Raw genomic sequence first — 72,089 nt, 5'->3', positions numbered from 1 at the left:
ATTCCATCCACAGCTCACTGGCGCTGCCTTGTGGTGTGAAGTCAAACATCCAACAAACAACTGCTCTCTTTGTAGCAATACATAAAATGACAAGATGTTTTTCTTACTGGATAAAGCTGCTTTGTATTAGACAGCAGGCTACACGTGAGAAATTTATCTTACTTTTGCCGGACTCAAATTGGAATAACATGGGAATGTTTTGTTGACTTTAGCATCTACATGCAAGAATTTCAGACATCTTTAAATGCGTGCTTGCAAACCCAACAGCAACTCCTTCATTAAGGCTGATTTTGTGTCCCATCTTCAGCCACAAGAGGGAAGAAGAGTGGAACAGATGCGGGCCCACGGCTTCTCATCTCACTGATCAAATATTTCTTTTTCATTTGAAATTCTGCTTTGTTGTTAATGATGTTGACAACAACTTCAGTCAGCTTCTGATAATTCTGACGGTTGAGTGTTTGACAAATGCAAATGAGCAAATGTTAATTAGCTTTTTGATCCAAACGGTTTTCAGAAGCACATATATATATATATATATATATATATATATATATATATATATATATATATATATATATATATATATATATATATATATTTTTTTTTTTTTTAAATCTCTCCCTATAATGTGCCGGTTATCTTGCGTGAGAATGCTGGCGCTTCACTTGGAACAGGGTCACTCTCACAGTGACACCTTGTGGAGGACAGAAGTAACAGATTTAAACTCGTGTGGAACCGAACTACAATAGAAACTGCCCTTCTGAGCCGTCTCTGTTTTGTTTAGTTCGCTTTCACATATTTCATTTAAGATGGCACTGAACATCTCCTTCAATTATCTCTTCAGTTCAGCTGTCAATGAATATTTGCATCTTTGGCCATTTGTTAGGTCTCAGGTTAGATTATTTAAAAAATATTTCTACTTGAGGTACTGATATATTCATGATGATGTCATTTCAAAGTAATATGCGCTTTTTTGGGATGTAATTTCTCCAACAGACTATACAGTTCCATCTCCAGGTGTCCAGTCTCACAGTGTTTACAGTAAAGGACACATGCTGGGACAGTTCTCTTCACACTTCCACCCCCTCAGCTTGGACAGCTGTGTTGACACTCAGCACTAGAATGAGTCAGGGGCTGATCTGACATGAGGGGGCCTAAAACTAAGTGTTGACACCGGGCTCTTTTCCTCCTTTAAGAGGTGAGCGAAGATGGAAAGGAATGCAAATATCGCACCAGCTTCAATCAGTCTGTTAAAATGATGGCACTCTGTCATAAAGCTGTATGTCACTTTTACACTGATGTTGATCACAGCTTCACTCAGAGGTTTCTGCCACAGTGACGCGCACCATATTTGTCATACATGCAATATTGATCAGTGCATCAAGTGAAGTGATGCATATTTATGCCCTAATAAATCAAAGACAAAACCTGAATCCGTCACAGAACAAATTATTTAACCGCAGCTTTTGAACTGTGACTATATGTGACAGTTGTGGCCAATCTTGTCTCCATGTTGGGGATAATTTGTATGTTAAATGCATGAAGAAATATCTTGCTTTGGAAATATTAATATGGATTCTGCTGCTGTCTAATGCTACAGGTATGTTTTAAAAAAAAAAAAAAACCCACAAAGATTCCTACAAACAGCCAGAAGCAACAAATTGAACTTCAACTCCTGTTAATGTTTTGTCAAAACCTGGATTACATTGATTATTGCGGAGTCTCATTAACCCGAGCCTTTGTGTCTGCCTTCATCATTAGAAAAGTGCAGTTTTACAAAAGTTTCAGTTTGTAATGAGTGTGAAATTGGAGCGCAAAGTGAATTAGAAGGGTTTTGTGTGATTTTGGCACTCAAACTGTGCCTTTTGCTCTGCGTGCTGTTTTTGGATAGCTGCTGATGTCTAAATGTGGAAAAAGCCTTCTCCGAATTGTTTCACACAACTTGGAGTGTGTTGCTTGCGGTGCCTCTCTGTTAATGTGACAGCATGTAGTTCAGACTTTTGCTTGGTGAAAGTGATATGGAAATGCTATTAGCTCTGACCTGCTAAGGTTGTTGTTGTTTCGGCTTTTTACGGAAAAATGACATGTTCACATGCCATTCGATTACCGGAATGGTGAACATGTCTGAAAACAGCTTATGTTAAGAGACCACCTACCTTTTTATTATCCGTGGAGGCTACAGCAAGATACAAAAAAGCTAGTCAGTGTTTAGCTTCTTGTTGAACTGCATATGTTAAGGTTGTGTTTGGTTTCAGCTTGCCCAGATTTTCAGTCAAACTGATGGGAAAGTAAAATATGATCAAAGTGCCCACTTGGGATGCATCGAGACACTTTCTAAAAAAAAAGTATGAAATGTAGACCAAGTCAAATCCTTTAAGACACAGTTTGGATTGATCTGGATTCAAAGTGTGTTCGAACAGGGGTTAAGAAACTAAGCTGCGCCAGCGTCTGTGCTCTGGGCTTTTATGAGTCTCCTTGCTCTGTAAAGTGCAACTGGGCCTTGTCTGTACGAGTCTCCCATGTGTCAAATGAAACATCAGCAGCATTAGCTAATTTTATAGATCATAAACAGACCTCCTGCGTGTCCCATGAAGAAGGTTGCTGCTCTTTCTTTAAGCGGTTCAAGATAGCCAATATATCAAGAAAATGAATTTGAGGCATAAACGCAAATTAAAATGTAATTACCATCATTATGTGTGTTTACCCTAGATTTCAGAAACACCAAACCTCCTGGGAGTGAAGGTTTAGTCTTACAGTGCTGCATGGTTGTCGACATTCCACTCCCATTCTTCACTGACCAGATGTCTGTCCCACGCAGCAGACAAGCTATAGAGTGTTTCTGCCATAATGTCTGACTATTCCCGTAGCTCCCCCTCGCACGGTGTTTCAAACCACCAGAGAATTTATCAGTCTTTATCAGCACTGAGTCACAATATCAATGCAGGGGAGGTAATTCTTTGGAAAACCTCCTTCTCAGGAATCATTTTGACCTCTCTGTGCATATCTCCCTCAGTGTATCTCTTGGTGTTTCACATTTAGTTCTGCATCTGCCCATTTAAATTCCATAGTATTTCATCTGATCGTGGTAATAATAGCGTTCAATTTGGCATTTAGCTTAATGTTCATCCATGGCCCAAACACAATGGGAGAAAAACTAACTTAGTGCTTATTTTTTGTGGCACAACCCTACAATTTGAAGGCTGGATTACGGCGCATCTCCGTAAATAGCAGTCGGGAAAATACCAAAATCATGCTGTCATTCCAGGGCACTTATTATTTTCTTTATGCTGCTTAAAGTACCCCAAGTAAAATTATACCACTGCCGGGCTTACTTATCTGTGGATCACTGTGAGCTGCAGGGTCGCCGCTTGAGCTCGGGTTTCACTTTTACTCAGAGGTTTCGGTCGCTGAACCCTGACTGTCTGCACTGTAGATGAATTTCTCAGCTTTGTCCTATAAGGGCTTGAGGGTGGGTGGGAGGGGAACGAGGAGGAGGAGGGGGTCACATTCCAGACCCACTGAGGCTAAAAGGAAATGATGTCACCCTTCGCCCAGACGAGCATGACTCATTAGTTTCAGGCAGAGCTTTAATGTTGCCCTACATTTGGAACCCTGGCAGTTCCGACTGCCTTGGCAGTGCCACCGAAACCCCAAGAGGAAAAACACCTGGGCAATTACATGTCTCGCTCAGCACCTATTTCCAAGTTTTTTTTCATCTGCATTAAAATCAATCCAAGGTGTTTATGTCTATTTGAGTTCAGACTATGAACTGAATCCTTAATTTTAGCTCTCTTGTTAGCAGGCTGTAAATTTTTACTTCTTGTGAAGCATTCCTGTCTGCAACAGTGGAGTGTGGCACAAAGTTAGATCAACATGCAGGAGTTTAAGACAAAGCCAGTTGATTTCACATCGCCATCACAGTTTAAAACAGGAAGAGCACTCTGAGAGCTCAGTACTCTGCCAAGGCTGCTCAGTCGTTTGATTTCCGACGGATAAGTCCTGATAAGTCCACAGCGGTGGATTTGTAGTGGGATCACAATCATGTGATCATCGGCAGACAGCTGAAGTAGCGTTCATTTGTTGTCATAGTTACAGTGACGCCATATTTCTATCTTGCATTGATACAGAAATCTAACAAATCTGTGGATCCAGACCATAAGCCGCATCACTGCCAAAATCTATTCAGGTGCTCTTTGTGCCATTCTTACCTTCCCTGAAAATTTCATCCAAATCCGTTGGTCCGTTTTTGAGTAATGTTGCACACAGATAAACAGACAGAAGGACAAACGGACACCAATCGTCACATAACTCTGCTGCGTTCCTTGGCGATGCAATTTACAAATCACAAAGACTTCAAAAATGCATAGAAGTAATGCAGCGCATCGGATCCAGGGTTTAAACTGCCATGGCAATGATTTTACAATTTCATGCTGTTGTCTTTGCGTAACAGTCATGCTTTTCATAATATCTCATTAGGAAATGCACCATCACATTTTTTTATATCTATTACAATAGGACTAGTGAAATGAAGCCGAAAAATAATATTGTAAAAAATGTTTAGGTTCCAGTGCTGAGTAGTAGCTGCATTACAGAGAAAAACAAAACTGTAATACTAAGAGTATTGATTACATACCTTTTGCAAGCACACAAGCAAGCTGCTGTGACATCGGCAAAAGTGGTAAACATTCTGAATTCAATGAAAAAACAAGGGGACTGAATCTAACATCTATCTCAAGCTGTCTAACCTTAGAGCAAATAGCCCAGTCATGAGTGTACTTCAAAAAGCTCTCGACCTCACCAGAAAACGTCACAGGAGAAGGATTGTTCTGGCATTATTTTGCGATATAGTTTCCTTTAACTTTATTGCAGTTGGTACACCAATGTACAAGCTTCACTGCCCTTCCAAAGCCGTATTTAGCAGCTTAGGCCATCTGTGCTATCTTGACGGGTTCATCGTCCTGGAGCACAGCCACGGCAGCTCGGAGCTTACCTCTCTCTTTTTTCTTTGATTGCTTTGTCAGTTGTCTCAATTCTGATGCATGATTCCCTATTAATGGTATGAAGCTTTTGCAAGAAATAAATCATGAGTAATCCCTTATCGGCCCATAACACAGGAGGCATCATCTTGCCGACAGAGTCCACTCACTTGTACTTTTTGGGAGGTGGACAACTGGTGTGTTTACTTTGTGATATGGTGATAAACGGTGATAGATAGCTTTGCAGTTAACAGTTATGTGGCTGAGAACAATTTGATGTACCCTCATAGCATAAATTACTAATGTTGGGGCTGCTTTCATGTTTTCATGTATGAGGTTGCCAAATCATGGGTGAATGCTTGCCAGTAAAGTTTGCACATACTTTCTTGAGGTTCTCTTCCCAAACTTTAAGAGTTCCTGTCACCCAACATATTTAATTGTTTTCTAATAACTGCAGGGACCCAACATTAACATTTGTCCATGACTGCCACTTGCTGTGAAGTTTGAGGATTTCACCCGCCCCTGCAATCAGCCAACCAATCAAAACTGGGTCGACTCCTCTCAGATATTTGGACAGTCCTAAAGTTCATTATTTTCAATCCATTGAAGGTACATACTGTTTGTACTGTGAGTTGTGCAGTAATGAGAATATTTTGGAGTGTTAAGCTGAATATGCGCATACAAAACACACGAGTGAATAAACAGCCAAGTGTGCAAACATCGCAATTTAATTAACACTTGACACCTTATCTGGTGTTTTTTATTTTTAGTCTGTACTGTGGCTAATGAGATCAGATAGAAGGCAAAATGTTAAACCTCTACAACAAACTTGCAGTATTGAGAAAATTCCTCCAAGTGTGGAGGTAAAATATGTGATGTCTGTAGCGGAATCAGCAAAATGCAAGTATGACGAAAAGAAATTGCCACACCCAGCACTGAGTACACAACTATACATATTTGGGTGGCCATATGTATACATTTAACTGACTTCCTGTACAAGTGAAAATTATAGGAAATTGTGTGTGAATGTGCACGTAGGCAAACATACGCCAACCACTGATTGACCCCAGTTATTTTGGCCTGCTGACTAAATGAGTGCCTTGAAAGAGTCTGTGTATGTGCATATGTGAGTGGGTGTAGTGTAGTGTTGCAGCATATTCAAGCAGATTATCATGCCTCTGTACTTCTACGTGTATATGTGAGCTAATGATTTGCTCAGAAAAGTTGCATTCTTTACATTTGGCTCTTCTTTGTCTTGTCTTGTGCCCAAATTGCAAATCTCTGTAGACTTACACAAACTGTTTTATATTTCTGCAATATCTGTCGTTGTTTTTTCTAACTTTGCATTATTAGAATTACATTGTTGGGTTTTCCCCAGGAGTCCTATAAATTACATGCATGCTCTTGTTCCTTACACACATTAATTGATCCTCAGTAGTTGCAGTTCGGATCCAGTTGGAATAATTACAAAGTGCCCCAACAAAAATACAGAACAGCACACATTCCCAAATGATCTGAAGTGCATGCAAAACTCTTCCAGTGGTACCATTTTTTTTTTTTTTTTTTTTTTACAAGACATGCGAATGAGGTCAAAGCAGCCTGCAAACAAAATCATGTTACAGGAGTTTTGGGATTTTTATATGATGGATGTTCCAGCTTGTCTTTCAGTTTAAGCCTGGGATGATGACCCGCAGCTCTGTTGGACGAACCGGAAGAGAAGCGTTTCCCATCAACTCTTACAGTATCCCATCTGTTTCATGGGTATTGGTGAGCATGCCAGGATATAGACAAGCTGTAAAATACAAGGCTATTTCGAGGGACTCTCTGTGTGTTTGATGCTGTACGTGATACACAAGTAGTGGAGACATATAATAGACATAAATGTCCAAAAATGTAGGATTTTATTATAATGCAGGTTTGAAAAGTATCCCTTTCTTGCTTGCACAGGTCTCAGCCTTTTACTGCCCTTTCTGGGTGCTGTCATTGCAATCAGTGTGTCTTAAACCTTGTAACTGACTTAACATGTGCACGATGATTTAGCTTTACAATGACTCCATTTTTCATGCCTCATAGATTTTGTACCTGTTTGCAGTCTATAAGAGGCTCAGCTCAAGGAGGTGTAGCCAAGTGCTGCTAAGTTCCAGGTACATTTGGGCAATTATTGCAAAGGCTCAGCATCAGAGCCTTTTCAGAGCTATAATATAAGTGAGCAGAGGTTTTGAGCCCTATATAAAAAGATCTGCACAGGCAACGTTGCATGTATGTAAAAGTGGAAAGACATTTTTACATTTTAGGGTGCATATTTCCTGCAGTAAATCAAAGATATTGTGGAATTTTGCCACATGAATGAGCTCAGTGGCTACTCCCATGGTGGCAGACAGCAGAAAATATCAAACAGCATGCTATTTGCATCATTTTTTAATCAGTGGTCTCCTATGCTTTTAGAGCTTCATAGCAGAAAATGATAGAGAGGCGGGGAAATGGGATACAGGAAGAGATTGGACCGAAGGAAAGAGAACTTTTGACCTTGCGTGTCTGTCTCAAGTGTTGCATTCCTGGGAGGTTGTGTTGCTCGAGAGAGCTGTGTGATTTCTAGCTTTCTCAGCTCCCCGCGGTTTCTAACCTCAGTGTTTATGTGTGTTGGGAGGAGATGGCTGGGGGTGGGGCTCCCATGTGTGCTCCATAATGACCATCACTTGACTTTGGCATTGTGCTCGGCACTTGTTTCTCAATCAAACCCTGACCTTCAAAGACTAAATTTAGTCATCTCATCCTGAGGACCCACTGCGAAGCTCAGGTTTACTCTGTAATTGTATCAAACCAACCCTAATATTATACAGAGCAGCACCTGACAGAGCAGTGATGCATTATATTTCCTAACACAGCATGAAATAGCTAAAATAGACGATGAAGTCATTTTTTTAATCGGTTGGTCCACCACTTTAAGAACTATCAATTCCATTCTGTTGTACCAACACAAAAAACAAATGTCAAATTTAACTTTTGTATTCAGTATTGTAGTTTGCGCTAGTGTTATTTTGTTAAAAGGTGCCTCTGATATAGTAATATGTGGTATAATATTGCATCATTGGAGGTATCTCAGCAAGGTTGGTCAGTTGGTTGGACCACCACTGTGATTCAGGCTGAAATATCTCAAAAATTACAGGATGGACTGCCATCATATTTGCTGCTCAGAAGAGAAATTCTCCTGACTTTGGTATTCCCCAGGATTTTCATTTAGCATCGGTGGCAGGTTACCATTGACTACCGGGATTCTAAGGAAAATTTTGTACAGATTTTCATAGTTTCCAGAGAACCCACAGCGCCACAGGGGACTGTCTCTGTCTCTGATTCTGTTCACTCTGTACACCTCAGATTTCCAGTGTAAGTTTGAATCATGCCACAGGCACAAGTTCTCTGATAACTCTGCAGTGGCGGAGTGTGTTAGAGAGGGGCTGGAGTGCAGGGAACTGGTGAAGAACTGTCGAGTAGCGGATGAGGGGTTACCCGCTCCTAAATGTTGAAAGACCAAGAGGATAGTGGTTGAGTTTTTTTGGAGGACAAAAGTGCCACCAAACCTGTAACTCCACGGGTGAAGAGGTCTAGATTGCTTTGCACTACAAATACTGAGAGTCTAGTTGAACAAAGACTGGACTGGAGAGCCTACGCCGACACTCTGCACAGGCGGGGGATGAGCACACTCTCTTTTACGAGAAAGGTCAGATCTTTCACTGGAAGAAATCAGGGCAGGCAAAGGGTTTCACAAATATTTAGCAGCCCCTTAATCAGCCCTTAATGTTTCCATTGTGGTGTATAATCCACCAGACTCACGAGGTGATGTAATAGCTGCAAGTTCTTCTTCAGCATCAATTCCTGGCACCACAAATACTAGTTATTGGACATAGCTGGACCAGACTCCAGTTGTATGAGCATGGACAAATTCAAACATTGTAGGGTACTGAGATGGCTGCGGTGTTGTTGTTTGTTGTGTCTGAATATACGGCAATTTTTTTTTCCTGTTAATGCCGATGTTTGAGAGGAGAAGGCTGCAACATAAACAAGAAGGCAGTAACAGTCTGTTTTTGTCATCTTCTCTGAGCATATCCAGTTAGCATTAGGTCCTGGCCCACAATCTATCAGAGCTGCTCAGAAGTATGTACCACAGAATAGGCACTTTCTGTCCTTCCAGAATAGCAGCTCTAAAAGAGGTCCTAAGGAGACCGTATCTGCGGTTGGAACACATACAAAGGTTCTGGCCCACTTCATGGATCAGAGGCAGCAGAGCTAATTTTCCAACAGATTCATTAAGCTCTGCTGTGATCAAGAATGTTTCAGAAAATCATTCTTACCTTTCACCATAACGCTGTGCAACAACATTAAAATATGTATGTTGTACTGACTGAGTGTAACAATATCTATCCATCCATCCGTCCTTCCTTTTGGTGAAAGTCACTTCGACGTCTTTTTGATCTCTCTCATTTATTTTCTTCAACATTTGGATGCAAATCAGAGCTTCTGTGTGTTGCTGTTACCTTTCCTGCTCAGCCTGTTAGTCTGTGGGAGGAAAACCGATTATCTTGATGCATCTTTTTATAGATTCTGCAGTGAAATTGGGGGGAAAAGACTATTTATTCAACTGCCTTACAGGATGCATGGCGTGTGCCCTTTTAAGAGAATCCCCCTCACGTAATCTGATATTAAAGAATTGCACGGCTAGTTACACTTGACCTAGATCATAAATGATCCCTCTACGTAAACTTGTGAAAGTCAGAACAAAAAGAAGAGCATGGCAGGGTGCCCAGACGGAGACAGAATGCCACAGTGCAGAGCTGCAGACCACAACGTCCAGGGTGGAAGGTTTCCTTTGTACACGCAAAAGAGGTATCCAAGGGGAAAAAAAATCCCTAACTTGTGGTTGGTCTTTTAAGTTTGAGCCAAAGAGCCAATTAGAAGGATTAGGGTGGATCACCACTGGTTTTGTCTTGATGTGCTGTGGTCACCAGATTGCCAGTCTGCTGTTATATTGCTTCTGCCTCCTCAGAGGGCAATAGGTTCACATGGAAGACTCAAAACAAACACACCCGTGCTGAGGGATTCTTCGTCTTTAGTATCTGATAGGACATGGAGAAGAAGTGCTAACTACAAATCTAACAAGACCCACACAACTGAGAACATACAATTATATCTTACCAATGGACAGACAGGCACTGGGGGAAAGCTTTCTGCGGAATGAGGTCAAGAGCAAGTATGGGAATGCTCTCATGTCACGAACACTGCGACTACCCGGCTTCTTTTCTCTTTCTGAATGAATACACGTAGCCTGCACTGCTGTGTCTACTTATACAAAGCTGAGTTCATAAGTGGCATAAGTATAGACTTAAACACCAGTAAATGAATGTGGTAGATGCATTTTGTGTTCTCGGATGAGCCTGCCTCATACCCTGAGGCGCATTCGGATGAGTGAGATATTTCAGTCACAGTCTTTCATCAGAGTTCACAGGTTCAGATGGTTTGTTGCTATGTTTGTGTGGAGTTCAAAGTATTCTGTGGGTATCTTTGATGTTTTTAAGGTGGCACATTGATGTTTTCTTGGATTTTCCTCACTGGCATACCTGAAATGACTCTGTCAGTAGACTGTACTGATGGGTATTGATTGCAGGTCAACAGAACGCTGACAACACTGGAGTCACCTCAAAGACTATTCAGAAATTTTCATCTTGAAAGGACAAACCTCCACCACTTTCAGTTTATTTCTTACGCTTTATCTGTCTTTAGATCTCGTATTTTAGGGAGACCCTTTGCGGACACAAAATGCATACAGGGTGCAGCACTTCCTCAGTGAAAACGTTTGTTGTAGATGGTTAAAATTCAGTTTATTTTAACCTACTGTAACAAATAAGATAAAAATCCTTTTAATTAAATGGTTGACTCAGTGGAGTGCTCTCTGTGATGCTGAAGTCTAACATGAGAGACGAAACATTCCTCACTTGACAAGTGTTTTTAATCTTAGTGTGTTTAGATATTAAAATTACCTTTTCTTATTTATTATAGTAAATTATTATAGTTGTGTGCCAATATTTCTCAGCGGTGCTTGAATCTAGACTAAAACCTGGTAGATTTCCAGTAATGATTCATAACCTATTTCAAACCCCTCCTACTGCAGGGACTAAATTAAAACTATCAAACAGTGACATGTTTAGGCCTCAGTTTCATCACATCCCACGGTCCCCAGACGCCAGATAATCTTGAATCCTTATGGACGTGGAGAGTGTGGGTGGCCGTCTCCAGCGCTGTGCCAAGAATCACAAACTAACTCTGATGAAAGTGGCAAGAAAACTGACTGCATGTAAGCATAACAGAGACGAGGTTTGCTGACACACGTCAACAAACATCGCAGCAAGTAGCATCATTTGACACCCAGGCTGTTTTATTGCCTGTCCTGAAGAAACAGCGGGGCATTTTATCACTTTGCTCTGCTTGTAAATAGGCAATATTTCAAGTATTTCACAACTGTATTTAGGTTGCCCCAAATTATTACCTTTCCTGGCTGTCAGCAAGATTCTGCTTAAATTACCAGGATGGTTTACATGAACTTTGGTGGTGGCATAGGCAAAGAAGGAGTCTATTTCATTTTGGTGTGGATCTCGGTTGAGTTGTGAAATCGCATATCATAGTAAATTGGACGATTGGCCTTGGCGAGGTCTGTGCTGTCAGAGAGCCCTTCAAGTATTATGAATGTGTTGCATCCTTTCTCACTGTCGTTGAACAGAAGAACATCTATAAATCTGTGCTTTCCCTTAGAAAAACATTTTCTTACCTGGAGGTCGGAGTTTCTTGTGTGTACCTGAGGAAGAACAAAACAATCAGTGATGCTAGTTCGCATCACCTTCAAATCATCACATGGAGTATATTCCATTTGATACAACCACCATCAAAAAGATGGCCTGTCAACATTGCTGCTTTGCTGGTGGGTGTGTGATTGATTCCTGTGGATCTGTGAAGTTGCGTTCACTACATCACAGCTTGCGCTCGTCTTCTAAGTTGAATTTGTTGGAAGGCAGAACTTCTCCAGCCTCCTCACTTCACAGCGGCAAAATGTCGCACGTCCAGCTCAGCAGTGGCACAGACGGTCTGCACCCACAGGGGGGCTCTGGGACTCTGAACACCAGCCTCCTGTTGCTCCTTTTCTGCACCCATATTGACCCTAAAGACACATAGCCTCCACGTGAGCACGCACACGCCCTGACACCAGAATGCCCTACACTGCCATTCTTTCATCTGCACGTCAACTACTGATTGAAGGAGCAAAACCAGACTAAACACGCTGAAAGTTCATTCAGGAGACTCCAAAATAGCTCATAAAAGACACGTTGTGTGACTTTATTTTTTCTCTCTTTGCTTACTATAAACGGAGCTTTCGTGGCTTTTGACAACTCCCCATCCTCCGCCCGTCTTCCATTCCACTTTTGTCTTTTCCATAAATCAATATCTGTCTGGGAGTGTGGGGCTGCTGATTGTTTTGACAGAGCGTTGCTGTGTAATTTGGCTAAATTGCACTTGCACCCAGTTTACTTGGAGATGGTAAACAGTCTGGCTGGTAAAAAGGGAGTGTGCTGATAGTCTCGAAGCATACAATCAGCTATAATTGGTATTGTGGACTGTGATTGTATCTGATTACTTACCTGAGAGATGATGACAGGCTTGTAATAATAAGTACTATTTTGGTTAAATGATATGATATGGATCACGTTCACCTCATCTCGTCTTACCTGGCAAGTCTGAATCTATTTTTTGTGTCGCATATAATCATAGATATTAGTCAAATATGAGAGATATGAGACACAAAAATCAACAGGGGCTTTGCACACTTGGATTCTCATGGTCTTTTTTTAGAGCCCAGTAAATCTTTTTACAGTGTGTTAGAGCTGCCGCTGTTGCCAGAATCAAGGGTTTTAAAATGTTAAAATGAAAGAATTAAATTCTCCAGCTCCTCAGCTGCTACAGTACTTAAATTTGCCACATGATGTATAGGTTTTAATCAAAAAGAGAGTATAAAGTCAAATGCAGACCTGTAATTTATCTGCAGTTATGGGAGTTTTACAGAAAACAATACAAATAAGTTGTGTAAATACTATCTAAACATTTGTTTTCTCCTTGTTTGCTTTGCATTACCGCAAATGTTAAGATGATAAATAGCCACAAAATAGTTTCTGATATGCAGACGGGACTTCCCCTGAACAATGAGCTTTATTAATGGCTTGGTTTGGCGCAGGAATCCTTAATGAAGAAAACAGCAGCGGGCCTCATCTTTCGGCATTTTTTAAAACGGTGTTGAAAATGAGGCTCGCAGCAGATGTCTCATACTGCGAGTTAGTACATCATCCAGAGGAGGTCTTGTTTCAAACTTTCAAAATGTATTTTACTGACACAGACATTCCGGAGAAATGTTTGTTCTCTGAATCCCGTTTGTGTGACATAAGAAGTTTAACAAAAATCTCACGTCCTTTGAAACGCACACTCGTAAAAAGAAAAAAACAATGGGCGCAATCTGATGCTTTTGGTGCAGCTGTACTGAATGTGTCCTCACTTTATCTGTGTTCCATCCCAGTACTTTTCCACTAATGCCTAACTCACAATTGCACGGTGCCTGAGCCCAGAGATCCCCCACCCTTCCACCCTCCTCTCCAAACATATTTTAAGAAATTTACAGTGAATTAACCATGCAGGTCGTTGTATATATCCCTCTCACATACACATTCATAGTTGGCTGGCTTCGTGCGGGGCTTCTTGGATCAGCCAGCTGCATTTTGCACAGTCGGTTTATTCCTCAGGAGTAATTGTTGATTTTAGCTAGGCTTCAATTAAATCATGTATTTATTTGCCACATTATCTGCTTCAAAACTATCTTGTGAGATGACCAATAAATGAAAAAGGCTGGGGGAAATTTTTTCCTGTAAACAAATTCCAGTAAAAAAATACCAAAAACAATAACGAATCGTTTTCACTTGCCAAGTTCTAAAGCTGCTGTTAAGCTTGACATATTGGACGCTGCATAGGCAAACCATGACGTCAGCACAGCCCTGCAACCTTTTATGCGTGTACTTGAAGCATTTGCAGTAGTCTTCTCTACTACAATAGGCACAGCAGCAGAAAAGGTAATCAACAGGAAGAATTTCCCGCAGTGTTCTGCGAAACATCTCATCTTATCCAAGTTTTTGCAGGACTATCCCATCTTGAGCTCTGTGCCATCTGGGAATCCCTGTCCTCCTACACTGATGGATTGTAAAAATGCCTGTACAGACAAGTCAGTTCACAGATTTCTGCTTCTAACTTGTCCGTTTTGCACGTGCAAAAGCCACCAGATGTTGGTTAACCGGCTCAGGAAAAGAGAAAAGACACCAAAATGCACTGGACCGGTGGTAATGACATGACTTTTGGCCTGTACTGTCATGTGCAAGAGCATAAATGCAACTTAATAAGGCTAATTTGTCTGTGCCACAGTTTTATATTATAATCCTGAAATGATTAAGCTTCATTATTGCACTGGGTGACATTCTCCTTCATGGAGATAAACATAGGCGGTGTTACTTATTTTAAGTTAATGCCACAGGTAGCACCAAAATGTACAATCATCCACACCAAATTCACCATATTAGTTAAAATAAATGAAGAAATTCAGATAGGATCAGCTAAACTCTATATGTGTGGTCTATTTTTAACATCCGCACAGTGGGTTTGATTGGACTAATTTCATTAGCTTAACAGTATAAATAAAACATACTGACAGCACGTCATTTCACTTTAACTGTAGCTGATGTTTCCATCTTCTGAGATAATATCTAAGAAGGCCTGACAAAAGTAAGAAAGAGTACAAGTAAGTTAGATAAAATGGAGAAAAAAAGGAAAAGATTGTAGAGTAAACATTTTTTTCCTGAATGTCTTGTGGGATGTTGGTCACAAGGGTGGTTCACACAGATTAAGCACTAACTAAGAAAATAGGTAAATAGTGCATCCGTGACAGACCAAACATCTGCTCATAGAACTGCCACATAAACCAACTGCCTCCAAACCATGGGCACCAGATATGACCACACATAGGCTGGCCTCAGGCATTTTGTTTCTTACGGGACTGTAAACACTTAATTTCAGTCCTTTGTTTGGTCAGGACCAGTGTGTGCTGTGGTAATGGCAAAATCACTATCTGTCACTGGGCACCCTGCAGTTAGTGGCACACTCCAGTTTACTTTGGTAGAAGCTCATCGGTGGTGGAAGAAGACATTCTCTGATCTTTTTACTTAAGTACGAGTAGCAATACCACAATTTGAAAATACTCAGATACAAGAAAAAGTCCTGCATTCCTGGAAATATCAGCAAAATCTACATAAAGCATGAAAGTATTCATTATGCACCAGAATGGGATTGTTAGTGATCTATCTTTATGTTGTACTAATGGATTACTGATGGAATAACAATGCATTTGAACAGTGCTGGTCACTGAACTAGTAGAGCTGATTTTTCTCATTTTATTTACTGTTAAGCAGTTACATTTACTGTATAACAACTGCTTGTTTTTCTATCAATGATTTGGTTTTTAAAGTTCTAATCTCAGATAAAGTAACTGGTAATTACAGCTCTGTTCAATGTAGTAGAGTAAAAAGTGCAGTATTTCCTCTGAAGTGTAGTGAAGTCAAAGTAGCTTACAATTTAAATATTCAAATAAACTTTAAATTAACCTCATTTCCCATCTCAAAAACCAAATATACCCTTAAGCATGGGTATTCATTGGGTTAAACTGGTATGTACTACTCAGACTGAAAAACATGTACTCTGCAGCTGACTCTTATTATTCAAAGGAGGAAATGACCTAAAACAACCTGTCTTTGCATTTCAAAAACCCAGTGCACTTTATCCCCCCTTCTGACTTTACAAATACATCAGGCTTAAAACATTTTTCTCCCTTTCTGCCTTTTGATAAAGCAATTCCTGTGAGAATCTGCTTGTTTAGTAGCTATGGAGGTTTTCCTGCATGCCTGGTCGGGATCAATGTCACCTTTCAGAGGGTCTGGACACTGGGCAGTTCAGGGGAAAGGATGGTTATAAAGGGCTCTTTCAGCACCACAGAGCCGTCCCCCCAGTCTGACCTTAATCTCCTCCTCCTCTCTCCCCGTCGAGCAGCTACTCAGACATTCAGCCTTCATCCTGGCTTCATGAGGACGCAGAAATGAGGGCCTGGTGAGGGAGTCAAACCTGCAGGGTAAAAACATGGCCCTCAGGGGGGAAGAGGCAAGTCTCTGGAGGCTTTCAGTGCTAGAAACTAATGAGATTTGATAGGTAGCAGAGACCTCAAATGGTTTTTCATCAGTGAAGTACAAGGCTGAGGTGGATGTTGTATTTAGTGTCTACATGGTGGACATTTAGAGGCTTTAAATGCTTTGAAAAAAATCACAGTTCTTCCATGTTTCTGCCTCAGCACTTAATCATGCTTCGTCAGATTGCTCAGTCCAAACGGCTGATTAAAACGCTGCCCAGATTATGATAAATGGGCACTGCTTTCTAAAGGAAGACAGATCTTCTATAAGCTCCACCCTTCATAGGGTCCCACTGTGCTCTGTCATCAGTCTTACAGCCCCCTTCTGTACAACTTTCATAAGGTTACATGTACATGTTTACACTTGGCCCCTAAGGTAAACTGAACTACATTCGCACTGATGTACATCATCGCGCCACACCCCCGAGCTTCTCGGTGCAGCCGAGCGATACTTCAGTTCCAGGTCAGGCCTGATTGATTCTCCAGGTGAGGTGTTCAGACTTGGGAAAATGAACTGATATGTGAGTGATAACACAATGGAAGTCTGTCTGCAGCCGTGATCACATCCAGACATTGTTTCACTGCTGCCAGAAGGATCCTCAGAGAGAAGTGAATGTCTAGATGTTGAATTGTTGAGTTTTTTAATTTGTAGTTTGTGAAGGATGCGTGGCTGGTGTGTGCTTTCAACACAAAACCGCTCATGCTTGTGTTATGCAACTCATAATGAACTGGAAATCGTTTATTTTTGTAATACAGATTTTTATTAAATTTCAACAATAAGTTAAACAACTTTATTTGCAGAGTCTCAAAATCCAGTCACACACATCTGTCAAAAAAAAAAAAAAACATTGCAGAAATATTTTCCAAATGAAAGTTGTTGATTTCCAATGAAGAAAGAACTAAAAACTTTCAAGTAAAACTAAAAATGGGACTTCATCCAAACAGAACTCATATTGGGTTCTGTCTTCTTGGTTTTTTTTTTCTTCTGGAGTGCAAAATTACAAAAATAGATTTCTTTTTCCACTGGGCACAAGTTTAATTAAATGCAAATCAAATGAATCCTTTGAGGGTAGAAAAAAAACAACTTTTAAACACGCTTAAATAATGGCATAAACGGTGAATGCAGTAACGTGGAATGTTGATGAGCACCAGTAGTAATTTCTGAAGCATTGCGTGAATGCCGTCAGTGACATTTTTACCTGAAACACAGTTAGAAACACAGTGACCATCGGCACACTCGTGCGCTACAGCTATCTGCCAGCAAAGCTCCCAGTGTGAATGAATGGATGGTTACCATGACAATGTTACATCAGCATTAGAAAAAACGTGACAATGTACAGTACGGATAATTCCTGGAAAGATGTTGGTTTTGAATCTAAAAACAAAAGGATCAAAGAAGTGTTTTTCTTCATTTGTGTATCTTAAAAGCTAATTACTTTTGTCACCTCCCTTACCGCGCTACACTCTGTTTGACAGAGATTCTTTTTTTAATGCAATTAATTATTCTTTTAAAGCAATCGCTTTAAAAAAACCGCATCGGCGAAACGTCTGGCGCACAAAACAACATATGACAAAAACAAACACTTTGGAGGGGGAAAAAAAAAGGCAAAGCATGGTTCAAAAGACTAATTTACATCGTAATCACATGATTCAAGGATCGATGAAAGACACTGCGATGTAGCGGGTGCCGTTGGTGGTGGGGAGGCCTTCGTGGAGGTGGGTCAGTCGACCTGGGTGCATGAAGCTCCAGCCTTTCCTTGGTGACTCTATGGAGCAGTTATACCTGTGGAAACGGCAGCCTCCACCCTAAAAAAGGAGATCGAAAGAACAGATTAGAACAGAAAGTGGTTAAGATTGGATTATCAGCTGTGAAATCCTGTAAGTCATTGGGTTAAGAGTATTAAAGGGGAAGAGGAATAAGTAGGAAACTTAAGATTACATCCCATTTGATCACATCCAGATGCTCCAACATTGCAGCATTCTCATTATACAAATGTTTACCTGAAAGTCTGTGTCTTTGTTATTGAGGGCGATATTGATGGTGAAGGTGGAGGAGTCGTGGTGGGGCCTCAGGTATGCCTGCCTCTCAGGTGTGTATTTTACCACAAAGTTCATTACAGCGTAACCCTGCCACAAAGAAATGCATCATGTAGTCGACAGTTAGTGCATCTTTCAAAATATCTCGCGGAAAATCTGTCCGCAGCTACCAAAGAATGTCACATGCATGTAAAAACAGGCCAGACTGAAAAGACTTTCCACTGTTTCAGCTTTCGGGCAAACAGAGGCGGGGTTCACAGTCTTTCTTTCACCACCGAGTCCCACTAACCTTTGTGTAATAGCCGGAGAACACTTTTAACGTGACGGGTGATATGAACTCTCTGATGAAGTGCAACCACTCTTTATCAAACCCGATTTGCTTCATATGAATGTCATCCGTCGGCACGGTCTCGTAGCCTCCGGAGATCCGCTTGTCCTGGGAAAGAGGAGGGAAAATAAAGGCCGGTGTGATTAACGATGGAACAAATGACCCGCCGTCCCCGAAGAATGTGACCACAGCTTTCAAAGTGATGATGTGAGTGTGCATGCGTGTTTCAAACCGCAGGCCGCACTGTTGTCGGCCTGTGTGAGGCCCAATGACCCGCGCAGTCAGAGTATCTGTGCACATTCGCTCTCCCAGGCAAACTTTGCGACACATTAATTGACCAATTTCAAACTACATAAAACAGGCCGCATGAATTAGACACCATAAAAGTAAAGCACAACATCATAAGCCTTTATACTGTTGTGTTTAAAGGGTGGACCTGCAGATGATGGTAATAAAATTAGTTATATGCTCCATACGCTAATCCTGTGTTTTTGTGAGATTGTCTATGACATGGAGATTTAGAAAGTAGCTAAAAGAGAACAGGCCACGTTGTACACACGACATCTGGGACACATTTAACCCTATAATTGGGTGTTTAAAGGTAGCTTGAAAGTAGCAGATGATTCAGCGATCGAAGGCAACAAAGACCAGGCTGCTAAAACAGACTTTACAGCACAGCATGATGCGCCGTTTCCTTCCTTCCACGTCTTTGTGTTGGTGTTTGGGTCTGATTAAGTACAAAGGCACACGTAACAAAACACTACAATGACGCACTAAAGGGTTCATTTATCATTTAACTCGGGCAGGAGAAATTAGTGAGTGCTTTGTTTCTTTTATGCTTACGAAATAAATGACAGCAAACGGCTTCTTTTAAAGGTTAGAAAGTGAGATCTGGTGTCTGGAACTTGGCTGGCTTTCGGAACACACAGTAAGACGTGTGTTAGATAGGTAACCTGTTATTATGAGCATTTCATTGGTGGTATTTAGCGCCAAAATAAGTCATCGAGTGAATATTTTAAAGAAAGTTTCGAGTAATTTATCGATATATAATTCTAGTGAAAGTGAAATGTTGCTTGTTTTTATTCACTTATTTGAAGGAAATAAACTAGGCTGCGTAACTTCATCAGAACGTGGCAGTATAAGCCATGCTAAGGTTGGCTGTGATAAAATTCCTCTTCTCTAAAAGCAGAAACAGAAAGTTGATCAGTCAATGTTTGCCATGTCAGAACTTGCTTGAAAAAGGCGCTTCCATCTCTGATAAAGTGCATTAACTCTTTTCCAAAAACCACCTCAAGCGTACTTCGAAATTTTGGTGAAAATGAGGAGGTTTTCTTCAAAATATGGCAAGTAAGTGTTTGTGACCTTTACTATCTTATATCAGAATGATCAGAATCCTTTAAGATTGTTTTTAGTCAGACTAGTCCCCTTAGCAAATGATAGTATGCTCATAAAGACATAGTAAAATATGTATATATATCTTACTATGATGATAATAATGTTATTTTTTATCACTAATTGACTAAGAGAAAGTAGTTAACTATATGAAGCAAGTTTTCAGTAATTTATTGAATGATAATTCAGTTAGTAGTCAAGGTTCTATATAGTTCTAAAGTTAATTTAGACCAGACTTTTAAAGTGTTGCAAAAAACAATGCAAGTTAGGCTTATTATTATCTTTTTACGGTATAATAAACTATATAATAAACTAGGCTGCGTAGTGTTGTTAGAATGTGGTGTTACAGGCTGCATCGGCTCAAATAAAATTCTTCTTCTGTTGAACTGGAAGGTTGCCAGTCATCTGAATCCAATGTTTGCCTAGCCTAGCTTAGCTAGACTGTATTCCCGTTATAAGGGATATACGGGAATACGGTCTAGCCCTCCTCCATTGACACATTTTGACAGGTTTTCAAGCTCCGAGCAGATCAGACCGAACCAATCAGAGCACCAGAGGCGGGAGTTAACGATGCGTCATCTTCAGGGCCGAGTTGGCAACCGCAACAGAGCGAGGTTTCTCTCGTGCGCTTTCCTCTGTTTTGCACGAGCTGAATTTGTCCTTAAAACCTCAACAAGAAGCAGCTTTTAAAGCTTTTCTTTTTAAAAAGGATGTATTTTTAATTCCGGCAGGCTGTACGATAGAATGCGTAATGCTGCCCTCCACTGTTGAAAGGGAGAGCTTAGATTTTCCTCAGGACCCCTGTATGGCAAAGGAAGCTGTTAAAACTACAAAACATCATGGCGGAAAGGCAGTTGTTAGGTCGCTTAGTGATTGCGTCACACATGTGTTACGCTGATTGGCTCTCTCCAATTCAAGCTGTGATCGGTAGTCCCGCCTCTGGGTTAGATTTGGTTCAATGGAGCAGTTCCAGTCTGACTTTATGTGTATTTGTAATACACAATATAAAGACTGTCTGGTCCCCAGGCAAATGTTTGCTATGTCTGAATGTATTTGGAAAAGGTGTTTTTTTTCCATCTCCCGTTAACCCTTTTATGAGAAGACACAAACCACCTAAAGCAAACATATACTTTTTTTAACTTTGCCATTTCCATCAATCTTTTTTTTTTAATCTGATAAACAAATATGCACATAAAAATGCATGATGGAAACATAGCTAGCTAGTGTTTGAAATGTTTTTCTATGTCATATCATGATTACCTGAATCTTTTTCAATTTTAAAACCTTGTGGCAAATTTTAACAAGCTCACACACGAAAATACAATGATGGCCATGACAAAAAATGATACCTAATAAGTGCCTTCATGTTAGCTTTAATGTGAGAATTTTTGCATGTTAGACTTTAGCTCAAAGCACTGCTAGCTGTAGCCTCACAGCCCTGCTAGCATCACTATTTAGCTCTTATTAGCCATTAAATAATGACATCTTCACCTCTGGCAACATGTGGTGGGCATTAGGTCTGGTGGTTTGACATTTTTTTAGCTGAAACAATTATTTAATGGGGCAAAAGTAGTTAATGGAGAATGAAAATAACAATTATTAGCAGCAATAATATTATTCTTTACACATTGCTGCACTTACAAAAGTGTGTGAACCAGAGAAAAAAGAAGCACTGTGCTGTCCCTGCAGCGTGATGACTGCTGTTCTGTGTTCGGGGAACCTGAACTAACAGTACTGACCTCATGTTTGCCTCCCGACCATGAGCCGTAGTGCTCCATCTCCTCGACGATTTCATCACAAGCCTTCACCGAAAAGACTGGGAACCAGAACACATCTGGACAAGGCTGGAACAACAACAGACACAAAGAGACTACTGAGAATAGACTTGAATCACACCTTGACCTGGAGCTGTTGTGACTGTAATGTAATATCCAGTAATGCTGAAACCACATGTTGGGATTTCTGTGCGACATTATGTCATTCTGTTACACTGTCTGCAGTATATCTTGAAAACATGCAAATATGCACATGTTAACACAAACCTGCTCCAGGAAGTTCTCAGTGAAAATGCGAGTGTAGTTTTGGTGGATGTATTTCTCCTTCCAGTCCTGCAAGTAGAAAGAATGTTTTTGGACTGTTTGCTGACCTGCATACCTCACAGAGCTAATCCCTTCCCCCCGAGGGCATTTTCCGGCTTGCCAAATACAGTAGTGAATCACAAAGCCCTATCAGTCAGGAGCCTTATCACACTGAAGTCATTATTTCAGAATTGTTTCACATCTGTAATCCTTCCATTATGGCTAATAACCTTTACAGGTGGCTTTTGTTTATCTCAGCTTTTCAGAAAAATAGCTTCTTCTTTTTTTTTTTTTTTTTTCTGGAGCGTGAAGAATAATGAGAGATCATAATGACTTACCACGGGGTTTTCAAATATCTGCCACAAGTCGTTGTTGTAATGAGAAATGTTATAATTGGCTGTGGAAATGAGCCTCCCAAAGTCGTGACGGTTGGTTATGTACATGAAGACTCCCTGCAGTAAACAGAAAAAGTTTGTTCAGTTTCATAAAACTTAGAGAGGCAAAAAAAAAAAAAATCTCCAGTGTCTCAACTATATCTCTATAACTATAACACATGCAGCTCTACAGTACATGAGCACTCATCAGTGGTTAACACTGGCATAAAACCTGAGAAACTGTTACTTGTGGCAAACTACTATAAAGCTTCATTTGCACAAAAATGAGAATAAAGTCTGATTTAAGTGTGTTTGAACACACTGAAATCAACTGTTTTCAACTTAGATGGAACCAAAACAGATGTAGATATCATATAAATAATCTACGATTATTTATGGGTGGGGGGCTGCAGGGATGTTGGTGGGAGAGGAGAGGAGAGGACAGGGTCGGGCAGTGAGGGGTGAGGAATGGGAGAACAGGAACAGAGGAGTGCTCGGGACAAAGCGAATCCAGGAATAATATTCCTTTTACCGTGAAGCACGGGGAGAGGGTTGTGTAGGTGTGAATTTGGACTCACTATCAGACTAGGCTTTGCATAAGACAAAAATGATTAATTAGGGATGGTTTTGCAATCTCCTGGTGTGCATTTCCAAAATGCTAATGTACAAAATCATTTTGTGCAAGCTGTAATTTAGACCAGATGCTTTATGTGAGAGAAAGTGAGATATTGCTGGAGCCTAGTCTGAGATCAGTCAGTGGGTTTAGAGGGAGCAGCTGTTACATATGTTTGCTGTAAAGTTTTTGCTGTTCAGGGTAAAGCATCAGGACAGAGGACTTGCATGTGGACTGACTCTCTAACCTTCTTTTCTCCTCCGTGATCTCCGCTCGGAAATGAGTACAAAGACAGGACAGAAAACAGGTCTTTCTCTTTCTAGCTGACACAAATCTGGTTTAAACCTGAACTCATCACAAGCCAAAAAAAGGTCAACATCAATTTCCAAAGAGCTGCCAGTCATCCTAATTTCTTATGCAAGGACAAAGCCAGCGAGACAGACAGCAGCTCAGTATCAAAATGTTAACTATACGTGTGTAACTTCCCAATCTGAAATCATAAATGGTATATTCATGTAATTTCCAATGGAGAATGCATGTAGGAAAGACAAAAATTCTATGTTATCATTCATCAGAAACCTACAAATTTACAGAATTTACCCTCGTGCAAAGCAATCTTCCATCAAATCATTTACAAGTCTTTTGCATGAGAAAAGAGTCTGCCTATGAAATACATCAAAGCTCAAATCAGCTTCTGATTGCTAACCCATTGGAAATGGATGTTTGACAATACAAAGTAATCAAAAACAAATGGAAACCTTTGGGGGCCTGAGCATATGGAATGATTCCGGAGAAGGGGAGTCTTTTTCTCTGTGACTGGTCTAAAATAAAGGAGAAGCATCATGTAAATACGATAACATGAAAGATTATTTCAGAATAAGAGACAGGGTGACAGTTGAAATATACATGTCACATACATAGGAGCTCAGGAGGAGAGGAAATGCGCCTGCATGAAGCAAGAATCCCTCTGAAGCTGATGTTTTTGTGGGTTAACATGGGAAGAACGCATGCTGGGGAAAGGATCAAGCAATCCAAATTTAGATTGACTTTGGATCAGGCGTGGTAGTAGTTAAGTGCTGAGCGCAGGTGACATGTCAGTGACATGAAGCACAGCTGGGCAAAGAGCTTAAAACCGAAAAGAAAATGTGTAACAGATGAGAGAAGTGTCGTCAGATTGCCAGCCAGGCGTTGCAACTGGTTGCACTGACTGTGGTCATGACAATGAGGGCAAAAGAGAGGGGAGGATGATGGGATACAAGTGGAGCAGAGAACCTTAATGCACCATAGAGCAACTATAAACAGAAGAGGGTCATGCCTCGATGACGGACAAAAACGAGCACTCATACTTGCCAGTCTTTGGTTTCCATTGAGCTGTTGACTTTTACCACCAGTTACATTTTTAAACTAGCTGTGCTGACTCGTTCCGGTACATAAATACAGAACATTTATTTTTGAATTTAAATATCCCTAAACATGGCTATGACCCTATGCAGACATTTAAACATTTAAACATTCACAGGACGTTTACAATCCTGAGACAAGAATCCCTTAAGATGGCGGCTGTGCCTTCTCACCATTTCTCTGGCATTTCTACACAAAGCCATATCTGGGTCCAGTTTCTCCAGAACAAAGTAGTTCCTTTCTTTCAGCTCATTCCTTAAGACACTTCCCTTGACAAGGTACACATGTGCCATGTAAGGAATGTTCCACACGCCCCTAGAAATAGCAAAAGACAGAGAAAGGAAGTGCGCATTTTGCAACAACCGTCAAAATTCTTGGAGTGCTGGAGGAGATTTTTGACATTTCATCCCTGATACCATTTATGGTTACAAGTGTGGAGGGTACTGGAGAGCTTGGTGGTGTGTTTAAACAAGGCTACATGTCAAATGTGGTGCTGATTCTTTTGTCTACTTGGTCAAAATACATAGCAGACAATTTTTGCTGGTGATTATATTTGTGTTTCCACAGTGGTCGGTGAATGTTTGTTCCTCTGTGCCATCTGGATGCTATTTTTTACTTATGTTCAAATACAGACAGAAGTGGTGAACTTGACTATAATGCTTTTCACACCTCAAGCTTGTGAATAAATCACTGCTTAGTTAGACGGCGGCTTTGAAATGGATGTAGCTCAAAATAAAGGCTTGTGGTTTATGCTAAATGCGATCCGCTGCAAGTGTTTTTATTTACAGATCCATCACTAACATGCAGATGCATCAAAATGCAAAAAAAAAAAAAAAAAAAAGGCCATATCTCTGTGCGACCTGATTGCCCTTGAGACTTACACACGTTTTCTCTGCACAATGTCAACATAATCCTCGGAGCGAGCGTAATAACCGTCCAGACTCAGGGCTCCCCAGAAGTTGGACCACAGCTTGCTGTGACGAGTGACAAGGGGACCAATTATTTTTCTGTGGGGAAGCAGGAGACAAAGTGGAGAGATGGTAATTCTGTCAGAGCAGATAAAACTCAGTGAATCTCACAGGCAGGCAGCCACCTAATGTGTTGAGTCTTTTTTTTTGTGGTAAAACCAGTGTGCTGCATATTAAAGATCAACCCTCTAGCTGGAAAGTTACAATCACTGGCAAGTCACTGACAGATTGTAGAAATGAGTAATGCAAACCAGACCTGTGCATCATGGTGGAATGAATTCAAGTGAATGTAACGGCTTTCTTGTTGCAGCAGGCTTTAAAAGAACCGAATCTGGTCTATTTCTTAGAATTTGCATGAAATATAGAAGCACAGGATTTTTCCACTGCTGTTCTTTTCGTCTTACAAACCAAAAACCACATTGAAAGTGTATTTTTTTTTTCTATTAAATAAACACTGCAGACTTAAAATAATTGAACCATAAATCATAGCGTATGGATGCAAATGGACGCGCAACAGTATACTAATGGCGAATTTTCTAGGTTGAGATAGATTGGACTTTTCCTCCCGCAACAGCCCCTGCGCCAGCAATGAATTCTCATGCTGCCTTTAAATATCCTAGAAAGGCTTTTGCTTCGCATGCCTCCAATAGATCACAATACCATGCCACAGCCACAATGACATCTCGTTTATGGGAAGCTTTCTTCCCCATCATGAGCTACAGAGGAGAAAAAAGGGTTTGCATGTTTGTTTTTTGTATAATGCAAAGTGGCATTTCGGGGTTAGTGCGACAGACTCTTTCACTATTTCCATGTGGCCAGGCAAAAAACAGGAAGCCAGAGCAGCTTATTTTAAAGCTTTAATTCACTTGACTGTAATGTTCCTGTGGTTTTGCCACTTGAGGGGTAAATTGAATGGTTCAGTGATCACAACAACTACCGAGAAGACTGTTTGAAAGGCTTCCAGTGCGGCTTCTGCTGCAGCTGCCGTGTCATTACCTGTTTTGCTCAATAAGGAGCTTCACCGTCTGTCTGTTGGTGAGCATGACGTCGGGATCGATGCTGAAATAGTAGTCGCACGTGGCGTCCTTACGGCAAAGGTCCCTGATGGAATAAAGAACAGACACGGCACAGCAAATAGTAATTTTTCAATCTACAGTGGATTGCAGTCAATGAAATACATGGAAGTAATCAGTGTCACAGGTTCAAATTTATCAGCTTTTAAGTATATGATGCCAATTTACAATTGCAGAGTCAGATTTCAAACCGGACTCCCACCGAGTATCTTTAGACCTCCAGTGGATAATGCGATCTTGATTAGAGACTGCTAATAAACCGTCAACTTCTTCATTATAGGGCTGTCGTGACCAGTGTATTTAGGCATGCTGTGCTTTGGATGGGATCTCTGTGATGTGGCCTTACAGATTGAATTATTAGAATGATAACAGACTATTTCTCAACATTGAGCAATAAATGGAAAGCCCATAGACAAGCAAATGAGGATAGAAAGAGATTCCACCTGTGGGACTGCCGCCTCCCACAGTATATCACATGGAAACTCCTCTACAGCCCAGCAAAGGGAGGACACATTATCAAAACCCCACAAGAGATAAATATTGAGCTGAAAAAGTTCCCACCAAACTGCAAGAAATTTCTCAAATGAACACCTGGATGTCAAGAAAGTCCATCACGGAGAGTGAGGCATCACCAAGGGAACAAGACATTAACTCTGCTAAATATTTATGCTTTTCTCAGCTACAGCTGTTTTCCTAAACCGTCACTATGCAAGCACCATTTAGATGTTTAAAAGTAATTAATGGTTAATCAGTGGTGCCACAGTGGATCACAAAACTCAAGGACAAGTTGAATCACGGCTTTGGAGACATGGATCGAAGAAAAGAAAGGAAAACTGCCAAACAGTCACTGTCTCCTGCCCCCTTTACATGAACATACATCCATGTATCTTGTTACATCAACTCTGTGTTGAGGTTTAGGGAGTTATTCCACACAGAGGTGTTTTTTCAGTGTCATTCCTTTGGGTTTTTTTTGTCTAAGTAGCATTTCAGGATCATTTTTTTTAAAAATTTGCAGTATAAGACAGTACGATTGGCAGAGGACTGAATTCTCCAAATGTCCTTCTATTTACTTTAAAAAGTAACTGCGGCAGTAAAAACTGTATTTCGCTCTGTGATGGCTAACCTTCCATGCGGATAACAGATCGACTATGGATCATTACACTACTATTAATGGTTGCCAACAGAACTTTCATCTGGTTTCACCAATTTTATTCTTCAAACCACAGATTCTGAAGGATGATATATTTATGAGCAGCATACATACATGCCCATGTTCCTGGCCTCTCCTTGGCTCAGATTTTCTTCTGGTCCCACAACCTTGAAACTGCTGAACACATTCCTGTTCTCCTCCCAGAACCTCTGGATGTGCTTCTCGTGGTAAACCTCCTGAGCAGGGAGCCAATATTAATGGATTAAAAGCTACATATAAGGAGACGTGTTGTAGAGATCTCACGGAAAAAAAAACAAACAGAAGAACTTGTGAGCAGCTGCATACACTCACATTGTTGTGAACAAAAAGTTGGAGTTTTTCCTTGGGATAATCCAGGGTCAGCAGACGCTGGAAGAATTCGGGAAGAAATGGAGTCGGCTGCTCGATGAATACGCCAACCAACACGTTTGGATACTCCTGTTTAGATTAGAGGACAGACAAATTTTAAACAAGTAGTCATCGTGATGGAACACTATTTAACATAAATCACAGAGGATTTTGACATTTCAAGTCTCATATAAACAAACAGGGAAGTTGCTGCAGATGTCTTTGCCTTAACGCCACTTACTTGGTCTTGAGCAACAGATTTAACCCCAGCAATGCAAGTATTCTGTGTCACAAGTTCACATTTACAATTAATGTGATCTGTGGATAAAATTATTGGATATGTCTTGCTTCTACAGAGTAGGCCAGCTGACGTTAGGGGACTATTGAAGTCCCACTAGATAAAGTCCCACTGGGTAAGCATATTAAAAACCCATTCTCAAAATGATTGTTCAGACAGCTGGGACCAAAAAGAGAATTAAAGCAAAAGACAAAGAGAAGAGAGGAGGAAAGACTTTCCCATGGCACTCAGTTCCAGCCCACACAGCTCAGTCTGGACTGCTGATCCTCTTGACCAGTTCACAGCAAAGGTCTGGGCCAAGGATGAAAAGGGATCCGAGTAGAACCATCTAATTTGTGAGTTCCGCAATGACTGTGTTTTAGGCACAAGAGGGGGAAACTCATGCATCAATGTGAGGTTAAATTGTCACATCAAGACAGTGGACAGGCTGAAGAGTGAAAGGAGTAGCGTAAAAGGCAGTATGCTAAACTGAGGCTTTTTTTTATTATAGCAGAGAGAAGCAACACTTTGACTTTCATTAAACACAAGAGACTAAACTCCAGTGGTGCAGTCAGTGAAGTGGTCTGCCTGGCACTTTTTTTGGGTCTTTAGTGGTGTGAAACTCACAGTGACCTCAGTTCAAAAGTACACAAAGAACCGTGCAGGGTTTCCTGTGAACTACGTTTAACCAACAAGAAAGGCCTGGGCACAGTGTGGCCAGTGTTTCCACATGACCTGATCTTCCAGAAGTTTTTGTCCCAAACAAACAGAGGGGCAAAGTGGAATGAACTGCCCTCACTAAATTACCCATTATTGAAAAGCAATGTTTTCTGCAATCATTATGGAAGGTCACTGAGAGTAGCTTTAACAGAGATGCCTTTCATGTAGCTGGGTTTGTACTGAATCAGCTCCAACTATTGAGGCACATTTATTTTTGGAGCCTACAGGATTACGGTAAATCTTAAGGGATTTGTGTCTCGATATTAGATTTTGCGACAAGCGCTGTGCTGTTCGTGAACACCTTGATGTTATTAGGGATGGATTTTGTTCCGTCTCGAACAAACTATTTTAAGATAAATAAAGATTAACTGAGATCCTGTGTTGGCTTCGGTGCTCCACTCGGTGACATTCTTGACAGATGCAACCACACAGTCAGAGACGTTTCCTAGTGCCTGCCATTCTTGCTGTCTATACATTGCCAGCCTTGGCTGAACACTGACAAATTTTCAGCGTAACCGCTATAACTTACTATTGTGGATAAAATCCCATACTGAGGAGCCCACTAAAAGGCAGCCTGGTCGACAGTGACACCCCTTTAAATGAGACCTTCTGAAAACCTCAGAAGCCATATCCTGCACCACAGCCGTGCAATGCTTCCTCTTGCCCAAGAAGTTCCCCTCGCACTTATGCTCTTTTAAGAGGGTCCAAGAGGGCAAACAGACACATAACCTGTTATTGCTGGAAGGAGAGTTGTGCGGCACCAGGAGTCTTGCTTATCTGTTCAGGAGTTGGACTCCTCTCCTGCTGTCTAGACAGTCGGTGATGGACGTATGCTCATGCTCAAAGACCTGGCAATGTTTCATCATTTCCAGTGTCCGCAGAACTGGAGGCTAAAGACAAACTTCCCACAGGAAAAAGGACAGCAAACAGAGGGAAAAAGGCTTAATTCAAAGCACTTACTTTCAGCTGAGACAAATCCACAACATCGTCATCACAGTGGCTGCAGCCGTGTTCATAGTTCCAAGCGTTGGGGACGTAGTTTCCCAAGTAGTTCAAGTACATCTGTGAGGGAAAACATTTAAATCAGGTGAATGATTTATTTTTTTTATGTTTCCACAGGGTTCACATAAAACATGTTTATGATGTGTTTAAAATAACCTCCCCTGGAATACAATTGTGGATATTCAGATTTATAGTAAGAATGAAGGATGACTGGGCAGAGTCGCTTACAGTTCAAACAAAAGACGTCAGAGTTTTAAATGTCTGTTGTACTGAAGCTTCATTCTGCTGTAATCATTCTTTCTCTACTTTTCCGAAGTCATCTCTTCCTCTTGAAGTGAACTTGGCAAGATAACTGGGAAATTATAATAAACTAATGGTCATGCTTCCAGCTAGACAGCCCACGATGGTCAGAAACCACTGCTAGGACATGGGTTCTTTCTGTGATGTGCCATTTACTGGGCTTTTCTTCCAGCTGTTGAGGCCTCTGGGAGGAATGACTCAATAGTTTGGTGGGTTTGGTTCATTACCAAGGAAGACCAGACACAGGCAGTGGAATGAAACTTTTCAGGAGTAAGGGGAAGTAACAGACCAGAAAAGAACTCCACAGAATGATAGCAGTATCGTACGGACATCCTGCTTTTTAGCTTACTCTCTCATTCTAATTTACAGAGAGTGATGGCAAAGAGAAAATGGGGAACACATGGGCAGATGTGTTACAGCCTTGTTTTGGCCAGACCTCTCTCCTCCATTTAATATATAGCTGGGTTTTAGAGCTGGGTTTACTGGCAGGTATTTCGTGATAAATGCTAGTTGGGCAAAAATCTAAAGGGAACAGGCCAGCAGGACTCATCTGCAAGAAGGGAAAAGTTCAGTAATGCAACCTAAAGCCAGTGTTTGTATTGAGGATAATTAACTTGAAAGCATGTGTGGTGAGCTATAAGCAGGCTGCATTAGATGCGGGTGTGATTTCTTACTCACTTTGGTGTTTCCGTTGCCATGGACAACCACTGGCAGAGAGTCGTATGCTGTGTTTCTAACTCTTACTTGGCCCGTTCCAAACTTCAGAAGCACTTCATCTGCCAGAAAAGGGAAACACGAGACATTACAGGCCAGGTTATGAAAATTGACTTTCCATATGTGCAACAGTGAAGGTTTACAACTTCTAAATTCCCAAACCTGCAAGTCCTCCCATAAATCAGAGCCAAGCAGTAAAAATGGACTATGATGAGGGTTGGTACATCAAAACCTATTTCATGAAGAGTGCTAATCCTGTCACTCGCACGCTGAGTTTAAAATACACGGATTAGCAGGGAATTCAATTATAGAATTCAGTTTTTTTTCATATCTTACCAACAGCTCCGTTCAAGTTCTGGAAAATCTGGCACTTGTGGTCCAAAGTCATGTTTAAAGTTTGCTGAAAGACACAAACACAGAGATGTTTGCTCAGTCATCCCAGATAAGTTTCCCAGATTAAATGTTGGCCTTGATGCATGATACTCACTCGCTGCAATGGATCCAAGTATATTTTTGTGTAGAAGAGCTGGTCGTCGTCATTGTCGTGGAGGTCCCACTGTGAAGCTATTCTGTTTATGTACGGAGCGTAGCCAATTATACCTGCAAGTAAAAAAAAACAAAACAAAAACAACGTGAAACACATATACAGCTGTAAAGTATGGGGTGAGAGACGTTTACAAGGTCATATACAACTGGCAGCCTGCTGGTGACAATTATCTGCTGGCTCCATGGTCTAAAGACTTCATCCTGGAAAGCGTCAACGCCTCAAACAAAGTGTGATTTTTGGCAATTATCCCAAGCACAAATGAAATGGGCAGAGTCTTTCTCTTCCCACAGTCTGTAGATAGAAAGAGGTGCTATAATGTGGCATAAGAAAGCTGTAATCTACAAGTCATGACTGTCTCATAGCTCACTGCTACTTGAACTTCTGCAAATATACCTGCTACTGTAGTATGTCGCACACTCTAAATGTATATTCTCATCGCAATCTGTACTCCACTTTCCCCCTGTGTCTCCTCTTTCTCCTTCCCTTGCTGACGGACACTGACCACAGGGCCAGATTGCAGGGTTTCGTTATGTTGCTGGTGTGCGCCGTTTTACATCCCATCATTTAAAGAAAGCCTCAGACACTGTAAACAAGTCGACGGATAGACATGACATAATCCAAATGGCAGGAATGAGAAAAAAGGTTCAAAGGGAATCGTCAATCAAGTGGACATTTTATGCAGATCATATTGCTGGTAGCCGGACCTCCTCTGCTGATCCTGGGAAAATGCTGGGAAGTGTATGCGTTTTGGTCCAGTCCTTATAGGAAAAATCAGTGGTCTGTACTGTCCTTTAAGATAACACAGTGTAAAATAATCTCACTGCAAAGTTCCATGAAGCAACAGAATTTGTTTTTCGTACACGTGGGCTTGGATGGACTTTATGTTCCAGAAAACAATTTTATGAATAGCACTTTTGGTGCTGAAGTCTCGCCAATGGTTTAAGGCGATTAGTTTCGAACATTATCAGTTTGGATAGTGAATTACCTTTCTTCAGCATGTAATTCCTGCTGCTAGGGGTCTCAATCAAAACATTTCTAAAAGATGTAGGTTAATGCAGTAGTGGGGGATCATGGGATTTGTTGTCTTCACCTCTACCTCCAGTGAAAATTTGATTTCTATATGAGGTAATGTATATGAAGTTTATTCATGCTACGTTTAGTCACATGTATTCATGCCACGTCAGCCCATTGTAATGAATTGGCCACAAGTAATAATAAGTAACGTAATGTCATTTGCAGAAGAAGAAGATGATGAAGAAGAAGTCTGTGCAGAACTACTAACCAAAAACCTAATTGTCTGGTGATTTGCATTAATTGTATCTAATTTATTTCTTTAGCATTTTATTTTTACATTTTTTTGCATTATTAAATTTGATTATAATATTACATAATATAATATTACATCTGCTACAAGAGCAGAAATATTTGTAAAGGAAATACTTGTAACGTTATGATACATTGTTGAATATAATTTACCTGTATTTATTTTTAAAAAATCATTCAGCTTTCTTTAAAAAATGGACATTTTTAGGATCGATCATATTTACAGGGTTTTTAATGTAATTTTCATGACATGCAAGTCTCTTTATCTTATTTTATTGATGTTATTGTGTATCTCCAAAATATAGGAGAAAATGAATTGAGTAAAAAGTAAGTATTACCAAAATTTTTTTCTTTTTCTTTAATGTAGCATTCGGTGTTAACTCAGGCAAAAGGAAATGCCATTAGGCTGGATAAAATAACGACTTCTGTGGATTTCCTCTTGAAGTTGATAAATATGTAACACTATGATAGTAATTTCTTATACATTTTTAAGCTGAAAATGTTACATTCTATGCCTTTAAATAAACACATGCAGCCACACACAAACGTAGCCCTTATATCTTGATTCCATCTCTAGGAAATCGTACTTTCTGAGACACAGTTGTGTGTGTCCAGATGCTATAGAACATTCTGGACTAGTCACTTGGGCGGTAGCTCTCGGAATGCAAACAAAGCCTACAATTTTATTCAAACTGTGGCACATTTGGGGGCCCAAGACAAATCCACATGTCAAGTCAATGACAATGAATGCTAAAAACAGTCTGTGATCAGTCGGAGACAGCGAGGCTCCAATATGGGAGGTCAGACCAGGCTGATGACCACAAGGAAAGCAGTAATTCAATGTCCTGAAGACACTGAAGCATGCAGCCAGCCAGGCACTGGATTATGCATGAGACCTTACTGTTATTCTTCTCTGCTTTAAAAATGCACAGAACTTATTCTTTTTTAGCATGTTCATATTTAACACAGGTATCTGTAGGCTCTGAAGAGCGGGATCACTAAATAAAATACACAAAATGAGAGAAGAAAAGTATGCAGTCGATATTCACATGAATGGGCTTCTACCAACTCTCGGCACTGCGGGCAGAAAATACCTCATGGAGCAGGTTTACAGGGAAAATATCCTTCTATTTTACAGCAAGAGATAGCAATAAAAATCTGTGGGTGTTATATTTTAAAGCGAACACCAGTCTGTTGCCATTCCTCAGAGCTCCTCCAACACTCTTTACACTAATAACACTCAAGGCAAACTGCTGCTTAGCCCCCACGAATTCCAACACGGCCTGCAAGTCTTCAAACTCTGACAGCTGATGGTGGAATGTATAAACCCCTGTGCAGCCATGGAGTTGTGATGGTTAGATGGGTTTACAACACTAGTCTAGACCAACATAAGACATCTCGACACATAATATAGATGAAATGGGCACAATTTAAACCAGTTTTAGTTCTAGCTGTTGCTTCTTGAGCCTAATATCATCTCCAGAGTTGTATTTACACTCAGGTAGCTATTTCACTAAACTACTAGGACTGTTGATTGATGCATGAGTTGTGATTAATCTTCAGGTAAATGTGAGGCATGGCGGTTTGGGTTACACATCTGATCAGAGTTAGTTACACTCTCTGCATAAATGTGTAGGCAGGACATTAGCAGAGCAGCAGCAGCAGAGAAAGCATTCAGACAGGATATTTAGTGGTAGGAAACCGACATGCTCAGAGCCGAAAACATAATAACTGCAGTTATGCACTAAAAACACACTGAAAATAGTCTTTCCTGCGTTAGACATCTGAAAAATGTGGCGGAAAGTCACACCTTTAGACTCAGGTCAATTTTCTTTCACTTTCCAAAGTGCTAACACAACATCATAACAGAGATTAGACTTTCACAGGTCAAAACATTTGGGCATTTCGATCATATTCTGAATTTTTCAAACCCACCTCCAGAGTTGAGGTAGCGCTTGCCGCTGCGGACTGAAGGGTACTTGTCAGCTAGTCGTTTATCAGGCCATATCAGTCCCTCTGCAGCAAAAAGCACTTTGTGATTGGCTTGCTGGAACTTCCTGAGAATCTCTTCTGGTCCTCCAGCAAAGATGAGATCATAGCTAAAAGGGAGGAGTGAAGATGAAATACAACAGATCATTATCATCTCATTTATCTTTTAGGAGCAGCCTTTTTCTCGAACATGCTTTATCTTATATCTGACACACAACCTGGGCCTCTACTTGCCCGAGACAGATAGAAATCTCAATGTAAACAGATGACATTCTTCATGTGGGAGCATTTGCACAGACAAGCATTCTGGGATTGTTCTGGAAAGTATTTCAATGCCAAATGTTAACACACAAAAGCACTTAAACTGTGCCGATGCATGACCCACAGAGTTGTGTGAGAGACAGAGCAAAGCTGTCTAAGGCTTAACACCTTTCATCTCAGGCCTCATGGTGACTTGTTTAAAGACATGCTATTATCCAAAGCGCAGATATTTTAGTGTGTGGAAACTCCTAATGTTTCTGTTGATTTCATCACTTCGAGGTGAAAAGTTAAGAGTAAAAGAGTCGATTCATTTTGGTCACACCATTTCCACAAAGTCATTGACTATAAAGCGCCCTACACTAGATGTGGCTTTGATTCTGTTTGTGTGTCTGTTTACTGGAAGCACTTGTTTAAAATTAGCAGATCCAAAAAAAGAAAAAAAACAACCTAGATTTATATATACAGTATATATACATCAGATTACGTAAAGTGCAGAAGAAGTGAAAAACATGTCATGAGAGGAAGAGAAGTCTGATGTGGGTGAGGAAGACTGTATGTTCAAACCACATCTGGTCGACACATGTTCATATAAGTACCCTCCATGTCTTGTTAACTCATCAATCAAAGCTGTATCTCCAGTATAAAATGACAAAACATTGATGTCAGTGTTTAAAACTGAACTGTGGGACTTTTGCATATAAACCTCTGTTATATCCAAGTCTTTTCCAGATGAGTTCCCAAGATGCTTGTTACATGCTTCAGTGGCAGATAAGTCTCTTTGTATTTTACCGTATACCAGAATCTTGTGTGTGTGGTGACAATTGTAGTGATGGAGATGGAGGAAGGTACAGCAACTACAAGTATGGTGGAACACTAAAGACGTGGCCAAAACGATTTCTGAGGCTCCATTTAGAAAAAAAAATACAAAAAAACACAAAAATACTTCAACAGTAAGAGCACAGCTTGGAGTCTAAAATGAAAAATGGTCAACAGCGATGATGTACGTCTCAGCACACATTGACACTGTTTGTATAAGTACACTGACTGCCAAAAGAGAGACACAAAAGTTCCACACTGCAGTAGTAAAAAGTTTATTAAATGAAAAAATATTTACATTCTTTTTGTCTGTATTGCCTGTGATAGCATCTAAGATGATTAATTAGCTATTGCTGTTCAGGAGTACAACTAACGGGTGGTTTATTTTTTTGCCTTTCAACTTTATTGACAGGATTGTAGAGAGAAGAAGACAGGAAAGTGTGGAGAAGAATGGGGGACAGAACCTGCAGCAAAGAGCCATGGGCTAGGTTTGAAGCCATGGCTGCTGTATTAGGGACTATAGTCCCTGTTTATGTAAACTATGAGGATTAGGATTTTTTTTTAAGGCACATGCTAACTCAAGAAATACTATGAAGATGCTTAATGTCCATTTTTGTAATAGAGTCAAGGTTTGTTTTTTGTGTTTTATGTGATTTGCTGCTACAACACTGCAATTTACAACACGCAGCTTTATTTTACGATGTTGAAAAGCTGTTAAACCTGCACACAGTATGCTCTCAAGCACACTCTGAATGAAAGGCACAAGTAAAAACTTTATGAATGTGTTACCACAGCTGGTACACTATTGTGTCTAACTATCTTTTATATAGAATTATGGCAGCATTAAGGTAGAATTCTGTAATGTCTGTGATAGCTTAGCATGGATGAGGTGCCCACCGTCTGCACACTGTTGACCTGCATTGACTTGGTGGAATGGGAGATGTGTCTGGTGAGCTCTAGTTCTCTTGCGCAGGGAACTTTTTTCATTTTTACCAGAGGCTATGTCCCCAGATTTTGAGAAGGTGGTTTCAGGCAAGGTAGTGGAAAAACACGCATTGACTGCATGTAGTAGTAGCGAATTAGCTCATTGATTTTTGCCGGCTACATCAATTATTCGTTAAACTCTTATTGCAGTTATGATAAAAATGTTGCTTCTACAGAACTAAAAGGTACAAACCACGGTGTGACTGAAACCTGTGTAACTAGCAGACGAGCTAATTGTAAATAGTTTAATTAACAGACTTTATTTAGTGATTGGCAGAGCGTAACACGTGTTTAAAGCTGCACTGACACAAGGACATGATTCAGTGTTAAAAGGTAAGCTATCATGCACAGTGCAGTTTATACTGAACCTTGGAAACTGTGGTATTTATGTATCGCATGTGACTGCTCCATTTGTTTTTTACCACTGATGCAGTGGCTTGAACCCAGGTCACACCCACCAAACAGGAGCAAACTTATCTGCAAGTGTCGTGCAGCCGTGTGAGTGAACATGTTGTTCAGCTGAATCACAAATTTAAAAGTGGAAACCACCATCTCTCTAATTTGATCCTGGCATTATAAAGGTGTGTGGTGGCTGGGAGTGAGAAAACCTGTCGAAGCTGTTAAATTTTCCACCGCGAAGTCCAAACATAGTTAGTTACTATGCATGCCAAATTTCTGCTAATTTCAAATGTGAACAGAGTGACTGAAGCATAGCTAACTCACACATAACGTTCTGGCAGCAAATGGCAATTGTGCTCTCCGTTTAAGGTATGCTGCTTTTGAACTGCGTGCAGTCATTTTCTTTTCATCTTGGGAATGTAGCGCCCACTCTGAAGCTCAACAACACGGTGCATGAATCTCGGTTTCGCTGACAGTTTAGGGACTAAATTTAACATGAGACAAAATGTAAGCCTGTGAGTATCAGAAGCAGAAACTGTCAAAACACCCGAGGTGGTCCAGCAGGATTATAGAAGCTGAAATACACTTGAATGGCTCGTAATCTTCTGAAGTGCAGAAGCAGTCTATTATGCTTACAATCACTTCCTCAGAAAGAGAAAAAAATTACATTCCAATTACCTGTTTCAAGGGTGTGATAACTTTGCACAGCAATTATGGCGAACATTATTCACGTGACATAGTACAGTAGTATCATCATCTCCTGCTCTATTTAAGGAATATGGCTTTCAAAGCCCTTATTATTCCAAACCACTCAGTGAAACTTTCCATTGGCCTTGAAAACTCATAATTCAGCTACCTGCATGTGAGAATTACTCTCCTCATATATTTGGCAATGCTCTATAATAATGCTGGTGCATGAGTGACTGAAGGGTGTTTTAGCACTACATAAATATGCAGAAACACCTCTCACTCAGGAGATATGCCTTTCAAAGCACTTACTACAGTCTGTGACTGTGAAAATTGGTTTTAATGTCTAATTCATAGCTCCATGCAGCAATTAAAGGTGTTTTGCATCTCTTTGTTGTTATGGAAATTAAAGCTAAATCGGATCAAAGCTCAGTCAAGGTGATGTTTAGGTAGAAACTGAACATCTCTCAGAAAAGTAACACACAATTATTAAAGCAAATAACAAAATCAGACATACTGATCTTTTATTCTCTATATCGCTGGCTGCAGAATGATATGGGACTTCACTTCTCTGCTATATTTTAAAATAACATATCCTCTGGGAATATTCCGACATCAGTGAGTGCTTATGATTTATTTGGTTTGTTTATTATTGAGGCTTTGAGATATATTTTGCACGACAGAATAAATCCTCTCATCCAACAAAACACTGCATCTGAGTTATGGAGAAAAGCCAAACAAAGAAACGAGTCTGAAAGTCACCATGATAGTGCAAAAAAAAAAAATCTGACATGTAACGCTCAGTGAAACACAAAATAAGCACGCGTCTTTGGTTGTCAACGTACCTATCCACGGACAGAACAACAAGATCCTCCTGGTCAGCCAGATCCTCCATGGCCTTCTTCAGTAGTTTGACTTTTTGCCCTCCACCAATAGAACGGCCCACATCGCCACCCTTCCACGCTTCTCCCATTCCCAACACCTTAGAACACACAATGGACAAATTACATGAACACCAAAAAAAGACCATCTTGCAGCATTGTGAAAATACCCATCTTCCCACATCCTCTATTCATTTATCAGTCTGCTTTTTGGTAATTCTGAAATTCCTAAAAGAAGGCACAGTAGTGGGTAATTCCATTAATATTAAGAAAATAACACTTCTTTGAGGGGGCAATGTGAACAAAGCTGCCACTGAAATGGGCAAGCTTTGGAAAATAAGTTTGCTTTTAAGTCCTTTCTGTGAATGCTGTCTGAATAAACTTTAACACATTCGCATAATTTTATAACACAACTGTAAATGATGGGGGGGGGGGGGGGGGGCACACACACAGCTGCAAGGAATCTGTAAATAAGAATGTGAGCCTTGGAGTTTCAGGCAGGCTGATCCACATGGGCCGAATTACCGGTACTGAGGTAACGCCTGAGTTACAGACAGTATGTCAGAACCTTGTTATTCTTTCTTTACTAATTGTGTTTTGGGGCTTTGTGTACAGAGATGAGCGCACATTAAACCTGCCGAAACAACGCAGCCAAGCACAGAATAACAAGGAAATTGACAACATTAGCTGTAATTTCGAAGGTTTTGTTGCAGGGATCATCTTGAAAGTAAGAGCCAAAGTTGCTTGCAGGTAACACAAACTGGTGAAGCTGCAGGATTACATAGAAAAGAACAGGAACACACTACTTTGGGCAGGGCATGCACTGAACAGCAAGCTAAAAGATTTTTTTTACTACTTGAGTTCAACCACAAAGGGGAATTCTAGCCCTGCATTGAGGAGTATCGCTTTAAGATGGATGTTTTTGCAGCTTGCTCCACTTCATTGTTTCCTTTAAGAGGCCTAATCAATCCTGGGAAGTGTGTGTTTTTGCAGCGGCATGAGTGTGTGTGTGTGTGTCGAGAGCACAGACTCATTAGCCGGGACAAACTGCAAGATCTATGGACATTATTTTTGAGAAGAAAGTCTTACCTTCACAGTGTAGTTGAAAAAGTTAGCAGACTGCATGAAGCGGCGGAAGCCATCTGTTTCCTCTGTTGCAACAGTTAAGACGAGCAATTTTTCTGAAAAAGGAAAGAAGGGTAAAATTTTCCACAACTTAACTTTACGACTGGATATCATCACATATTTTTTGACCACCAAAATTACAGGGATGTGAGGATATAGTCTTTCAGATGAAAACTGTGACATTTTAAGTTGCAAAAATGTTGGCGGCCCATTGAAGGATATCCGCGGAAATGTGTATATTATTCTAAGCTTAAATATAAGTATTGAGATTCCCACTTCTGTGAACCATGTCCCTTGTAAACCTCAAACCTATGTCAACACACTGGTGACTATTTGGTTTAGCAGTCTGGACCTATGTCTGAAATTAGGAAGGACTGCTGCAGCTTTAATCTGATTCAAAAACAGAAGCGTATTCCAAAGACACGCTCGATAATTTCTTCTCTCCATGGGATGGAAGAACTCCCGCAAACCTCGAGGACATTTCCCGTGACCGTGGGTGCTGAAATGTGAGGTTTGAGGGAGGGTTAGCCAAATACAAATTTGCACCATGGCCTTGTGTGAAGCAAGAAAAGAGAAGTAATTTGCTCACTGAGCTAGTTTTCACTTCTCAGCTGGTAATGTTTTGTAAAAGCAGCTGCGGGGAGCTTTAATCACAAAGGTTCCGTCTCTTATTGTGAGTCTAGGAAGGAAGTGCCCTGAATCTCTAGATTGTGTTCAACAAACGCTGTGATTGCATTAAAAGGTGTGTGTGTGGGGGGGGGGCTTAATTCATTTCAAAATGAGCAAAATGTTCTTTCCTAGTTGACAGACAAGCCAACAAAAAAAGTTAATGACACTTTAATATGGTTTTATAAGACTACTTGAACACTAATCCTGCTTTTCATGTTTGGAGAGCCAATCTGCCCTCTATTTAATATACAGCACTATGTTCCACTAAAGCCTAGTAAATTATTTATTGGACATTGGCAGGCAGGATAGAGAGTCTGAAAGAATACATATCAGGGTCCTACGAAAGCCTTGAGAGAACTTAATTTACAAGTGCACTCTGCTGCAGAACATAGTTAAAGAGCTTTCTTTACACTTTCGGAATACAAAGATTAATATGCCAACAACTATTTGCAATTAGTCTGAACTTTATTGATTTTTTTTTTTGTCTTGTTTACTGCATACCAAACCTCCCTATCCACATAAAGATGCAAAACTATAAAGAATTATAGTTCAAAGAGGATATGTTTTGACAATGTTCTCATGTGGTGTAACCTTCCTAAAAGCCAATATGGCTGCCATGGGAGAAGAAGAAACGGTTCGAACTAGACAATCAGTGTGGGTGTAGAAAAAAAAAAAACACATTCATATATCTAAATAGCACAACAACATGATTGGAAATGAGCACCTAAATGACACACATGAGTGCAGATGTGGTAGCATAGGAGCTATGAATTCCACAATAAAAGGATGTGGGCATGGCGGTGGTATTATTATTTAATCACAGGAGTCTGGCCTAAGAGAATGAAGTTTTTGTGACCATTACTTTTGGACAAAGCTGACTTTTAATTGAGTTTTCACCACCTTTCTGACATTTTTCAAAAATTTTACCTGCGCTTATCCATACATCTGCAAGAGTTCATATGCATAAATATGGTCCATTTTAACCCCCTTAAACAACCTACTAGCATTGTTTTTCTGGTGAGGTCAGAGCTGCACATTAAGTGAGCTAAACAAAGCTTGAGGTTATACAAAAAAAAAGCATAGAGCTCCTATTCTAAAACAGTATGTGTCAGCAGTTACGAGCAGCCTCCTTGCAAATCTTTTCCACTCTTTTACCGTCAGAGTGACTTAGCCATTCTCTCATCTCCGTCTAGCCTGTGGCCCTGTCATCACTGTAATAGCCATTTCAGTATTTGTCTGACCCAAAGGTTCTCTTACAGGATGACAACAGCTTTCTGTCTGGCTCTATCCGAACAGTATCGCATGACACCTTTAAACGAAGTAGACAGGTTTAGAATAGCGTGAGTGTAAAGCACAGTGGGAAGAGGCATCTATTCTGAGCCACAGGTGTTCTCTGTTCTTGTTCTTGGCTTGAAGCAAGGAGATGTTGGAGCGTATAGTACCGCCAGGGGAAGATGTTTCCGTCATCTGGGAAACACATTTCCCACGCAGCTCAATAAAGCAGGTGATTTTAATGGTTACAGGGGTTTCCATGCTTCCCGTTTCCTCACACCAGACAATCACACAGACAAAGTTTAAGCCCAGGTCAAACAATTTGCATGCTTGAAGACCACTGCTTCTGGCAAGAAAAAACTCATAAATCACACTTTATCTTTCCTGGCTGTGTTACATAAACCTGAAGCAAAGGTATGGGATTTTTTTTTTTTTTTTTTTAAGATATGATTGATTGTTTTAATATGGGGATAATGATGCACACTTTCAGACAGTATATGCTGAAGGCCAGTCCTAGTGTTGTACAAACAAAAAGACCCCCAAATAGCAAATAAAAAAGAGAAATGCTCAGAAATAGTCAACACAACCCCCCAACTCCCTTTGGCCAGGTACAGGAAATATGTGGTTGGAGGTTTTCTGAAGCTATTTGAGCAGGAAACAGGCAGATCTGATGGGGCATTTTGGCACCTACACTATCCTGTGCTGAGATTTCTTGGCAGAATTCAACAACCACCATGCAAATTTTCTATTGCATGGTGATCTAACTACAGCCAGGACATGTTTAGGATTTCTCTTTGCAAAATACTCGCTGCCCTCATAAAATGTGAATTTGTCGCCAGATGCAGATCATGATCCCGGCTCTTTTTAGCTCGTATGATCTATCCGTTCTGATTTCTTCTGCACTGAACTGTGAATAAAAGAGCTTTAACACATGAACGTGCACGTGCAAACAAAAATTCTGGCTTGCCTGTTCTGTCAGGCAGACATTTCCCATCAGGAAGAAATACACTGACAGTTAACACCAATTACCCCTCTATGACTCTAGCCTGACCTTACGGAACCGCACACTCTACTCTTGTCATAAACATGCAGGCCACATGAGTGCATCCCTACATGCAGGCTTCCAGTTAAGTACAGCCTGTGGATGCAAACCAGCTTTGATTTAGAAGAGATGCGACCTGCACTTTTATTTCCTATATTACAAGTGTTATTCAAACACTTCAGCCAGTCTCTTTCATGGCTTTTCCATACACAATCATGGGTGGGAAAAAAATCCCTTGGGATTTGCAGTGGACTCATTTGAACTCCAGCTGGAAACCGCAGTCGGATATCATGACACTGTCTCTAAATTAAACACAAAGTGCATGGGGGAAAAATATGATCTGTCAATATAATGCCAAGCCAAAGCCATTTATCCATTTTTTTATGTTATGGTAAACCAAATTGGCAGCATTAAAGTAGCATTTTTTTTAAAACTTATGTTCACCCTCATTTTGTTCTCCCAAAGCTAAAAGTTACTGTGATTGTTAAAAAACATGCAAATGGATCATTCTTTTAGAACAAACTGGCAAACTGTAGCTACTTATTTCAATGCATATTTTAAAAAGGTTAAATCGGGGTCCTAGTCAGGGAGTTTTTTGTATGAATGTTCAAAAATATTACCACAACAACTGCAGATATTACAGAATTTTGCCAATTTTGACAGGGGCTAAGCTATTTTGTGCATTTCTTTCTTTCTGTCCAACAGCACATTCTCTTGGTGTTCTTTGCTCCTAAGTTGAATATAAACCCAAAGGTACACAAGTGTGCCAAAACAACTAAGCTGTGGAATGCTCCGGAAAAGGTTAAGCACTGTGAAAGCACATGTAGTGTTATCTATGAATATGCAGCTTTGTTAGCCTGGGTTGTTTCACTATTCCAGAATAGTGCTAGTTAGCATTTCTTTTTGTTTTTTTCTTTGTTTTTTTTGTAAACCACTCCCACTTAATTACCTAAAATAGATTTCCAAGGTTACAAGTAACAGATTAGTCACTTGTGTCAACACAGCCTCGCTCCAAAATGTATAATACCTATATACACGGAGCTAAAATTTACTAGTTTTGCAATAAAGGCTGCAAAATTGTGAGATCCTACATATTTTTGGGTGTTTCTTGTTGATTGGCTTGTATCTGCGTCATGTCTCTGGCAATTCCGTTTTCAACTTAGCACATAAAAACAGCAACAAAGTCTGCATAAAGAGGATGGAGGAGGCATAACCCACATGACTTTTAGTCCTGTGTGTGTTTAGTAGCCTTTTTACTTTCGTTTGAAGCTGCTTTTTGCTTTTGTTTACACTACGAAAGTACTTAATTAAGGAAAAGATCACAGTTTGGGTTAAAATACACTGAGATGTTGTTAAATTTAGGTACTACAATTACTTGCTTCAACTTACAAGAAGATCAGCCTTTTGTTTAAATTACAGCAGTACAAAAAGTTCCATTTTTTTTCCACGTTTCAAAGAGGAGTCGTCCTGCCCCAAGAATAGCCCCCGAATTGCCAATTTACAGCCAATTTTGTGAAAACAATATATTTCGCCTTGTGGACTAATGTAGCCGATATACATTTTTTGAGAAATTGCAGTGCTCGTCTGGTTTAACCAAAGAATCTCACAACTGATTTTTACCTTGAATACAAATTGTGCCAGAATTCTCAATGGGCCCTTTAATTAAACATTCAAGCCTTTTATTATTTCCTGTTTGGAATGCTTGGCTTTGCTTTTTATTCAGACAAGTTATTGGGTGAAAACTAGCTCAATGGAAGGAGTTAGGTTGTTACTGAAAGCACAAAAGGCTTCATTGTTTCACTTTGTCTCAGTAGAGAGAACGCAACTTTTTGAGGACAATGGAACAACAAATCTGCCTTTCCATTCTTTCTTTGTAACCCCAAATTGAACAACTGTCCTGCCCTTCAATGTTTTCTTAAGTGAAAACCATAATCACATTTATAATAAGACATAGCTGAGGGACACATGACAACATTCAAAAAAGGTGGTTTTCATACAGCTGTGATTTTAGAGGATGAGTGTCTAGTCAGAGTAAACACAGCATGTTCTCTTGTCAGTACTGTATGAAGAGCCCACAGGAGGAGAGGAATGTAGCTCAAGCAGTGCTGCTGGATCTCTTCTCCAAAAAAGGCTTGAACGTCAAGCGCGCCAAGTGGTCTTTCCTTTGCACTCTTTCCCTGTACCACATGGGGCTTAGGTAAACTTTCACACTTGAATGAGCAAAAGTTCTGACTCACTGGCTGGGGCTAAGCTTAGGTAAGCATTTCTTGTAGAAAGGAAAGAGGTATCATGGGAATGTGAGCTGGCCTTGAACACCAGGATAACAGGATTCTTTTGGACAAGACGGTTCTGGCGACTAAACACAAACCCTTGTTCTATTTTGGCCATCGCAAGTAAATAAACCGTTTTTATCTAACGTCTCACAAAAATTGTCAGTTCGAGGAAAGTGCACATAGTTTAGTTAATATCTTGCATTTCTTTCCCCTGCATTTATTTCACTCAGCCTGCCTTTAATCTTAACAAGAAACGATGAGCTGGGATGGAAAGAACTTTCCTTTAAGCACACTGCAAGGACTGCACATCTTGCTTTTTTTTTTAACCCAGCTTGCAACTCCGGAACCTGCTGACTCACTTGAGGATGTGCCCCCTCCTGAAAAGCCAGTCCTCCACTTTAAATGTGAATTTCGCACAAGTCTGAGTGTTAAGTTTAATGGACTCCCAAGCATTTTAGTTGTTATGAATGGGCCTTGGCCCTTGAGCTGTGCCAAAGCTTTAACACTCATTTCACTGCCAGGTTGTACAGCTGAAGCCCTTCTTTGTGCTACTCAAAGTAGCAAACAGCCTTTATATCCTGGCAACAATTTTCTTTAACAGGTAGTGTAGTGAAAGTTAGAGGATTATTACGTTGGTATGCAATGCAGGGTTGTCCCAATGCACTTTTTTTTTGCCAGATTTCTATAGTCTTGGCACGTCAAGATGAAGAAAACGAGACTAGTTTGGCATCGTAACATAGCAGTAGTACTGGAGACGGCTTTGCCACCCAAGTATGTGGTAATACCTAAAGTGAGAGAAAAGAAAAGGCAAATGCGTCAATGACCTAAATTATACCACGGCAAAGGGCAGGAGGGAGGTTTGCATTCTGAAGAAGACACTGAGCAACAGACTAAACAAGGTAAGTCAGAGCTGAAACAGAGCTTATCTCTGTCTACAGTGGCCTGCACAGCATTCCTCAGTGTAATTCAGATGCATTTTCCAAAAGATAAAAAGGTAAGTAAGTTTGTTGTGTGCTGCAGAGGTTCTTATAACTCTGCCACTACTGCTACTTTTGTTCATGTTTAAAAACTATGTCACTGCTTAATTTTTAACCTGACTAAAAACAATGATCACATTCAAACAGTTACAGTTTGGATATTGAGCGTCAGAACTGGAACCTAGAAAGTGTTAATAAGTCCATCAAGGCATAAAACTTGAAATTAAAACATCTAATCTATCTATAATGACAAAATATTGAAATAATGGCACAGACTTTCATGTAGTCTCTCCTGGAAGGCATTGTTAGTGTAGCTGACTCAGTTCAACACATGAAAATGAAAGGGGGACATTAAAACGAGTGCAATAGAGTGAATTCAAAACAATGAATATATATGAAAATTTACTTCTCTGATGTGACCCATGAGCTTAATGGTAAGGGGTTTTAAACTCAGTATTGTGTCTCTATCCATGGCCACACCCTTAATTGGGCATAACTTTAACTCTTAATATAATTTACACCGGTGAGCTACATAAAAATAAATTCACAATACAGCTGTCATGCATAGGGAAATTAGCTATAGAGAACAAAAGAAAAAACAATTAGACCAGGCTGCAAACATGTTTATTTCTGCTGTACAGTTGGCCATTTTAACATACAGGTCTGTGGAGATTAATTTACTTCTGCAATCAGCCTCAAGTGGCCATTCAAGGAACTGTTAATTTTACTACTTAAGTGTCGGTTTCATTTCTCGGCCCCTGAGGTTGCTGATTGATGCAAACCCAGTTTATTTTCTCCCCTCCAGAAAGCTGCCAATGGCTGTGCAAAGTGTTTATAGATGACGAATTGCTGATGTTGGAAGTTTACAAAAATGGTCCAGGGAAGCCCTCCCAAACTCCAATCCTCTGATTTTGATGTTGGGAAGCAGTTCTAATGAAAAAACTGGCAGCAGAAGGACATCTTGATTCAAAATGGCACAAAACTTTCCCAAACACAGCTGTAGACTTGACGTATGGGACTTCATGCAAAAATCTTTTCAGACCATCCACTTTTTTTTTTTTATTTTACAGTAAAGCCTTCATGTATATGTAACTCTACCACCCCTTCATCTCGCAGCCTTCAACTAAATAGAGACACACTACCCAACCTACAGTTACTTTCTAAAGGTTTTCCAGCTTTAGAAAGCATTAGAATTTTAATGTGACCACAAGTAGCTTTGGCGTAGAAGTCCTACTTTTGATATCTGAAAGCCAAGAGCCCCGAGACATGCAGACATTCCTTTTAACCTGCAGTAACAAATACCTTTGTTACTACCTAGGTGAGTGCTCCATGTGTTAGTCAGTAGCCTTAGAGACCAAATTTGAGGGTCTGATACCCAAGGGACTGGAAAACCCAAAGGCTCCCAGATTGGTGAGTGGACCCCTACTTTTTGGTTGTCCACAACTAAAATTAGAGTTTATTTTTTCGTGACGTTTCAGAGTCACCATAATTGATTTAACACACCATTTCCATAATGCAGTAACCATGTAGTACATCCACAGAAAAAGCCTGTGTTTTCAATTACACATGTCAAACCACAGGCACTTCGGGCTTAGGATGTGGCATGATGTCACCATCATTGGGCCAGGAAACAATTTTGTAGTCTCGTCACACGTCATTTTGAATCAGGAATAGCTTATTTATTTTACAAGAACATCCATAATGTCAAAAAACACAACTAATCTATCACCTAGTTTTCATCGTGCAGTGCTCTTATGGTTAAGGCCATCCATTTCCTTTGTTGCCCACAGTCTGATTTTACTGTAGAGCTTTAAATCCTTAATTGCTGAAAAAAGCACATACCTAGTTTAATTTACCATAATGGACTTAGAGGTTAACCATTTAGGGTTTTCTAGTCAATATAATCATCTTTGTGCTGAATTACTCTAAGTAGAAAGTAGAACACAACTATATTTTATGACCTAATGCATAATATTTGCTGCAAATGGGACATGAGCCCGGCATTTTAATAAACAGCCACATGCTGTTACTTTGAAATGGCTCCCGCTTCTCTGTTTGGGAGGTGAATTGAAAATCCTCTTTAGAGACGAGCGGTGAGCCGCTCCCTGTGTGCACTATTTGGCATCGGCGTGTTCTTCTCGGCTACCTGGCTTATTTCATCAGGCTTCAGTGATTACTAAAAATCAACTGAAATCGAGAGGCTCATTAAGAGACAGAGAAAAGACTGGGATTTGGAATGTCCCCACTTTAAAACCCATTTTGTTCGCGAATCAGTTACTTAAACATTTGGCTTCAAAAATAACCTAGAAGTGAATGTCTTTGATGTTTTCTTTCCAGTATAAATATATTAAAGTCGGGCTTGTTCCCCAAGAAAAGGCTGCTAGTTGCTCCTGCCTCCTTCTGGCAATGTTCTTGCCTTTTTAACGATGATGATCTAATATCCTGAAGTCATTTCCGCCTTTTGGTACATTTCAGTAAATATACAAGTCGAAATGGCTTTAGTATTTTGACAACTACTAATGAGTCCTGAAAGTTTAAACAGGAAGCAAGTTGAACATTGTGACTTGTTCAGCTGTATCAATACAACATTCATCCAGCACATCTCTTGCCAAAGACCAACAGCTGCTTAACACCCATGTTCTGACATTTAAATGATTCACTCGGTAAAATAATGGAATACCTGCACTCTGAGGGCCGTCCCGACAGCATTGCTGAAATATCACTCATCTTCAGTGCTGCTCAGGGGAAAGTCTCAAACTAGTGTACTGCTGTGTTTACCTATTTGATAGTTGGCAGCAAATACCTCAGACAAAGCTGAGAAAACAGAGTAAAAATGCAGACAACACAACACATATTTGGCTGAGGAGGAGGCACAGAACCAAGCTTGTGGTGACATAGTGACAATGTTCTAAGGCATGATTACAGCATTTGCTTGCCAAAGGGGTTTGTTAGTTTGTTAGACTGGAATTACAGGCAATAGAGAGCGCTATTATACAGTATATAAGGCATGGACAAGCTTAGGTGGAGTTTCCTTTTCTTCTCTATAAAATGTAGCCTGCTGACACGTCAGTGATGTCTGGGAAAGGTTTAATCTAGAGACGCCTAGGTCATGTCACAGTGGGACAGTCCGCTAAATCAGGAGTAATGGCATTTGTCTGAGCTCTTCATAAACATCCACTAAGAAATAATGTGTCCTCATGAGCTTCAGTTATACAAAGCGTTTCCAAGTAGATAATATCAACAGCAATAGGTGCATTTGAGTGTTTGCAATTTTCAGTGGCATCTTTGTTTAAACTTCATAGTTTACCAAACAGTTGGGCCATAAACACTGAAAACCCTGGAGAAACAGTCCTCAAGAATGTCCGACAGAGGTTAAAGGTGGTCTGATTTCCTCACACTGCTTCACTTCCTGAAACTCTGATATTGTAAAGTGACTCTGAAAGCACCTCAGATGATCGAATCAATATCGATCAACAGCTTAAATGTCGGTTCATATGCTGCAGCGATCGATTTGTTCTTGGACTGGCGGTCGGGTGGATAAAGGAGTCATGCACAGAGACACGTAGCGGCTTAGACTCGCACTACACCACCTACATGTTAAATCCTTCACCCCGTCAGAAGTGCTGTTCACACAGGCAGTCAGAAGTAAGTGAAAGGCTCCTTTCAGATGGCCGGACAGTGGGGGTCTGCGCTGCCCAATTTTTGTAATTTTCCAAAACTGACAAACCAACAGCCACGTCCGTTGTTCACGGTGACTGGCCAGGTGCACATTGGTGCGAGATGGGCAGAACCCTGCATTCCTGCTTCTTCCACTGCCCCCTTTTCACTGCTGAATCACACCGTTTCCATCTGTGCTGCAACCAATGGGAGTGTGTTCCCGGTGAAGTGTTGGAGGAGAGGAATCAGAATATGAATGAAGTCTGACCCAGGCCTCAGACTTAACGCCTTTTTATTCGTGCCTTATAAACCACTATTTCAGCTTTGCCCACGAACAACATCCTGCCCCACCTAAAAGGAAAGTCATTTTGAAACACCATGTACAGCTTGTTCTTTTGCATTTGGTGGATGACACGTTGTTTGACCTCGTTCTTAAGAAGCATATTCAGGCCTTTTTCCCAGCTGGCCGAGTCCCAGCATGATCCTACCCAGTCTTCAGAGTCATTTGCTTCACTTTTTACTGGAATGTTTCGCCTCCAAAACACTTCTGGAGCAAAAAGTCTCATCTAGTGGAGTTTCTCAAGACCTTTTCATTACAATCCACACAGGCCCATAAATGGCCGATCAGCGGTGGACCACTACGTTTTATCACGATGTGCACATCAAAAACAAATGGCGCATATAACGAGAGACTACATTATTAACGTTAACATATAATGTTTAATTGCCGTGTGCAATTACAGTTAATTCTGGGCTTGGCTTGTGCTGTAACTTTCAAACTTTTCATGAAGCTATACTGCATAAATGATTAGAACTGCCCTGTTTACTGCATTAAAGCATCTTTAGTAGTTTATTAGCAAGGATTATTTTACATAGATATGTTAAAAACTGAAAAAAATCAACATTTGAACTTTAAGTGCCTTTATTCTTAAAAAATAAACACATTGCTGCATTTTATTCAAGTAATGCAGCAAATAAACTAATTTTACACAAAGTAATCATACACATTCTTCAATAATATGAAACCTGATTGAAACTCAGTGAACAAAAATAGCAAAAATCTACGTTCTATTAAGCATTTATTGCATTCAGATAACATGTGAAGTACAAAAGCTTTCATTTACTTTGTCTATTGAGTTGCAGTGGTTTGCCATCTGTGATGAATCTAGACCACAACTGTCCAACATGTTGCATCAGTGCCTCTTTGTGATATGATCCGTCCAAGGTGTTGTAAGGCTTTCACAAGCAAACATTAAACCCTTGTAAAGTTAATGTGGCTACTGTGTGGAAGACACCCAGCTGGACCAAATGACTAAAACAAGCCTGTGGAGACTGAAGGCAGCTGTCCTGCCCTGATAGTACACTGCTGCCCCAGAAACATGCATGTAGAAGAGCTCCAGACATAACACAGCAACCACACAGTATTTGTGACATCAACATTTGAACAAAAAAACACACATGCATCCACTTAGGCCGCTGTCTAGCTTCAGGTTTTACAAGATGCCCTGTGAGTGTGGAAAGAGCTGAAATGATTTCAGGGTAATTTAGAGCAATTTAGCACAGCAACATGTTAACAGGGGCAGGATTTCTAAACAAGTCAATAAAATTGTGGGGTTGCTTTCAGAGGGGGAGCCTAAACCTATATACAGTATGTTTAGTATGTAACAGCTGAGCTACTGTGAGAGCAGATTGCGCTTGGCTCCATGAACCTTCAATTATAACAGATTTACAAGCGCTTCTCCGCGTCTCAATCACAAAGCTGCTCGCTTTCCATTAAACTCAAATAAGCCACAAATGGATTTCTTGCGCATTATGACATATGGAAAGTCTAACCGTATGTTTACGCTGGTTTTCACGTAAGTCTCAATGCAAATCAAACACCCTAATTGTTTTCTTTTCCCGCACTGAAACTTTACAGCCTGACATCTGTATATCAAAGGCAGTGCTGTGCGCAGCCGAACAACATGGAATAAAAAAACAGGATTGTGAGAAACCGCAGACGGGTTTTTCTTCCGTGTAAGGCTGCATCATGTAATTTTACGCATCAACATATGTCGCGCTATACATTTTCAGATTCCCACACAGGGAGCCACAGGCATGCAACCTGCGCCTCATTCACAGTTGACATCATGTGTGTCAAAAAATAAAATAAAAATCCATGATTCCTCATTTGCGCGATTGACATGACAGCTCCGGAGCGCATTTGGAAAACTTTTACGCACGGATGGATTGCAAGCTGAGTGAAGTACAGCATTTGGGGCGACCACCAGGCAACTAGTACAAGGAGGGAGAGAAAGTTTGCTTACCTTTAGGAATGGGCGCGGGAGATTTTGGAGCATCAGTAGAATAGACAGAGCTTGCAAACTTGATCCAGCACGAAAACACAAAACAAAACTTGAGGTACTCCATTGCTGTTGGACAGTGCGCGTTCCCGGACAGAGGAGTGCTCGCTGACTGTCGGGGTTATTAACTCCCAGCGGTGGTCAAGATCAGCCCCAGGGAGGGTCGCACTGCACACTCTCGCGATAATAAAAATAATTAAAGAGGGGGGAGGGAGAAATAGTTTCTGGACGAGCAGGCATGCAGGTCGTTGGGCCCTTGAGAGAACTCTTTTAGCTCCAGGGTAGAGTTGTATAAGTACGACCATTCAGGGAAATTAGAGCGCAACAGGCGTGGTTTCTTAATTGCAGCTGCCGGTTGAAGAAAGAAAAAAAAAAACAGCCTGTATGCAGACAGAGAAGGAGGAAAGATAACTTATTCACCCCTGACACAGGGACGTCCTGAGCGAAAGTGTGACTGAGCACAGCTGTATTTGAAGCCCTCCACCCCCTTGGCTGTTAAATATCCCTCCTCTGGTCCCCTCCTCCTGCGCACCAGCCTGACCAACACTGCTCCCCTTCTGCGGGACAGAACAGCCTGCTCATTAGAGAAAACTGTGAAACAGCACTACAAAAGCACAAAAGAGAACATGTAAAACTGATAAATTTAAGCTTTTTAAAAAACATTTGCTCTCCAGAGAGTTTTTAAAATGGTTTATTTCCACTTTTTTTCCGATCACACAGACTTTCCAACACCTGTTTCATTGTGTAAAATTTAGCTATGGCAAAAAAAAATGTGTTTCAGAGCCACAGTGAAAGTATTCAGAATAGAAAATTCATTAAAACAGCCCTGCGTTTAGAATGATTAACCATATCATAGTATCATAGTGGTGGAAGAAGTATTCAGATCCTTTACTCAAGTAAAAGTACCAATACAGCATGTAGAAACACTCAATTGAAAGTAAAACTCCCGGAAACCTTTCTTAAGAGAAAGCACATAAGTTTTTATAGTATTAAAATAAAAGCACTGCCTAATCAGATCATCAGATACTGTTGTAGCAGCTGTAGGTCAATCTGAGAAGTGGTGAGATGATTAATGTGAGAGGAAAGAAGAAAAAGAAAGCCAAGATGCACAAATCTGTTTTTAGTTGTTGGACTTTTTTCCTCAACCTCTGATTTTCGGTGAGATGTTGGCGCATTTATTGAAATGAAACTATGTGCAAACTTTGGAAGGAAAAATCATTTTTTGGTGGAGCTGTTAACAAGTCAGACATCTGAAATGTGACCCTGACGTTTTAGTGTTAAGACAAGCGAGGAATAAAAAAATAAAAAAACTATTGAAAACCAATGGGTATAATCCACTGTGTAAAATCTTTATTTAAAAACTGACTAGCAACTAATACTGTAAATGGTGGTGTAGAAAGTGTGATATCTCCCTCTGAAATGTGGTGGAGTGGAAGTTTAAAGTAGCATAAATAGAAATACGCCGCAAAAAAGTACCTCAAAATTACACTTCGGTTTCCATCACTGCCATAGTATATACTTAAAGTATCAGGAGTGATGGTTGCTGGAGATGTTCCTCTGTACCCCTATGCAGATATTCCATTAAAAATCAGCTGTTTCCAACTAGAATAGTCATTAGACTGAATAGATTGTATTTCTGATTTATTTAATGTTATCTTCATTGACAAAATGCTTTTCTTTCAAAAATAAGGACATTTCTAAGTGACCCCAAAATTTGGGACAATAGTGTACATTGTATCATATCTTTTTAAAGATAAGCTATTTTCATTGTACAGATGATATCTACTGCACACCATTTCCCTGGGAATTGTACTGGAGTAAATCTAACCATATGATAAAGTGATGTCATCATTTGAATATTTGATTTCTGTCCCTTTGGGCTGCAATCAGTTCTTATCGGATCTGCTAGTTATACCTTCAATGAATTGTTACATCTTTAAAATGTCAGAAAATAATGGGAACAAAAGGTCTGGACGGTTTTTCAAAACCCAAAGGGATGTTGTCACAGTGTCTGCTTTGTCTGATGTGTTTGGCTTAAGGAGAAAACAGCAAATGCATCACAAAGGAATCATTTAAAAGATTGGTCACTTACAGGCATTGTGCAGTTAATTGGCATAGTGCTAAAACTGTGTTGACAGTACCATCTTTCTTCTTTTCTATAAGGCTTTAGCTTATTTCTAACAGATGTTTTTCTCATGTATGACTATGTATTGCTGCGTCATGACGTCAGTCTTTTTGGCTGAATCACTGGTCGTCTGCACTACAATTACAGAAGAAGGTGGCTGCACAGGGTCTGACTCAGTTCATTGTAAGAGTTTCCAAAGACAAAAGGCTTCAAAGGTGTGGGAGTACGTAATCACAAAAGAGAAAAGTGGTTGATACACTAGTGAAATGCAAAGGCATCTGAGGAGTGAACACACAGGCACTACTGAGGAGAAAAAGGCAAAATCACCACAAGTGTTGTCTGCTATACAATAGAATTTTTTTTGGCGTAATGCCTTTTTTTTCTTTACTTGTAGCAGCCAAATGTGCTTATAAAGCTCAAAACTTAACAGTAAAAAGCATTTAAATGGTAAGAATCAGTTAATTTTTTGTAGGAACAGTAATTATCTCGATTAATCAACTAAACTGTCGATAGATTAATTGACAAAATCCAAAAATTACCTTCTGTACTACTCTAATCAATTATCAAAATGACTGCCAAATGTTTTGTGCTGATTAATTCACTTAAACTCCACTGTTTCTCTTTACAGTACAGTAGGTAACCCTAATATTATCAAGCCAACTGATGCTGCAGATGTTCGAGCTGCTGCTGCGTCTCTATGGTGTGCACACACAGCGAGGAGAAATGAAGAGGAAAACAGAAACCCGACATTAAATCCGGCTCCCATTTACCGTCAAATTAGATCTGGGTCTCTCAGTGTCTCCGCTGACCTTGAAACCGATGCTTCGTTGCATTTGGGTCTCCCATTCCTTATTAAGACTAACAGACTTCGCCCCCCGGCTCAAACCACTCCTTTCTGGCAAACACTTCAACGGTTTTGATAACTGCCAGTGAATTGTTTTACTAAATGACATCACCAGGCTCCGGGGTTTGAATGCAGTGTTAGTAGAAGTGAACCTTTTTTTATAAGATAAATTACTTCTCTCCAGTGAGGCCCTGATAAACCTAGACAATGTCGAGCCGTGCCAGAAAACTCACCACAAGATACTTGACTTGGACTTGAGCCAGTCGTTTTACTGTAATTCAGCATGCAGCGAACACTGAAGTGAGCGTGGGGCTGTATGCTTGTGGAAATTCATGTGTCATGAGAAAATCACCACTTCGAATCTTGCTGTCTCTTTCTCAAATAAAAGCACTTTCAACCAAAAAAGGTCTTTTCTTCTACTACCCAAACAAAAGCAGACCAAGTTCTGACAGCACATTAACCCCTTTGCTAAGGTGTCAGTCCTATTATTTGCAATCATGAGGAGTTCGTAAAGAATGTGTAATTTAATGGGTCAGTGACAAATATCTAACAGTTTTTGAGGGTTTTTTTTTGCCTTGTGGGTTTGTGAGGGAATTCTCTGCAGCTGGAAAATAAAAGTGTTTGGGGCACAGAACCTAATGTGGCATCTTGGCACGGTGCGATAGAGAATACGTCACTTTTTTTTTGCTTCAGATCACTCGCTCAAACCCCCACTAAATATTTGGAAAATGTGGATTTGATTACAGCCTGACAAAATGTCCAGAAGTTATACGAGTAGTTTAGTATCCCATCAGAGCACTGTACTGGGAGATATGAAACGCCATAGGGCTTGTAAGAGTCATAAGGCCATCAACTCTGTCTCACAAAAATTATGCTCCTGTACAGCTGTACTGCATTCTTAGTCAGCGGTTGTAGTCGTAGTAGTAAAATCCTCCAATTTGAAGAGCCACAGAATCCACGTTAGGAGATGGAAGAGCTGGAGGCGTACGTCTGGAGCTGGACTTTCACCCAAGAGATTGGGTTGGACTTAAAGACTTAAGTTTAGCTTTCAGTCACTGCTTAGTTAGGATTAGACACCAAAACTACTTGTTTAGGTTTGGGAAAATATCATAATTAAGGTTAAAATCTAACTTATCTCCTCCTCCATTCTCTGGGTTACCAGGGTGATGGGTCCTGTCCTATCTGATATGATTGGTTGGGTGAAAAGAAGCCACAGAAAAGCAATAAAACAATGGGCAGGATGTGCTGAACAGAAATAAATTTGTGATACATCGCAAGCAAACGTAATGTTGGAGGAAAGATGTTTACCTCGAAAAGTAGCAGTTTAGTTGTGCAAGAAGGATACTTTTAAGGCACACAGCTCGGAGATCTAAAAAAAGTCATATTATATGAACAACCCTTCAGTGGAAATCGATTTTTTTTTTAATCTTGGTAACATGTTGGTATGATGTTTTTATACGCTAAAAGACATGTTACAAGCAACATAAGCAATGACTGCTATGGCTAAGTATTTCTACCTTGGATAAATATAATATACTGTTACTGATAACCATCTCAAAAACATAGATTGAAATTTCCGGGGTCTCATACGTAACAAACCCAAGGAACCAATCCTGTCATGCTGGCTAGGACTCACTGTCATTTTTTAGAATCAGTTTCTGGCTAGATAATGTATGGCTGAATTATTCTAATATTACACCTTGCCATAGCAGCATACACTGGTTTTACTATGAGCAGAGTCGTAGGTGAGCTGCTGTGCTGAGCTGCAACGAATGGGGAGGGATGTGTGACAAGAGAGGTAGTTAGTGTGCATTCTAGGGGACGTACATTTCTAAAATCACATTTAAGACAATTTGTATTTCTTAAAAACGTGTTACTTTGATACACAGGGGGTTAAATCAACAACCAAATTCAAGTGAACGTGGTGGTGGCAGTGACACTGATGACAAGTTTCAGCTTGGAATACATGTGGTGTGGGTGTAAAAATTACACGTAATTGCACAGAAATTGGCAGATGCAGAATACAGAAGCTGGTAGACGACAGCGGTGAGTGAGGTGAGCATGCAGTAGAAAGTCAGGAGGTCCTTGGAACAACAAGGCACACCTGCACACAATTATCCCCACTATTTATCTGCCTGGGTATCAGTGGATGCAAGCAGATTTGGACTGCAGCACACATGAATGCACAACTAAATACAGCTGTTTATCACACTTGACAGGAAACCTAGACTGCTGGGTACCTTCCTATAACTCAGGTGGTGTCTTAAGCCTGGATTTTAATTTTAGCTTATTTCCCTGCCAACGAAAACACACAAGCCTCCAGTCTGCACTGTCCTTGCATGAGAAAAAGACTAAACAGTGCTGTAGCGTCCTGAGCGTAGCAGACCATCTTCTATTTTTGGTGCTGTTGTGGAGACAGTGGGTTTACAAGCGCAGTTTAAATTTAATCAAGCTGCAAAAAGAAACAGATGATTCATTAGGGAGGCAGGCTCCAAAAGAGAGGCCCAATATTGAACATAGAACAAAAAAAAAAATCCTCAAAGGAAAAAGAGAAGTCGGAGAGAAAAGGGCTACATGGAAAAGTAAGGCGGGAATTGTTCTTCCATTCATTCACTGTTTTTTTTTAAATTTTATTTCATGCCTGCCATCACTAATAGTGGACATATAATGTAAAAAACAATGTGCTGTCCCTTTCGTTTATGTCAACGTAATGCTTTAGACGACATCTATGCCAGGATCACGTATCTGTCAGTGGTCGGGACACACCTTGCATTTTGTTCTACTTTCTCCTCTATTTTTGACATAACCCTCTTTTGGTGGTAGAGCTGGATGGTTTTGCAATTGCACTGGTGAGTCACGTATCCTAGAGACGTGGTCCCCTCAACCCACAATTGCACCGTGATTGCAAAAGAATGGGATTTATTTTCATCCCAAATGCTTTGATCACTTCACAGAAAGTTTAATTACTAGTCCAGATCAATGGAAAGAGCACCAATCACTCCCTAAACTCATCTCGTCCTCCTGAGAGCCCATCACTACGTCATCCCTGGTTTAGTTCAAGCTACGGCGGTCACATTTAAGGAGCTTCAGAGCATCCGCTGGCCCAGGGTGTGGTCTCGGGGCGGCTCGGATGAGGGCACGTGCGGGGGTTTCATTAACACAGCAGTTAATCTAAGAGAAAAGAACTTTAACAAGCACAGCATGTACATTTTTAATGTCACCACAGAGTGTGGCCACACAAGGGGAGAGGGGTTAGATATGGATTAATTCACTTTGATCATGGGCGGTCTTTTATCCATTTTCCCAGAAAGCAGGCCCGAGCTTACCGTAAAGACATGAGAAATTACATTCTGTGCACAGTTGAGGATATTAGCAATCTTCTAATTAGTATGACTTTCTTGTCCTAGAAATTTGCATTTTTACTGGACTAACTGGGGTTTTTGGGCAGTGTTTCTTGAAAATTATACATAATGAGCTCCTTTACTGGCCTTTCATTTGAATGTCATCATTAGACGGCCATGTTTTAACCGCAAGACTTAAAAAAAAAAACACATAGCAGAAGTAGGTTGAGGAAAAGAGGATTCAGTGTTGCATCAAACCTTGCCTTCTAGTGCCACCTCATCCCTTTCAAAATAGTTTCACACTATTTGCTTTTCCAAATGCACTTAATTGTTGCCTAGATTCCATTCACTGACAGCAGTTGTTCCAATCCATCTGACATATTTAAATGTGCCAGTGTTTAAAGGGGAAAGGTTGGGTGTGTGGTTCCATTTACAAAGTTCACGACTGCAGCACTGCAGACAAGGATCTGAGTAATGTGTTATTAGGACTACCAACTTAAAGACTTGAAGAATTAAGATTTTTGTTGACGGTTTTGTTGAAGAAGTCCATGTGCCAACCTGTGTTGACTTTTTAAATATTTGACCAAAAGTATGAAGTTTACCCAGTGTTTTCAACTGTAGACCCCATGGAATACATGATCTCATTTTGAAGGAAACCACAAAAACAAACAAATAAAAAGAACAAGTACATTTAAGGGAGCTGCTTATTAAATCTATCTACCCCCTTGGAGGTTTTCCTATTTTGCTGCTGTTCAGCACTGAATTATGGTCAATTTAATTTGGCTTTTTGACAGGTATTTATTTTTAAAAAGACTCTTTAATGTCAAAGTGAAAACATATTTCTACTGGTAATGTCAGTTTATTTGAAATATAAGCTGTAAAATAAGGCATTTCTTAATTATTCACCCCTGTCAAGTCTATATCTAGTAGCTGTACCTTTGGCCACAATTACAGATTCAGATTCAGATTCATTTATTAATGGCCACACATCAAAGTTGGTGGAATTTGTTTTCGGTACAGCATTCATGCTCACATCTACTGTGTCATACAGCATTAAGCCTGCTTGGGTAAGTCTCAATCAGCCTTGCGCATCTGGACACTGCAATTGTACTCCATTCTCCTTTGCAAAATGTTCAGACTGTAGGATTTTGAATGAACAGTAAATTTCAAGTCACAAGTTCTTGACTGGATTGAGGTCTTTGCAGACTGCATGTGATTGTCCTCCAGGACTTCCCTTTGCTGTGTTCATTTTGCTCTTTTTCTTTCCAAGCCTTTCAGGGTCTGCTGCCAAGAAGTATCCTCACATGCTGCCACCACCATGCTTCACGGTGGGGGCGGTGTGTTTGTGATGATGTGCAGTGTTTGGTGTTTGCCAAACAAAGTGTCTCTGATCCAAACAGACAAAAATAGTTTCAGTCTCATCAGAACTAAATCACCATCTTCCAGTGGACTTCAGGATCTCCCACGTTCTTCCTGGTAAACTCTAGTCAAGATATGATGAGAGTTTTTCTCTACAGTGGCCATGTCTTTGCTACTCTCCCAATCTCCCAAAAAGCTTGGACTCCTGAAAAACAGGCAACAGCTGTTTTTGCACAGTCTCTCCCATCTCAGCTCAGAGTAGTCGTAGGTTTCTTGGGTGGCCTCTCTCACTAGTGCCTTCCTTGTGCAGTCACTCACTTAACGTTTAATTTAACTATACGCCAAGGGATATTCAGTGACATGGAAATTTTCATTTATGTGCCCCTTTTTATTCAATAAAAAATGAAAAATGAAAATTTCCACAGACTTGCACAGACTTGTTTGGAGTGTTCTTTTCTCATCATGTTGTAGTTAAAAACAGGACTACTGTAACTGGACCTTTAAGATACAGGTGTCTTTATACCACAATGACTTTAGACGCAATCTCTGCACTCAAAAGATCATCATTTCACAAACTGTGTGACTTCTAGCACCAACGGGCACTGACTTTATAGAAATCTGTTTTCACTTTGGCATTTTTTGTAAATTCTTGTCAAAAAAAACAGTCAAATTGAACAGACTGACATCCAAAGGATGATTACTGAAGGTAAATCTCATTCTGATGCTGCATAAAACAAACAAAAATGAGAAAGGACATCTACCAGTTTCTTTTTAAACTGGAACAATGTAGCAAGGTTGTGGGAACCAGAGCAGTGCACTATACATGGAACTATGTATTTGAAAAGGATACATCAGGACAAATTTACAAATATTAATGTACACTAACATACAAATGATGACAATGCGTTGTCAGCTATGAAGTGGAGAGCCATCAGTAAAATTAAAACTAAGCAGACACATTTTTCATGGCATTAAACTGTTTGTTTATATTTTAGAACAAGGGGAAATTCTTGCTACAGACAGCTTTGAATGTAGTTAGTGTCCTGAAAGTAAGAGTCATTTCCATATACCTGAAAATGGTAAAAAAATAAGTTTGAAAAAAATATTTTTAGGGTTAGGGAACAGAAAAATGGTTCTTTGTGCCACATCCCTTTGCAGATGCTGTTTAATAGAAATGTTTTCTTCTCACAGCCTGTTAAAAGGGAAATTAAATCCGAGTGGCATGATGTATTAGGATACAGTGCTCAAGAGTCTAAAATGTATCAACTCTTTCATTTGTTCTTTGGGAAGTGTGGGAAATAGTGTGTTTTATAATTTGCAAAGAGTGGATATTAAAGAGTTGTATTGGTTCTGAGGAATAGGAAGGTCAAGAGCATCATTACCACGGTGTGACTGTAATGAAACAAAGAGAAGAAAAGTCTAGAATCGATAAGAAGGAGCTTATCGGAGCTTATGCTTTATTTTACTTATTACTCATATGATCAAATGCAAGGATGATCAAGACATAAGGTGATTGATAATCAAAGTACAGACAGTTTTTGATAATAAAGGTGCAGACAGTTTTTGACGGAAGCCGTAATCGGTAAAGAACATGAGCTTGTTGTGTGTGCAGTCTCTAATCTTGCTTTGCAGGGGTGAAGTCATTCCTACGAGAACGATACCGACAAAACATCAGCTGTGACAGTGGAGAGTGGACCAACGCAGCACTGGAGGGAGCAGCCAGCAACGTGACCTAGATAGCTACATACACTGTTAGAGTATAAGAAGGCTGGGCCAGGTACACTTAGCGGTCTGATTCCATTCCAACTGACAGAACACTTGTTGGTGGTTAGGGACAGAGGATTCAGGCCCAGAGCTCTGTATCGGACATTCAATTTTGCTGTAATAAATACTTTTGATTTTAAGAAGAAGTCTCCTGACTACTCCATCAAAAGAACTGGGTGGAAATAGCCTCACACATATTCTGTTGGCTTGGTTAATTGTAGAATAGGCTGATTTCCAACAGAGGCCAGTGGAAAAAGTACAGAACCATCCCCCATTTTAGGTTTTCTACATTTGCTGTCCTTCCCCCATTTTAGTGTTGTCTTAGGCTGTGTTTGCACAGATGTTGCTTTAGCCATTTGTTTATCACAGTGGGCCTAAAACACAGATACCAGAAATTCCACTTACTGTATGCTGTTGTGAGCCAAATGCAGTCACCCTAACAGAGCAAACTGCATTCCATTCAGTTCTCAGTACATGTTGACCAGTAAAAGTGATGAGTGGAGTATATTTTCTGCTCCATGCTAGTCAGAAACCGAGTTTAAACTTAATTTCCGTTCAGGCTCTGATTGCTGTAGATTAGTTGTCACAATCCAAACAGGATATACTGGTTATATGGCAAAGTTCTATGCAACCTTTTCGATGTCATTTAAAACTCATTCTTCCAGCATTATCTAACGCGTGTCTTGATTTTTTTATACAGCATGAATCTGTCAGTTCTGAAAACACAACAACCTGGCCGCTTTATTGAAATATCTGCTTCACTCACTCAGGAAAAGCATGTCAAAGCTGTTTCTTTCCCAGACTTTGAAATTCACTTGTGCTACTCATTGTGCATTGTTTTTTATAATTTACATATTATTGCACAGTTTATGGGATGCAAAGCTTTTTTTTTATGTGTTTCATTATAAGGGAGGTCAGTGAAATGGGGTGTTGCACAAAACATAAATCCACATACTGTAGCTGGAGGGAAAAAAATCTCCCCTAACAAATCACTGCTGCACTTACATCAGTGACATCATTTCTGTGCGGTCTGGGTGTTTAATCCATACCAAATGTGGAATTTTCCTCAGAAAGATATTACAACACAATTCCAGCGAATCAAGAAATGTATGGTATCATTGTGCACCCCTTGAGAGGAGGATTTCTGAGGAAGTCTCCCAAGTATGTTCAAAATGAATTCGAAGGAAACAGTATCTGCTACCCACAGCTGTTTTAGCAATGACTTCCACTTGGAAAATGTTCTCAGTGACGCTAATTAAAAGGTGGGGCCACTGGGAGGTCAAAGGCTCAACACTTGGTGATGATGTTGGCAACCAGGCAACAAAATTGCCACAACAAATTGTCAGATTACACCAACCACAGATTGTGTTCAGTATATACACAACATAAACAGTTAAAAGACGGCTTTCTGTGTTACAGGTTTTTGTAGATGGGGGTGTTTTCAAGGCCCCACATGGTGAAAATCTATTTTTATTGTGTTTAGTGGTGGTGCAAAGCAAAAGCTTTTTCGATATGAAGATGTTTACTCCTGCTTTTTCTCAACCCCCCCCCCCCCCCCCCCCCCCCCCCCCACACACACACACACACACACACACACACACACACACACACACACACACACACACACACACACAAGTAGATGGCCTCTCTGCTTTGCAAACCAGAAGGAATTCTATTCAGCTGCTACATTCCGACTGAGAACCAACACTTGTCTCGCTCAGACTTTGTATAATCCTTCCCATTTACCGCCTGCTGCTTCCAGGTGAACCATTGCAAGAGAGCATCTGCCCGGCTGTTTACCAGGTTTGTCAAGTTTCTACAGCTGCTTCTGCTAACTCTGAAACATCTCAGCGACAAGAAAAATACATTAAAGTTTCTGCTGTTGGCTGCAAGAGTGAACATATAAGCCTTCATGCACTCCCAGCATGTGAGTTCTATATGTATAGAAGTACGTATACGAATGAAACATTTATAAAAGTTCTTCTTTTCCTGATGTGTGTGTACATTATTTTGGCTGACTCTGTGAATTTAATGAGAACAAAACTGTCATTTAATTGTTGCTCTGAAAGCTTCTTCAGTGAAAACCGGCTGGTGTTCTGGTTTGAAACAAACTTCTTTTGACGTCTGTGTTTTTAGGTTTAACCCCACAGTTTTTGAATGAGCTGATAGTTTTTGTTTTTTTTTCCCCTGATGCATGTGGACGTTATAATTGATGGTAACATTTACTGATCATATAATCAGCATGACAATATAATGGTCTATTATTATGACCACCTGACTCATACTGTGTTGGTCCCTTTATGCTGCTAAAACCCCTCTTACCCAGTGGTTCATCCTGTGGGTTGCAGGGTGGGTCCTACCTAGATCAGGCTGATCCTGGACCATCCCACAGATGCTCAATCACATCTGGATGTGGGGAGTGTGGAACCCAGGTGAACAGCTGAGCTCTGTTGTGTTCCTCGGACCACTCCTGAGCAGTTTTAGTTTGTCCTGCTGAGGGTGGCAGCTGGCATCAAGGACTGCTGTTGCCATGGGGACTAGGGGGTTGTTTGTCCTGCCGTGTTTAGGTGGTGGTGCATGTCAAACATCCACGTGAACGTCAGGGTTTCCCAGCAGAAAGTTGCATTAAAACAAGATGATGGATGTTGTTCTCTTCAGCTGTCAGGGGTCAAAAAACGTTTTAGATCTTTGAGTTCATCTCATAAAAAATGGGAGCAAAAACAAAAGTGTTGCATTTATATTTTTGTTGAGCATAATTCCAGGGCTGGTTCAGTAAAGATTATAATAACTACATCAGATAATTCTTTGTCCCAGCTGGAATTTTTTTCCCTCAAGTATTCAAGTGTTCTTAATTCCCGAGTGTGTTTATGTGTAGTTGTATGTGTGTGTGTATGTTTGTTTTTATATCTCTTGTATTAAGTGCTTTTAATTGTTGTATTGTTTTTATGTAAAGCACTTTGAGCTGCTCCCTGGCATGAAAAGGGCTTTATAAATAAAGATTGATTGATTGATTGATTGAGAGATGGATGAGAAGGTTTGCAGTTCTTGTTTTACCTAAATATGTTATGATAAAAGATATTTATTGTCATTGTACATGAAATTATCTGCAAAGCAGCAAAGTGCATCAGTCTGAGGTATCTAAAAAAATAAATAAGTAAAGAAAAATGCTTCTAAAGCCAATAATTGACAGAATATTTTGAGGGAATATTCTAAAAAGGAAAGAAAAGCTCCATTCTCACTCCTCTCAGGACAAACTGTCATTAAAATTGACTTTAAATTTAGCTTCAACATGAGATAAAAACATTTACTTTCATTACTGATGTCAAGGTTTAATAAAGTTCATGCTACTTTTATAAAACGATGAAAGTGAATAAACTGTGTTTCTGTGATGTGTGTTTGATTTCTGTCTTTTCTCCTGTCATCCAGATGTTCAGAGGGAGATGATGCCACATCTGGTCCAGCTCATAAAATTCTAATTTTTATTCCAGTCTTGGTTGGAAATAGAATCTCTGTATTGATTCAGGTTAAAACTGAACTTCACGGCATGTTGGAGCAGAACAACCAGATGTAAACTGTGATGGTGTTGGATTGTCAGACCGTAATGTTGCAGCTCAAAGCAGCTTTTCTAGCTCAGTTCATTCTGACATTAAGCTCTGAATCAACACAGCAGATGGTAACAGCTGGAGTTGTATCATCTGTCCTGATATTGATCATGAAGTGCTGATCAGAATACTTATGGTTAACAGTCATCCCTAAAGTTTTACATTAAAATCTTGTTGTGAACTTTGGTAAGAAGTAGAAACATTAGTGTTGCCATGGATACATGAGTGTTAACTTCTGTCCATGTTTCCATTTTGGGAAATGCAGTCCAGCAGATGAGTTTATTTTTACTGACAGCTAGCATTCAGTCTGAGATATTAAGAATAAATAAATGTGCATAATGTGGAAATGTCCAGATTTTATTTTTACTTATTCCTACATCTGCTGCAGGGAAAGTTCCAGAATGTAGAGGAATTTCGACTCACAATCACAGACAATAAAGATGATCTGAAAGTCGGGTTATTGTTGTTTATCAGCACAATACAAAAAGATTCATCTTAGAAATATTCCCGTTAAGACTCCAGAATATCATGATTTATGTAAATTTACCTCAACAATATGAATGTTCAGGTTAAGACTGTGCAATGATATTTATTATGTGAGTTTAGCTGAATAAAGTTTATGACTCTGCACTACAAAAGTATTTATTATTTGAATTTACATCACTATTGTATTTAGGGTCAGACTCTACAGTATTGAGATTAAGAAATCAAATATTCTATAAAATGTAAATACACTGAACTAATTTGGATATATTTAAGTGAGACTCTACAATATTATTTGACATAAATCTATTTTAATCAAAATTTTAATCATTTTTACTCCAAACATTTACTGGACTGATTTAAATATTAAAATCACTCCTTTCTAATCCTCTGCTGTATGTTCAAACCTGAAGCCTTAAATAGAAACACACAAGTATCTGATTGAAGGAACTTCTGCAGAGTCCTGGTTCCACAACATGATGATAGAATTATAGACAAACTTTAACAAAAGCTGCCTGAGAGTTTACAGGTTTTTATGTTAGATTTCTTCAGTAATTTAATGAGAGTTATCAGCAAAAATCAAATGTTCGTTTGATGAACTTCATTTCCTGAAACATCCGGAATTGGAGCTCATGTCTTTGGCAGCTGTAAAGTTTCTGCTCCTTCAAAGTTCACAACACAATGAATTAATTTATGAAACGCTCTCAATGCTGGAGAGCGTTTGTGATGCTGAAGCAGTGACCAGTTTTTCTATTTCTTCTCTGCAGATGCACAATGAGGGACGTCTGCAGCGACTGAGAAAGAGTCTCACCACATCCTGACACGAGGAAAAAGACTTTATTGAAGACGACAATGAGGAAAAACTATCAGACAGCAGACGGCATGCATTCAGTGTGAACTCTGAACATCTGATCTGGAACAGGAATTCAATCACGGCAGCATGAGCTTCATTTCAGTCTGTAGCTGCTGAATTCATGGATGAATCATATGGCACTAGAAAGGAAGACCATCAAACATCCACGTCAGCTGATGGAGGTCCAAGAGTCTCACCAGACAAACAACCTACAGAGTGAAGACCTCAAATCTGATTGGACGGCCTCCTGTTCAGGCACGTCTGAACAAATGTCTCTAAGTTTATTTGTTTTCGAAAATAAATCTAGTTTGAGTCCTAATCCATGTCTGTGTGTTTGCTTCTTTACACCGCTCTTAACAGTTTAGACTGTTAGATTGTTCCACATAAGACGAGTACAAGATACTTCAGAGCCGTTCTACCACGAGCCTGACAGGAAGAACTCCAACAGCTACTGAATGTTCCTGTGGTTCCCTCAAGGCTGCAGGAGGAGTCTTACAAGGACGACCCGGTCCACCTGATGCCGTCCAGTCGCTACGGTTCAAAGCCAACACCGACTACGTGGACTTCTCCTGGACCACACGGAGGCCTTCAACCCGGACCAACAAGTTCACCAACTCCCTGTCTTGTGGGTCTGAGGAGGCCGCCTGTCTGTGGGTGTTGGAGTGGTGAGAGGTTTGATGATGCATGTGAACCGGTCTGTGTTGAAACAGCAGCTTTTGACTCAGTAACGCCGGGAAAAACCAATAGCAACTTTATTTGTGACTTCCACTAAGAAAACTGATGAAAATAAGTTTGCCAGGGTTCTGACTGATATCACACTATTAAATAATGAAAACAATAGTTTAAATGTTCCTTTAAACAATCCTTTTAGGTCTACATTTCCTTTACACTGATTTCCTTGTACTGTATATGTACAAGTATTCTGGGTGGAATATACCAATAAGGCCAATCCATGTGACTCTAAAAACTCAACAGCTTAACAAACTCTAAGATTAAACTCTCCACAAGGATCCAAAATAAGTTGGACTTCTACATTCTACAATTCTACAATTTCATTGAGCAGACGCCTTTGTCCAAAGTGACATACAACACAAGCAAGAATTCAGACATAAGGAAAAACCTGTAGTAAGTGCAAAAGTGCTTCAAGTGCGATTGGGTCTACAAGTATGAAGTGTCTATATAATAAAATAATTTGCAAATTTAGTAATCAACATAGTTATACACCATTATTTGCACAAAAATACAGGAAAATTTTAGGCGCTTTTGCACAACTATTTACAAAATCATCAGGAGTCACAATAAAATTTTACATAAATTCATTTGTTCCACTCCAAAAGACTTTTTCTGTCCACCACAGTCTCTGCAATGGAAAAAACAATAACAACAGGGTTTAGGACCATGGGGAGAATCTGAAGTCCTGGTTTACTGCATTAGTGCTCTTCTGTGTAGAGTGTGGAGCAGAGAGCGTCTCTGTCCCAACCGCTCCTAGCCGAGCCGCGCTAGACAACCCAAGGCAACGAATTTAATTCTCTGCAAGGGTGCCACTATGACGTTTTCTGAGCGACATGCTAAACTATGATGTTTTAAGAGTGACATACTATACTATGACATGTTTAGAGCGACATGCAAGACTCTGATGTGTATAGACTGACATGCTATACTATGACGTGTTTAGAGCGGCATGCTATACTATGACGTGCATAGAGCGACATGCTATAGACCCTTTATTTGTTTACAAACATTGTGACGTTTTTTGTGGGCGGGGCTTATGCTGGAGGCAAAAGCCGAGCGAGAAGTCAAGCAGGACTGGGAGTATATAGTTTGCGCTGGGAGTTTGCGCTGCAAACTCGAGCATTTTTAACCCGTTAAAATTAGTAAGTGTACTGCCGGCGGTACACTTACTAATTTGCATAGGAATTTAAAGAATGTCCGAAGGCTGCAAACGCGATTATACAAACACTATACGCCGATGGAAAGCTTAGATTCTCATGAATCCGCCGGTATAAACCACTTTCAGATGTGATTACCACAGCGGGTAATATAAACACATTTGTCCGACAAACAACGAATATCCATCCATCCTTTCTCTGTACACGGCTTTAACGTACACAGCGCGACTCACATTTCCGGGTTCATTATTACACACAGATGAAAATATTCCACAAAAACGGCCATAATCCAACCTTGGTCATCCAGACAACACAAGCCAGTAAACTATTTTGTCCAAAACATGTCTTGAAGTCGGTATATAATCCACGAATCGGTCGTTTTCAAGGAAATGCACCTTGCGATGTGCATCCAATATTCCCTGTATTTCTCGTCATATTTAACGGGTTATTGTTTTTGATTGTATTTTTTTCTGTGTCTTGTTGTGTCCTTGTTCTTATGGTGTGTGTATTTGGACCCAGTGTCTGGAATAAAGCTGAATTGAATTGAATTGAATATTTTTTTATTTACAAATAGAATATTAGCGATTTTTTTGTACTGAAAATGTCTGGAATTGACTGCAGCTGATCGTCTCTGTCCAGTCTTTTCGCCTCAGTGCATTTAACCACAACTGTCTTCGTTCCCTCTGAGCACGAGTGTTCGGTGGAATCCTATAAAACTTTAATTTGCGTTCGCCAATGTCATTCCTCCTACTCTGGCATCCAAAAACACAGCAGGACGACATTTTAGAAAAGTTGATAGAGCCTAGTCCCTCAGTCTTTCGCCTTTCTGTCCGGCCGCGGGCTTCCTCTTTTGCCTCCAGCTAAAGCTGTGATGTCATTCGTGACGTGGGTCATTAAAGGGTCTATACTATGACGTTTTCAGAGCGACATGCTATACTATGATGTTCATGATGTTTGTTGAGCGACATGCTATACTCTGACGTTTTTAGAGCGACACGCTACACTATGACGTTTTAAGAGCGACATGCTACAGTATGACGTTTTCTGAACGACATGATACACTATGACGTTTTTAGAGCTACATGCTAAACTATGACATTTTAAGAGCGACATGCTATACTATGATGTTTGTTGAGCAACATGCTATACTATGACGTTTTTACAGCGACATGCTATACTCTGATGTGTATAAACTGACATACTCTACTAACATTGTGTCACTGTTGATGCGAGAGAATACTATTCTGTCATGTACATGTTCAAACTTGTGTGCAGGACAGAGAGAAAAGGGTGATGAGAGGAGATGGATGGAAAGAGGAACAGTGGGAGCCAGAAGGACGGTTATTAATTTATTAATTGGTACTGAGCTCTCATATTCTGCAGCAAAGTGCTGGACTGACTGACCAACCATCTGCCTCAGCACTGACAACCCCAGAGCCATGTATTAATTGTTGTCATGATCACAATAAATTTATATAAAATATGACCTTAGTCATATTTAATTAACTGCCACTCTCAGAGAAGTACTGCATCATACAATACAGTTTGCTAAGTAATGTGCAAAAACCATCACTATGGCAATACAGCTAATGCAAAGCATTTGCCATGACTCATAGAAACTCAAATCTAAGACTGTTCAGGGTACAGCAGTTGAATGAAGTTTTGTAGGATAAATTTCTTTGCTATGAGAATAATCGTTAAGTGTTAATTGAGTATTCAAGATGTCCATGAACATGTAGCCCTGCCGAAATGTTGGAAAATATTTCCAAAGCACTGAATCTATCATCAAATAAATGTCATAATGAAAAGGTGGCATTATTCACAGACAACAGGTTATATAAAAGCATAACCTTCTGTTCTAGCCTTGTCTTTACTAAGCCCTGGAGTTTCTCCTTTCAATAATGTGTGATTAAAATAAAACTTAAAGAGGTTGTTTTAAATAGGAGTTCTTTAGAACTTTACACCCAAGGTTAACAGCTTCAGGTTAACGACTTTTTTGAAATGGAAGAACATGAAATGTTGGCCACATGTGCAATTTTCATTTCATAATGAGCACATGCAAAACATGTGCCTGTACAAAGAACAAGGTCATTTTTAATTAAATGTTTCATCCGTTGGACATAATACATCAACTGAGCTTGGCGGAGTACTGTGCTCTCTGAGTGCTTTTCTAGTAGTTTAGTATGTAGCCCAAAATGCAGTAAAAACATCATAGTTTAGAATGTCGTCCAACATGTCACAAAAATGTCATAGTTTAGTATGTCGTCCAAAATGTGGAAAAACATCATAGTTTAGAATGTCGTTCAAAATGTCACAAAAATGTCATAGTTTAGTATGTCGTCCAAACTGTGGAAAAAACATAGTTTAGAATGTCGTTCAAAATGTGTAAAAAACATCATAGTTTAATATTTCGTCCAAATTGTCACAAAAACGTCATAGTTTAGCATGTTGTCCAAACTGTGGAAAAAACGTCATAGTTTAGTATGTCATCCAAAATGTGTAAAAAAACGTCATATTTGAAAATGCCGTCCAAAATGTGACAATAATGTCATAGTTTAGTATGTCGTTCAAAATGTGACAATAATGTCATAGTTGGGGTGCCTGTATAGCTCAACAAGCTAAGTGTGCAAACCATACATGGGGGCTGGTCCCTGATGCAGCGGCCTCTGTTCAATTCTTGCTCGCGGCCCTTTGCTGCATGTCTTCTCCCACGTTTCCTGTCTGTCTCTTCACTGCACCTATCAATAAAAAAGCCGATAAAGGCCCCCCAAAAAAAATCAAAGTTTAGTATGTCGTCCAAAAACATCCTAGTTTAGTATGTCGTCTAAAATGTGGCAAACAATGTCATTGTTTAGTATGTCGTTGAAAATGCGGTAAAAACTTCATAGTTTCATATGTTAGAAATATGGGGGGAAAAAAGTCATAGTTTAGGGTACCTGTATAGCTCAGTGGGTTAAGCAGGTAAACCACATGTAGGGGCTGGTGTCTGATGCAGCAGCCTGGGTTCGATTCCTGCTCGTGGCCCTTTGCTGCATGTCTCTCTCATTTTTCTCCCCCATTTCCGGTCTCTATCTCACTTCAACTATCGAATAAAGCCAAAAAAACAAAAACATTTTAAAAAGTCCAAATGCGGTAAAACATCATAGTTTCATATGTCATCAGGAATTTGGAAAAAAAGTCATAGTTTAGTATTTCATTCAAAATGCGCTAAATACGTCATAATTCCGTATGTCGTCAGAAATATGGAAAAAAGTCATAGTTTAATATTTCATCCAAAATGTCACAAAAACGTCATAGTTTAGTATGTCGTCTAAATGTGTAAAAATTTCATATTTTAAAATGTCGTCCAAATGTGACCTAAAACATCATTGTTTAGTATGTCGTCCAAAATGTGGACAAAATGTTATAGTATAATATATCGTCCAAAATGTCACAAAAACGTCATAGTTTAGTATGTCGTCCAAAATTTCGCAAAAATGTCATAGTT

General features: G+C 40.1%; 1 protein-coding gene across 2 annotated transcripts; it reads right to left on the bottom strand.

Moving 5' to 3' along the window:
- Positions 1 to 17,237: 17,237 nt before the first annotated feature.
- On the bottom strand, positions 17,238 to 52,792 carry plod2 (procollagen-lysine, 2-oxoglutarate 5-dioxygenase 2). 2 transcript variants are annotated; one of them, XM_022207363.2, is made up of 20 exons: positions 52,307 to 52,792; positions 40,075 to 40,166; positions 38,950 to 39,086; positions 34,904 to 35,067; positions 31,586 to 31,698; positions 31,435 to 31,498; positions 31,063 to 31,160; positions 30,043 to 30,144; positions 28,050 to 28,175; positions 27,813 to 27,934; positions 26,472 to 26,576; positions 25,389 to 25,514; positions 24,681 to 24,822; positions 23,865 to 23,927; positions 22,458 to 22,571; positions 22,084 to 22,149; positions 21,781 to 21,885; positions 18,611 to 18,757; positions 18,286 to 18,411; positions 17,238 to 18,090 (listed from the first exon to the last, which is right to left on the bottom strand). In XM_022207363.2, exons 1-20 carry the CDS (start codon positions 52,407 to 52,409, stop codon positions 17,935 to 17,937), a joined length of 2,271 nt encoding a protein of 756 aa, XP_022063055.1. In that variant the 5' UTR covers positions 52,410 to 52,792; the 3' UTR covers positions 17,238 to 17,934. The 2 variants fall into 2 exon arrangements, with proteins under 2 accessions (XP_022063055.1, XP_022063064.1); XM_022207372.2 differs by lacking the exon at positions 23,865 to 23,927.
- Positions 52,793 to 72,089: the final 19,297 nt, after the last annotated feature.

This window comes from Acanthochromis polyacanthus, chromosome 20 (assembly GCF_021347895.1).
Source record: "Acanthochromis polyacanthus isolate Apoly-LR-REF ecotype Palm Island chromosome 20, KAUST_Apoly_ChrSc, whole genome shotgun sequence".
Classification (NCBI taxonomy): domain Eukaryota; kingdom Metazoa; phylum Chordata; class Actinopteri; family Pomacentridae; genus Acanthochromis; species Acanthochromis polyacanthus.
Note: the sequence above shows the minus strand (reverse complement) of the source record. Positions and strands in the feature narration are given on the sequence as shown.

Excerpts from the sequence above, each read along its gene's own strand:
- plod2 (XM_022207363.2), bottom strand. The coding sequence starts at position 52,409 with ATGGAGTACCTCAAGTTTTGTTTTGTGTTTTCGTGCTGGATCAAGTTT. Across the intron at positions 31,161-31,434 it reads GAACTTGAACGGAGCTGTTG|ATGAAGTGCTTCTGAAGTTT; the intron begins GTAAGATATGAA and ends CTTTTCTGGCAG. Across the intron at positions 24,823-25,388 it reads ATTGTGCAGAGAAAACGTGT|GGGCGTGTGGAACATTCCTT; the intron begins GTAAGTCTCAAG and ends TGCTATTTCTAG.